At 35.7% G+C, this 72,089-nt stretch overlaps 4 protein-coding genes across 4 annotated transcripts in view; all 4 read left to right on the top strand.

Annotated features, from left to right (window-relative positions):
• The first annotated feature begins 76 nt into the window (after positions 1 to 76).
• LOC135154381 (uncharacterized) lies at positions 77 to 1,673 on the top strand. The gene is made up of 4 exons (XM_064100523.1): positions 77 to 157; positions 303 to 452; positions 666 to 858; positions 1,054 to 1,673. The coding sequence occupies exons 1-4, from the start codon at positions 122 to 124 to the stop codon at positions 1,335 to 1,337; spliced, it is 663 nt and encodes a 220-aa protein (XP_063956593.1). The 5' UTR covers positions 77 to 121; the 3' UTR covers positions 1,338 to 1,673.
• Positions 1,674 to 17,711: 16,038 nt separating this feature from the next.
• On the top strand, positions 17,712 to 26,866 carry LOC129263068 (uncharacterized). Its single transcript, XM_064100666.1, has 3 exons — positions 17,712 to 17,881; positions 20,200 to 20,296; positions 20,796 to 26,866. The coding sequence occupies exon 3, from the start codon at positions 21,081 to 21,083 to the stop codon at positions 22,629 to 22,631; it is 1,551 nt and encodes a 516-aa protein (XP_063956736.1). The 5' UTR covers positions 17,712 to 17,881; positions 20,200 to 20,296; positions 20,796 to 21,080; the 3' UTR covers positions 22,632 to 26,866.
• A 10,903-nt stretch (positions 26,867 to 37,769) lies between these two features.
• LOC135154467 (sulfotransferase 1B1-like) lies at positions 37,770 to 57,871 on the top strand. Its single transcript, XM_064100615.1, has 5 exons — positions 37,770 to 37,953; positions 42,495 to 42,721; positions 45,670 to 45,787; positions 47,989 to 48,083; positions 57,662 to 57,871. The coding sequence occupies exons 1-5, from the start codon at positions 37,770 to 37,772 to the stop codon at positions 57,869 to 57,871; spliced, it is 834 nt and encodes a 277-aa protein (XP_063956685.1).
• A 9,769-nt stretch (positions 57,872 to 67,640) lies between these two features.
• Positions 67,641 to 72,089, top strand: part of LOC135154481 (uncharacterized) — an 8,453-nt gene continuing 4,004 nt past the window's right edge. The window contains exons 1-3 of the mRNA XM_064100665.1: positions 67,641 to 67,809; positions 70,127 to 70,223; positions 70,724 to 72,089. The exon at positions 70,724 to 72,089 is cut by the window's right edge and continues 4,004 nt beyond it. Of these exons, the coding sequence (XP_063956735.1) occupies positions 70,742 to 72,089 (1,348 nt within the window). The 5' untranslated portion in view covers positions 67,641 to 67,809; positions 70,127 to 70,223; positions 70,724 to 70,741. The remainder of the gene's footprint in view (positions 67,810 to 70,126; positions 70,224 to 70,723) is intronic.

The following is a 72,089-nucleotide window of genomic DNA, read 5'->3' as shown; positions in this document are numbered from 1 at the left end:
GAAGCTGAGTCTCCAGTCAAGACTGAAGCTTGCTGAGGAAGAACTCCACGACCTCATGGACCAGCACATAATGGTTGGACTTCTTTACCCTGAAGCTGAACCGCCCACCCTCATCCTGGAAATGGCTGAAGAGAAGAAGAGAGAGAAAGTTACACTGGTTAGTATCTTGGATGTCACACTGGCAGTATTGTAAATACGAGTTGCATACGTTTTAATCTTAAATCATGTATAGATGTACCAAATGCATCTTTAACTAAAATTAATATAAAATTTAACATATAAAATCTCTTTTTTATTTGTAGGAGAAGGAAATAGGCAAAATACCAGAAATGACAGTTCACTCTGGACCAACTAATGTTGGTCTAGAAGAAGCACTACAGCAGTTGAGAGTGAGCAGACAGGCGTACCATGGTCGTTCATTTGTAGGGAACCATGTACATAAATGTTTACAGGTGAGTAGAGTATATCATGAAAAGTAAGAACATTCCTGAAATATACTACTATATTTACACAAATTATAGTAATTCACATTGTCTTTCTTTTGAATAATACAAGAAAATATAAATTCTAGATGTTTGCTTCTTGCCTAATGTCCACTTTATTCTAATAGTAAATGTCACTATCCTTTTACTTTGAACCTATCCTCGTGTACCTTGTTCCAACAGCCTGAGAACACTGATCTGATCACTGCTGCTATATCAAAGAAGGTACAGTCACTCTGCCCCAACGACCGGGACCTCATCCAGAAGGCAGAAGAGATAGCCAGCAAGTATAATACTTTGCTAAAGCTGTTCGGGGCATGCCACCGGGGTATAAACACGGGTACTTTCCTGGACGACTCAGTCATCGACAAGCTGGGTAAGAGTCTAAGAGATCATGATCATAAAGGTCAGCTGCAAAAAAAAAATGAAATGCAAGTAATTTTCATATCAAATAAATAAAGAGTGACAGAGCAAGAAAATATCAATTGACACTGAAGAAGCAAAAATATTACTAGAAAATAACATTTATAGATCTCTATTTTTTTTTTTTGTATCGTTTATTTACTGACAGACAAAGACATCAAAGAGTATATGTTGTTCTACCGTCAGAACTTCCCCACAGAGAGCGTGACCCCCAAACAGCATCTATTGCAGTATCATGTCATCCCCTGGTTCAGAGACTGGAGAGCAAGCCTTGGGATGATGGGTGAACAAGGGGGAGAGTCGGTCCACTGCCAACTCAACAACATTTCAAGAGATTTGAGGGGCTACAACGATGACCTCAAACTCAATATACAATGTGTAAAAAATCAGTGGATATTAAGTAGCCCCTCAAATTACAATAAGTTCAGTTAGATCCACTCTAAATACCCTCTCAATCTCGGAGTAGAGAAGTAGAGAAGTGTACACTGAATTCTATGTATACAGAGCTTGTGGGGTCTTTAATTTGTTTTATTCATCTTATTTTATTCTATTATTTTTTATATTTTTTATTTGCAATCTAAGAATATATTCTTGCCTTGGGAATTAAACTTAGAATTAAATAAGAGTGTATATAGCATTAAACAAAAAATTGATTCGAATGGCTTTACTGAAGTAGGTCACCTTTTTGTTCTCTGTAATAGACATGCAGTAGAGAATTATGTTGAAACTTTAATCTATGACTATATTTCAAAAACATTGTATAGAATAGAATGATTGATTAGAATGCATTATGTATTTACAGTGGATGCGCATCAATGACGTCACAATACCAAGAAACACAACGCGCGATACCTCAAAGGTGGATGTAGCTGTTGACCGTGATGGGATGATCATCGCTGCTGAGTGGAATCAGTCTAAGATATACGTCATCAACCCAGCTGATAGTAAGATCGTGAATACCATCAAATGTAAACAGAAAGTACTGATGCGAGGTGTGCTATCATCAGGTCACATCATCGCTCAACCTTACCCGCTTGGTAAGAGAGTACTAATCATAGACAGACAGGGTGGTCAAAGGGAAATCCCCCACAGTGATGTCATCTTGAATGTCTGTGTTGATCCTATAACAGACGACCTGTACGTTGTGACATCAGATGATGAGCGCAAGACGTGTGTGATTGATCAGGTGATGAGTGGGAATGAAGTGAAGAAGAGAAGAGTGACGTCATTCCCTCTATCAACTAGACTGACTGATCAATGGACTGTAAAGCTTAGGCGATATCACCTTTCATTATCTCGTGTAATGATCTCATCATCAGGCAAGATAATTGCTTTTGATGGAGACAGTATTCTTGTCTTCGAAAAGCGACTCACATTCTAGACGATGATATGTCGGGATCATTCACTATGATGAATATGAGACACACTGACCAGAACAATACCATCTTTGGATAATTTAAATATCTGTAGCAGTGAGGCCTAATAAGACCTAATAACTCTGATCCATTTTACACATCACGGTTAACAATAGGCATTGCTTTAAAAAACATAAATAAACCCCAAAACTCCCGTATCCAAGAACATGTATCAGGCATATGGAAATATGTATCTATATCATTGGTTGAAAATATTATTGGCGAGGTCATATTGCATAAAATATGACGAGCCGTCATCATCATCATCAAGCCTACACGCCACGATGGATTTCCTTTAGAAAGTATTGCTTTGCAAAATGTATAATACATCTTGTAATACTTATTTTCACAACTTATATTACGACTAATACTACAGTTTTGTTATATAATACCTTTGTATATTTTGACATTCTGATACCGTTGTGAATGCAGAAATAAAAAGAAATCAAAATAAATAAAGTCATAGTGGCATAATGCCATATTTTATATTTCCATATTTTCTGGTATTTGAAAGATAGATAACCAAACACACTTCCGATTTGAAGGTGCAGACATTGATCAGATTCTACTGAGTGCAGTGGCTGAACAACTTAATTCAAGAATGTACAAGAATCCATAGATTTATCGTAAAATTGAACAAATAGATATAAATCAATACAGATTGGAATCATTTTCTCTCAATTGGACTGGTAATCCTCACTTAGCGAATGAAATATGCATTCTTTTTATGGACAAGGTTTAAATTACTTCCATAAAAATGTGCCATGAGCCTGTCAGACTTCTAATTTAAACATTGGTGTCACATTTCTGTTTCAATCTCATTTGTTTCACTTGCCATCCTAATAGCAATTAGGTTTCTATCAGCGAACAAACTAAGAGCAAAACACTAACAAGACTGATTGGAATACGATTCAATGTAGATTTATTAATTTTGGCCTTTTAAGTGCAAACATAAGGGACCCCGTCGTGTAAAAAATATTCACTTTTAGCCCAAATACTGGCCGAGAGCGTTTTCCTTAAATATATTTTCCTTTTAGCATCATTCTTTTATAAAATAAACTAAGAAATATAATACAAGGTTTCATGAATTCAACGGTGTATATAAAATAAATAACGTATAAGATTAAGGGAACTTGGCGCGCCAAGTCGACTGCTAATTGCAAATACAGATATGGAACATAAATATGCACAATACTTATTAAAGGGGGACACATGGATATTTCACATGCTTATGTTATGTTGCATGGTTGACTGGCATGGAGAGAGAGAGAGAGCGCGCACGGGGGCTAATAGGAAGATAAATGTAAGATGATTGGACAGAAAGAAAGGAGGGAGAAGATGATGAGTAGAATCTGTTTCAACAATATACATCGATCCCTTAATATACTGTATAGTCATGTCTATGTGCAGTAGGTCAATTGAGTTTGCTAAAACCGTTACTGAGAGGGTTAAAAGTTGTGCATGGTTTTTCAATAGAATGTTTATTCGAGAAAAAAATTATATATTTTGACATAATTCATATACTGAGAAACCAGTGAACTAACACTTGATAAAGTTATGATAAAATCATTGTATTTACACGAAATATATTCAGCCATTTTTTAAACAACCTTTATGAAAGGCAGACCCACTATGTACAGTATAACTGAAAACGGTGAATTTTAAAATAACAATTTGCTTTTGAATATCTGTTTTCAATCAGACCATTAACAATAATGATCAATATCAGAACCATGTAAAATAAATGTTTATTCATCTTGGCCTTATTTACATAAAGAATTGTAAGCCTTGCGTAAGAAATATTTGTTTTGAAATGTAATACTGTAAATAGTTCAGGTTTTTTTTTTATAGTTATGAAACTATCATTATGTAATAAGAATTCGTCTTTGATTGATGTTGATGGTTCCATAGCAAAATCAAACCGCAAATTGGTTCAATCTTTTATGCACAATATAAACATATATTTGGGAAATTATGTGTATTTCTCTTATACATGAGACATACTGCTCAATATGGTGACAATGATGATGCTGATGATGATGATGATGATGATGATGATAATGATAATGATGATGATGATGATGACGATGGTGATGGTGATGGTGATGATGATGATGATAATGATGATGATGATCGTGATGATGATAATGATGAAGATGACGATGGTGATGGTGATGATGATGATGATGGTGATGATGAAGATGATGATGATGATGATGATGATGATGATGATGATGATGATGATCGTGATGATGACGATGAAAATGATGATGATGACGATGGAGATAATATTGATAATAATGGTGACGGCAAAGAATACAGTGACTAGTATAATAATTTTAATCTGTTATTTAAAGATAAAAGATAACTGTACAAATAATGTTGTTATCGATTGTATTTTATAAACTTGTCGTGGCCGAGTGGTCTAAGGCGCCTGGCTATACATTGAAAGTCCGGGGTTCAATCCCAGGCCGCGGTACCTATACCCGTGAGCAAGGCATTCAATCTAAAATTCTCTTTTATCCTGCTTTCAAATAGATGGAAATGCTTTGTGCATTATTGGTAACTAGGTGTGCACTTGTTTAAAAAAAATAGGTGAACGGTAAAGAACAATATGCGCGTAGAAATTTTGAATTAATTTATTCTTAATTCTGTTAATAATATTAATGCTATTTTTTGTCGGAGAGATTATTATTCTTCTCCAATGGTTTTAGTTTGTACGTATCCAATGATATGATATGATGAAAACCATGTTACATAACCTCATACTCTTTCAATTTGGTAGAAATCATAATGCTTGTTTTTTTACAGTGAGTTTAATTGAAAACAGTTCATTCAATAATAACTTTGCAACTTTGACACTCTTTCATCTTCAGCATAGTGCAGAGATCACTTGGTAAAAAACTTGTTTAAAAAATTGTTTTAAAATCATCATATCGTATCTCCTTATCAACTATGAGAAAGAATTATCAATATAATTTTGGTTAAAATATATAAAATTATTATATAATGTGTTAATGGTATGTCCAACGTATGATTTAAATAAATAAAATGAAGTACAGCAGTGCTAAAAAAAATTGTGAACCCACCAGAAAATGAACATATATTTGAAATTGTTCAAATTCTGCCATCTTTTAAAATATTTTATTGTGCAGTCAGGTGACAAAATATAATGTTCAGTATAGTTTGGTTAACAATCCACATGACGTGCATCAGTGCATTTCTGGTGAGATTCACTTACTTTTAAGCACCACTGTATATTTAATCGTTATGAATCGTAAATTAGAAAATTCATTTCAGTTTATTTATGAGGCAGGTTTGTGAGTCGCTGGCCATTTAAGACACAAACTAGGAGAAATTGTTTTATTCAATGTATTTCCGCCCAACATTTAATGATATATTTCTCGTTTGTTTCTAGCCTTTCAGAGAACCTACATGGCGTCAAAAGAATTTCAACTTGAATAACTTCTTTTATTTTCTATCTCACTTTGATTCGTTTGAGCTTAATTTATAGCCTTTGGGAATGGTGGCTTTAAATGACAGTAGTTTTGCCTTTTTTGTCAATGTGTATTTTGAGCAAGCTGATTTCGAACAATAATTGAGAGCAATTGTTCACAGTCTTTGAGCAAGAGAAACGTATTGGGAAATCCAATTCGGTCACCATTCCACACAAAAATATGCGATCAATCGTAAGTGGCAATGGCAAATCAAGATCATGGTTGAATGTACATAATTGTTCAGAATAATTAGAATGAACCGATCCGAATCAATATTTACAATGAGCAATTGATCGTAAATGTGTGTGTTACGGGGCCACTGATCGTAGATGTTGTACATTGGACTCGGTTGTTAAATCACTTCTTTATGGCTGAATGCAGACGCACATTAATTCTCGTTTGCTTTGTTCCATGATATCTGTAAACTTGTGAATATTTGTAAATAATAGAGTCGGCTTCACACGGCTTCACAGCTTTGTGTCTGAGGTATATGTGATATTTGGTGTATGTACATGAAAGCAATCAATTTTACGAGCAACATTTACTGCAATGTGATGTGACTGAAGACCAGTGTTGCCAGGTCCGAGCTGAAGAAAATCCCCAAAAGGCACTCGAAAAATCCCCAAATTTTTAAAATCACAAAAAATTCTGAAAAAGTGAGGACATTTATCATGGTTATTGCCTAAAATTAGTTAATATGTGTTCATTTGTTCACACCATATACACAGCAGATTTTTATTTAATTTTTAATTTTTTTTAAGGTTTTGATGCAAAGTAGATTGGCAACCCCACCATTTATCTTACAACCAATGGATTCATCGGTTGAATTGCTGACGATCTACATGTAGCTATAGATCGTATTTTAGCATAGGAGAGATAATCTCTCTGTATTTTAGCATCATATTACTGAAAAATAACGAATCTTGGTACTTTTCATCAAAACCTTCAAAAATCCCCTAAACTGCATGAAAAATCCCCAAATTTATTTTAATCCCCAAATAATTTTTTCCATCCCCAAAGGCTTCTCAAAATCCCAATTTTTTTCAAAATTTGGGGATGGAGATCCCCAAATGGCAACACTGCTGAAGACACTATTATTGGCTATTAATGAGAGTGGTGAGCTGAGCGAGCGGATTGAGTGCACTGTTTTATGGTCATTCCATGGATAGCTCTATGGTCATTCATATCACATTTTATACAGAGGGAAAGAGAGAGAGAGAGGGAATGAAGAAGAGGAAGATGATTGATTTGAGAGATACACAGTGTTTGTGTGAGTGTGTGTTTATGCGTGTGTTGAAGAGGAAGTCCACAAGAGTGACAGATATAGATGAAGGACAGAGATGCGAGGAAGAGGGAATGGGAGAATGTTACAACAGTACAGAGAGAGAGTGGGTGTGTGAGAAAAAGATGGATCTAGTCCACAAGAGAGATAGATGTAGATGGAGGACACAGATGCAAGGAGGGGAAGGGGAGAATGTTATAAGAGTGGAGAGAGGAGATGTGTGAGTGAGTGAGTGGGGGGATGCGAGGGTGTGTGTGTGAGAGAGGAAAGATGGATGGAGTCCACAAGAGAGATAGATGTAGATGGAGGACAGAGATACAAGGAGGGGGAGGGGAGAATGTTAATGCAGTGAGTATCAAAAAAATGTTACACTTGGAAAACAATCATGTAAAATTATACATTTGTAATATACTGAAGATTTTTCCACATTTTAACATTGGTAAAAATCCATTTAAGCAAATGACGGTATAATTGTTGAAAAATATGTCCTCTTGGGTGAGCACTACTTACTTTTGAAAAGTAAGTGAAAATGATTTGCGCAGAACTTTGAAACTTTGAAAATAAAAGTAGACCTTAATCGGGGAGAACGTGTGGTATTTAGAAAGTAAAAATCATTTGAAGATATCTCTTGCCTTGTTTAACTTGTTTCCTTGCCCAAAACACTTCAAAAGTGCATTGCCCCCACCCCACTCCCCCTCACACCGAGGCCAACGTGACGATATTTGCTTTACACTGAGCTGTGATTTACATGAAATGGCGTAGGCTTGAATTTTTTTTTTTTGGTTAATCATTTTTAAGCTCGGGAAAAGTGTGGAGAAACAGGTATTAAATGAAAAGGAATCTAAACCCATATTAAATGATAAAAACTTCGTGAAAAATGCTGGAGATGTCTGATATAAACTTTTGTTCAGATTCAGATCCAGCTGGCACAAAAAGGGTAAAGGTTGTGCTTCCTAAGTGTTGAAATTTCAATTTGGGTGGCAAAATTGTTACAAATGCTTGAATGTATCTGTTTTATTTCAATTGACTAAAAGTTCAAGGGAAATGTATGAGAAATGTTTCGCAGGGTAAGTTTGATTTCACCCTTTCCCCTTGACACATGTGAAAACGAGCATTTCTGCGCAAACAGATTTATGCGAGCTTTACAAAAAATGGACAGTGCTCACTCAAGTGTAACATTCTGACGAAAGTTTTTCTTTCATTGGATAGATAAGACCCAAGCCCAAGATAATATGTGAAAAAAATATTACATATTGTGTATTTTCTTAATTCCAAGGGCTTTTTCAAAGTGTTAACTTTTTATTTATGCGCCCTGTAAAGTGGAGAGATGAGGTGAGTGTGTGTGAGGAAAGATGGATAGAGTCCACAAGAGAGATAGATGTAGATGGAGGACACAGATGCAAGGAGGGGGGATGGGAGAATGTTACAAGAATGGAGAGATAATGTATGTGTGTGCTTAACTGACGAAACCTTTTATAAAACTGGTTCCTATGCTATGACAGCGTTATTCCACTTCTGCGGATGATTCGTAATTTGATATGGTTCAACCGGTGATTTTATAAGGAATAAAAGTGAATTATTAATCAGCCCATTTCATATAAAAGACGACCCATTATGATATAACTTCACCATTTTTGAAACTATACCATAGAAACTTTGATCGCAATTGGCTGCTGATCGTTGTCACCTTGGCTAGTTATTACCATGATACAGTTTTAAATCTCAGTAAGAAATGGCCCACCATTCTTCGTTGATCTGGGGTTCGTTTCATAAAGCTGTTGGTAAGATTCGAACCCTGAAATCGTGGTTAGTATTCTGGAGACTTTTATCCACTTGTCCACAGCACCTCTACGTGGTCTGATTATAATTCAACTGCCATGATGATCAGAGAAAGTGACATATGTAAGAAAGAACAGGATAGAAAAAGAGAGTTGGTGAAAGAGAGGGAGAGAGTTGGGGCATATAAAGAGCTCACTTGCAAAAGGGGTTAGGTCCATTTTTCATCAAAATTGATTTGTATGTCTCAATGTATAGATGTTTGGTAACTCTTTAAGATGATACTAAAGAGAAGTTGAAATTCCCATTAAAAAGTGAACTAAAATGGTAAATAAAAATCACTTTTTAAAAGGGGTTAGGTACATTTCAGTTTGGTTGCAAAAGGGGTTAGGTCCACACTTATTTTTTTGGAAAAGAATATCTTAAAAGATATGAAGACAGGTAGATTTCTTTTATACCCAATTTTATGTTCACATGATAGGGTAGTGCATCATGACAAGTTAGTTTCACATAAGAATATTGCAATAAGTGAGAATAAAAAACATGGTTTATCTCGAAATGGTCCAAAGTGGACCTAACCCCTTTTGCAACTAAATTCTTTATATGGAGAGCATAACTATAGAGTAGGGTAAACGTATCGAATGCCTGTCCCTGCATACCAATTACATTGAAGAATGCAAACTTCCCTTACTTTAACATGTTTATGTTATTGATATACTCTGTAACACAAAACAGTTCAGAAATTATAAAATCAATTTCTGCAAACCATATACTTAAAACTTGCAACCAATTGTACTAATAGTTCCTGTTTACCCCCATCGTCTCCCCCTCCCCCTCCCCCCTCTCTCTTTCCCTCCCTCCCCTACTATAAAGGTCATCCTATCCTACATAGTCGAACATGTGAACACGCTGTGTACAGTCCCTGTGAGGTGTCCACCGCGTGAAAATCTTCACCTGTTGAATTTAGCATTTGAACAGTGTGAATAATATTTTCACATACATGTAGTCCACTATGTGAACACATTGTGATCACACTGTATGATACTGTGTAGCTACCGGAATGTGTTATAATGTCACTTATTCTAACCCAGAACTGATAGCAGTGGTTGACTTCAAGTCTAAGGGCGTTGGTCTGTTGAAAGTGAAATTAAGGTTGCCTTCTCTACCTAATTTGAGTTTTAAAAATAGTTTTGAACATGTTGACAGTTAAACACCCATATTGCGTTTGATCAGTTTCGCTCTAAAGCCTGTATTTAGTTGTGTTAAATCTCCCAAAATTGCATGTTACTCTTCTCATTCATTACGAACGTGTACAAACTAAAAATTTGAAAACAATTTGACCTAAGCACTTTTGGTCATCAAGCAGGATAGGTATTTAACTAAACATCTTATGCGAACGCGTAGAGCGAATTGAACATTTTTGTTATTCCAAAACAAATCTGGACTTTCTATTAAAGCACTTTTGTGACCATGAACAGGATGGGTAGGCCTATCTATCTAAACAAATGATGTGAGCGCGAAGCGCGAGCTGAAAAGTTTTGATATTCTGACCTAGAATCTAGACATTGTAAGCACTTTTGGTAATCATGAACAGAAGGGGTATCTAACTAGACAATTTATGCGAGCGCGTAGCCCGAGCTGAAAATTAATGTTAACAGTTATTCCAAGCCAAAACTGGACATTCTAAGCACTTTTGTTGCCATTAACAATAAGGCTATCTGTTTCAATATTTCATGCGAGCGCGAGATAAATATTTTTGATATGCCTAACCGAACCTCAAGATTCTAAAGCACTTTTTGGACCATGAACAGGAAAGGTATCTATCTAAACAATTGATGCAAGCGTAAGGCGCGAGCTAAATGTTTTTGGTATTCTGACTTAAAGTGTGGACATTCTAAGCACTTTTGGTAATCATGAACAGAATGGCTATCTAACTAAACATTTTATGCAAAAACTAAACGCGAGCTGAAAATTGTTGATATTCTGACCTAACATTTGGACATTCTAAGCACTATTGATAATCGTGAACAGAATGGGTATCTACACATTTTATGCGAGCGTGTAGCGCCAGAGCTGAAAAATTTTGAGATTCTAAAAAACTTGTTGTGAACATGAATGGAATGTGTATCTATCTAAACAATTGATGCAAGCGCGAAGCCTGAGCTGAAAAAATGTTGATATTCTGACCTAAAACTTTGACATTGTAGGCTATTTTGGTAATAATGAACAGAATGGCCATCGAACTAAACATTTTATGCGAGCGCAAAGCGCGAGCCTAGAATAATTGATAGTCCGACCAAAACCTCAAAATTCTAAAGCGCTTTTGTGAACAGGTATGGAATGGGAATCTATCTAAGCAATTGATGCGAGCGCGAAGGGCGACCAAAATTATATTCTGACCCAAAAGCTTGGATTCTATAAGCACTTTTTGAAACGATGAACAGGATAGTCATTGAACTTAACAATCGATGCGATCGAGGAGCGAGATGAAAATAAGTGATATACTGACTTGAAACGGTAACATGTATTATTGCATTATGAACGGTAATAAGTAAATCCCGTTCGCCCTGGGAAGCAGAAGCAGGTTTGTAGAGTCATCGCCAAGAGGTTTTTTTGAAATTGGGTTCTAATTATTGGTTGTCAAGTTTTTTTTGTGGACAAAATCGCATGGGAGTGAGTTTAAGAAGCAAAATCTATATCATTTTGAGCGCTGGACGAGAGAAGTGAACAAATAAACATTACGTACCCACCTCCAGGAGAAAAATTGCAGCCGTAATATGACGGACCTATCATGATGATGATGATGACGATGATGACGATTATTATTATTATTATGGTGATGATGTTAGTGATTATGATGATGATGATTATGATGATGATTATGTTTATGATGATTTTTATGATTATGACGATGATAATGGTGATTATGATGATGATGATGATGATGATAATGATTGATGATTATGATGATGATGACGATGATGATTATTATTATTTTTATGTTGATGATAAGAATTCGTCTTTGATTGATGGTTCAATAGCTAAATCGAACTGAAAACTAGTTAATTTTTTTCATACACAATATAAAAATATATTTTGGGAAATGTTTATATTTATCTGATGAATGGGACTCAAGTGATTGTTCTTTGAAAATTAGGCCTATCTTATTCTTCATATTCCTGATACTATACTGCTCAAGATGGTGACATGGTGACAATGATGGTGACAATGACGGTAATGTTAATGATAGTGATGTAGACGACGGTCCAGAATACAGTGTCTAGTATACTAATTTGTTATTCGTAAGAAGGGTCAATAATAGTGTTAACATTATAATACATATTCTTAGCAAAGTGCACATGACTTTATAATACCGAGCTTAGACTAAGATAATTGTGTATTGGATTGCATTTTATATAGTGTAGAACAATTAGGCACTTATCATCGAATTACACTTAATATGTTTGTGGTTACATGTATATACTTGTTTTCGAATTGGTGTAATAAGCTTATTATTGTTCGAAAATGGTGTTAGTTTGTACGTATATATTCAGTGATATGATTTTATGAATAACCTCGTAATCTATCAATTTGTAAGAATTTATGATAATTGTGTTTATAGTGTTGATAATTGGAAAAAAAAATATCATATTAACGAATTTAATATGAAACCAAGTTAAATTCCTTTGTAATTTTGAAACCCTTTCACCTTCAGAATATAATGTAGAGATCTCATTGGTCAGTCTAAGCGTTGGGCAGATTACTAGTGGGAGATTATAAGTATACCATTGGTTTCAGCAAAATAATGGGGTAATATTCTGAGATCCACTTTATCTAAGATAAAATAAAACATTTTATCTCCGTTAAAATCAGTGAGATAAAATACCCTTAAAATCTCTCTTCATTTTATCTCTGTAAGACACATCTTTAAAAAAAAAATCAATATCCAATTAGAAACTCGCTTTTATAGCTGTCTCATATCACTCAACTAATGAAAATCCATTCCGCTGGAAGGTGTGGCGAAGGAGTGAGATTGCGTCAATATATTGATTTCAATACGCTTGCACTATACGCTTGCGCGTCTTTACGGATATTTCTTTTTAACAAAATTGACAACTCTCATCTTTTTTTCGATGTCTATATTGCATTTTTTCAAGCATCATTTCAAAGACAATATTAGTCAAGACAAGTCTTATGAAATACTTCCTGATTAGACAGGATTACGTTAAGGTGTTGTTCTCAATAAATATATAGTTTTTCTTCATTTTCATGTCAACATTTGGAGTTAATTCACCTAGAAATATTGACGAAATCAAAGTAGCGGAGATAAAATAGACCCTACCCTCTTTTAAGTTTATTTTGATTTTTCTTCAAAGTAACTTGGGCGCAAGCACATCACCCACGTTGCAATGGCCATATAGGCAATGGTAATGTCTACGCAGCCACCGCTCTGTTGATAAAATTTTAAATTTTATCTGAGAGATAAATTGTCATCTCAGAATACCAGTTTAAATTTAAGAAATAAAATAAAATATTTGAAGATAAAATGACCTCAGAATACCGCCCCTGATTTCTTAAATTTCAGTTCTATGCGATGTCATATTGTATATATTAAAAAAAACATGTACGGATTATCTTTTTTTAGCAGATTTTTAGTAAAATGAGTGTTTACAGCAACTCCTTTTTTATTTATCTTTAATGGAAGAGATTTATCGATATAATTTTAACTATAATATATCAAAATAATGATGATGAGTTAATGCTATTTTCGACATGACCGCCAATCTGCCATGCCCAATGTTTCAAGAAAAAATAATAATATACGTTTCGGATGATATGTGCATGATCTAAATAATACTATCCCTTAATATGATATAAGTTGTAATTAAAATGAGGTATATTTATTCATCATGAATCATAAATTAGGAAATTTATTCAAGCTTATAAAGTTGTGTTTTTGAGTAGCTGGTAATGGAAGCCACAACATATGAGTAGTTCTTTTACTTGATGTATCTCCGCCTATTAAATTTATATGTCTCATGTTAATTTTTGTCTTGTGTAGAAGCACCATGACGTCAGTGGGACCTTTCCCTTTGATTTTTTTTTTCATTTTCTATCGCACTTTGACTCTTTAGCGTGAAATATATTGTTCTGGGGAATGTTGGGCATAAATCACAGTCTCTTCTCTTTTGTCAGTTTATATTTACAGCAAGCTGATTTCGAACAATAATTGGAAGCAAAATGTTGTTATTGTTGAGCACGAGAAACGTATTGGGAATACCCAATTTAGTCACCGTTTCACAAAAGTTTACAGTCAATCGTAAAATTGCCATGGCATAACAAGATCATGGTTGAATGTACATAATTGTTCATAATAATCACAATGAACCAACCAGAATCAATATTTACAATGAGAAATTGATTGTAAACTTGTGTGTTACGGGGCCCTGATCGTAGATGTTGTACATTGGACTCTGTTGTTAAATCACTTCTTTATGATTGAATGCAGACATACATTAAATCTCGTTTGATTTGTTCAATAATATATGAAGACTTGTGAACGATTTTAAAAAATAGAACTACACTGATCGGATTCATATTGTGACTGAGGTATATGTTATATGTATTATATGAAAGCGATCAAATTTTACGAGCAACATTTATTGCAATGTGATATGACTGATCGTAAGATTGATTTTATTTCATTATGTTACAAGACACTGCCGTTGGTTATTGATGAGAGGGTACAAAGAAGCAGAGCGAGTGAGAGAGAGCTAGTGCATTGATTAAACAGAGGGGCAGAGATAGTTTGTTAAAGACGATTGATTTGAGAGAGTGTGTGGGTGTGTTTGTGTGTAAGGGAGTAGAGTGAGAGGGGAGAGTGCAATGGTTATACAGAGAGAAAGAGATAGCTTGTGAGAAAAGATGATTGATTTGAGATAGTTTGGGTGTGTGTGTGGGGCGGGGAAGGAAAACAAAAGAGGAAATATAAAGATGAAGAACAGAGATGGCGAAGGGGAATGGAGGTGTATTAGAATGGAGAGAGAGAGAGTGTGTGTGTGTATGTGGGTGTGTGAGGGGGGGAGAAGGGAGAACAAGAGGAAATATAAAGATGACGAACAGAGATGGCGAAGGGGTATGGAGGGGTATTAGAATGACGCTTTCTACAACACAGAAATTATTTTAACATTTTATTACAAGTCAAATCACAAAGGACAGCTGAGGGGTTATTGTCGAAAGAGATGGGATGAAAAAGAGATAGACGAATGATTTAGCAGAGAGAGACAATGTTTATGTGAGGGTGTGTGTGTGTGTGAATGGAGGATGGATTACAAAAGAAGGAGAGATATAGATGGAGGACAGAGATGAGGGGTAGAGAATGGAAGAAAGTTAATACAATGGAGAGAGAAAAGAGTTTGAGTGGGTGTGTGCGCGGGTACTTGTGTGTGTGATAGGGTGGGAGGAATATTGATGTCAAATTTCAAATTTGAAACAAAACGAGTCAACATAAAAGAAGTTTGTCAATTAGTTCAAGAGGACAACGTTCTAAAGAGTGAAGGCTTGTTTACGGTCAAAATGTCCACCATCCTTATCTTAATACATTGAATTAATCCTGTCATTTGTTAGCCATAGAGAAGGTCAGAATTGAATTCTTATTAAAGTATTAAGCCTGGATAGAGGGTCTTACCATGATATGGTGAAATTCAACACAAAATAATATCACTTGAACAAGTGCAGGTCAACAGCAATTCAAAAGTTTTTATTTTGGTCGCTGCTTCTCCCCCCCCCCATGTATTTAATACAAGATGCAATCAAATTTCCAACAGGATTGGAAAGGTATATTAGTTAAGATGGAATCATTAAAATGAAGTTTTTTTATTCACCACGTAGCTCTTTTATCACATCCGCTTTTATTGTAATAAATTTTTAACCAGTTTAAACTGAAGCAGTTACTAGAACCTACTAGAACAGTTACTCTGCTCTGGTTCTCATGTAAATGCACCTACATACATGACATATGCGTTCATTATACACTCACTGTTCCTTTCTTACTTTATGGAATTTAAAACATTTCGAATGCTGGCTCACCTTCCTTATGTCTCTCTTTTCCCCGTTTAATAAACATTCTTTTGCTTTAAATCATATTTATATTCATATATTCACAACAAGCACCGAAGCACGCCCTCATCGATACATCTATTGTGAAGCTCATACCAGCTCCAATCATATGACCAGTGAAAAGGGTGTGATTGGGACGTTTCCCAAGGGGCCTGGAAATGATTGTTAAAGAGTTATTATTTTTACATTTAAAGAGCAAAGACTGATATAAAATATAAGATGATTTAGATTAAATTTCTATATTTCGGCATACCCGCTTGAATTCAAGTTGATGCTTGTTGCCTATAGGTACTAGTAATACACAACACACCATAGACAAATCCCTGGGGTGAGGTGATTCAGCACTACCAGTGCCCCGCCTTTCCTATCGCCACTTCACCGTACACATGGGACAATGCCATGTACCGATTATACAATCCACGTTTATTTCCTATTTTGCTGGTGTAATGTCAAATATTTCATTAGTTTGTTATCTCACTCCCTGCCTCTTTCTCTCTCCTTTTTTTCTCTTCTCCCTTTCTCTGCTTAATTCTTTATGAAGTGTTCAATGTTTAGGAAGTTCCTTGTGTCTCTCCTTTCATTCCCTTTTTATAAATATTCCTGTGCTTTGATTCATATTCATGTTAATCTATTCACAAGAAACACTGAAGCACGTTTCTCATCGATGCTCCCATCGTGGCTGATAACTCCTCCAATCAGAAACGCTCTAATCATGTGACCTCTGTTGAATCATGACGTTTACCCATTTTGCCTATGATATAGTGCGTCCCACAAAAAAGGAAGCCCGTTTTCAGTTCTTACAATCAAAATGAATATTTTTTTTTCATTATGAATTTGATACTCATGTCGAGAGTGGAATCTCATCTCTCATTTTGAAATCCACAGCTTAGCAAATCTCTTACGCATGGCAGATTACAAAATATTGAGGAATATCAGAAACGATTTGCACAAAAACCTACGTGTGAAACTGAATCCACTCTCATTTCAGGGATCATTTGAGAAAAACTTAACAGAGAATTAAAAAAAGAATGATAATGAGCCAGTCGTCAAATATGCGCGGTCGTCTTATCACCAACGATGTTGTCCAATTTTTCTGCGTAATCTGGATTTGACATTAAAATTTCAAACTCGTCTTGCTCATTAATGCACGAGGTGTTCGGTTCATATTAGGTATCAATATAAAGAGGAATCGTTGAATTATTTGATGATGTAATATAAGACTTTTTTGCCTTTGAATTGAAAAGACACGGGAATCCAGGGGGGGGGGGTTGGGGGCGTACTGTATATGAGGTGTGAAAAAGACCTCGTCAGATGCCGAAAATATACTTACCGTTTCTTTCTTACTTTGGGAAATGTCAGATATTTCATAGATTGGTTCTCTCTCTGTCTCTTTCCTTATCTCTTCTCCTCAATCTAACTGCTATACTCATTACTGTCACTGTCTCTCTTTCCCCTTCTCTTTATTCTAATTCATATTCATATCAATCTATTCAGAAGAATTATTGAAGTTCATCCCCTGTCGACGCTCCCACCATGAAGCTATTATTCTCATGTTCCATGCAATCATGTGACTACTGACAAATATTTGATTGTGACATTCCTCTCAATTCATATTTGATATTTATTCAACTCACTGTAGTACAGCCTAGCCATGTGTGAAAAATTACCCCCGAAATAAGGGAATTACCACTGCGTAATCCATAGACGTGTAACGACATTGATCATGTATACACGCCATCTTGTCACACAGCTTAGATGTCGTTCAACTCATCGATATCCCAAGTTTATATAAAGTTTAAAAGTAACGTTAAAAAAGATTCATTCTTTCCAAGAGATCATCATAGAAGGTGACGTCATAATACATAAAAGAGGATCAATAAAAACAAGGTGAGTTATAAAGGTCGATACACCCTACAACGTCATTTTATCGGTTGTTATCGAGGAAATAAACAATATTTTACATAAGTATTGAGAACGATCAGTTTATCTGTCTCAATTTCCATGCATTGTATGTTCTACTGTTTTTCGTATAAGCCCGCTAGTTTGTATCTGATACATATTACGTTGTATTATGTTTGAATTGAAATAAAGAGTGAATATCATTTCATCATATTTGTGCCAAAAGAAACAATCCCCAAATTCATGCGATAAGAATAGACACTCCTACAACATGTACAACATCTACTTCGATTCTGTATAAAATTTTAATACATTTTGTTCGTCTTGTTACCCGCAAAAGAGTTTATTGATCATCTTGAGTATTATCTAGCTGATTGGTTAATTCATGAAAATGTTTGTTTTAATACTTGATGAAATGATTTTGTACCTAACTGAGGAGGATCTCCTCTAACTAGTGGCTTCTCCACATTGTGTCGTTGATGGCGGTATACCAATGATCATGAGAAAATGATACTTCATAAAATGCTCTTCTGAGAGAACGATATTGGCCGGAATTTATATTTATAGTCTGTTTGGAACATTAAGAGACTAAAAGTAAAGAATTGTCCATGGGATAGAGGAAACGCTCTTGTAGTTTAGGTTTTCAGATGAGTATTTTGTTTCCCTTATCAATCTTGGTGATCTCTAGGAAGAATACGGCTCTTATCTTATTATATTGAGTACTTATGAATATGTGTAGTGTTATAATTCCAAACTATAGCTGATTTGTAAGTAATGTCTGCAGATGCATGTTTTTTTTAATATCAGTTAAAAGGGATATGACTTCTTCTTGCTCATCTCTTCCTTTCCTTTATAGTGCGTATAAAAGGTTTCCACTTAGGGGAATAAAAATGATACTAATATATTCATGTTATCCTGAAGCTTTTTCCACAATTAAAAATTGGTACAAGTCTCTTTAATAGAATGACGATATAACTGCTTAAAAAAATGTGCTTGAGTGAGCACCACTTACTTTTGAAAAGTTCGTGAAAAATTATTTGCGCAGAAATTAGAAATAGTTATATGGATAAAGGTAAACATTGATCGTGAAGAGAACATTGACTTTATAAGAATAGTAGTTTGAAAATATGTTTTACTTTTTTAAATTTTATTCCTTGCCCGATAGTTCATAGAGCGCCAATGCGCCCCTGTCCCCCACACACCGAGGTCATTATAATGGCAACTGGCTTTTCACGGAGATGTGATTCAGATGAAATGGCTTGGTATGATTTTCGTTCTCTTAATCATTGTCATGCTCGAAAAAAGTGTCGAGAAACAAGAATTAAAATGAAAAATGAAATGAAAACTCATGCACTAAAAATGATAGCTTAGTAAAAAATGCTGGAAATATCTCAAATATTTTTTTGGCGTTTACATTCATATATTTCCTCAGATCCAGCTGGAACAAAAAGGGTAATGGTTGTGCTTACCTCGGGTAAAAAATGTTAGTTTGTTAGCAACATTGTCACAGAACGTTCAAATGTATCCTTAAATTCATTTGACTGAAAATGCAAAAAAAAAAAGAGAAATGAACCGCACGGTCAGTTTGTTTTCGCCCTTTTTTTATTGGCACAGCGTGGAAAATGAGCATGGAAAGTGCTGAATTTAGTGTAACATTCTGTCAAATTATCTTTTTACATTTGAAAGATGAGACACAACCCCAACAATATATGTTAACAGATTACCCACCAAGTTGTGTCTTTTTCAAAGTGTAAACTATTTATTGATACACACTGTAAAAGCAAGAGAATATCCGTTATAAAAAAAACGGAGCTACCAAGCGCAAACTTCAATTCGTGAGCCATGATCGGGGTAGATGGGGAGGGGGGGGGGGTGGGTATGATACATTCCACATCTTGTAGTCACATTTTAAAGTGTTAATGCCTACTCGACTAACATATTTATAGTTTTAAAAATAACGGAGAAACTGAATTTTTAAACTTGACAATATTTTTTGAAAACTGGTAGGACTATAATATGCAACTGATGGTATATGCGTGTGCAACATGTCTCCCAGTAACAAAATAAGCAAAGATGATCTTACTTATAAAATCAAAAGTCACTCCAATTTTCTCATTCTTTGTGAAAAAACCTTGAGTAAATCACCTTACATTCATTTCGTAAGGTAATAACAACCAGACGGTCGGGAGATTTATATTAACAAAGCCATGCCGAGAAGGGTTTCGTAGTTGTATTATTCCCTATTTTCATTGTAATATTTGTCTGACATTATTCTTTTTATTCTATTCAATTCATATCATTTTCAGCCTGGAGTAAACTTTCAACCTTCTGCTGCATAAGTAACCACGCCATCTTCGGCAAATATTAGGTGAATAAGGCATCTTGGAGAGCTTACCACAACAGGTAGTATGTCAAACTGTGAGAAACAAATGTTTTCTCATTTTATCACAACATTCAGAAATATTTGTTCTTGTAATTTATGTCATCGCTAATTTAAATCTTTCAAGATTAAAAAGAAAAAAAAATCACAATAAAGTCATTTGCCAACGTAAGGAGAGAAGTCGTTTCTATGACTTATTATTTATCTCTGTCTCTCTCTCACTCTTTCTCTCTTTTTCTAACTTTTTCATCCTACTCTCCCTTTATCTCTTCCCTATTCTTACTCTCATTCTTATTTATTCTTTTTTTTCTATTTTTAACCGCTACTCTGTCTCACTCCCTCCACCTCTACCCCCCTTATTCAATTCACCCCTATCTCTGTTTGCATTCTCTCTCCCCCTCCAGTCTAACTCTCCCTCTTTATAAATCTTTACCACTCCATCTACTCTCTCACTCTCTCTCTCTCTCTCTATCTATCTATCTTCCCTTTTTTAAATATGTTTTTGTATTCCATTTTCATCAGATCACTACTCTGATTACCATGGCAACTAACTTCACCCTAGACCAACAATGTGAAGGAAATGAGTGTCAATCAATCACAGATGTGACGTACTACGTGTAGGAGAAGAAGAGACTCTGTGATGACTGCGCCTCAAAAGAAGGATGCGTCGCAAGAGTTAAAAGAGGTGTACCAAATATTTATTGTGAAGAACATGATGAAAAGGTAAAATTATATTGTAAAAGTCATGGTAAACCGTTGTGTGCTTTTTGTGCATTAGATCATTTAGACCCATGTGTGCGACAAAATATGGATGTCGCAATTGGAGACCTTCAAGCAAATCTTACAAGTATAAAAGAAAAAGGGCGGGACAAATTAAAAGAAGGTCGTCTTTATGAAGGTGAAATTGACCAATGCACGAAAGACACAGACACACATCTACAAGCTTTGACAGATGAAGTTAATTCCATAATCAAGGATGCGATCAATTTAGATAAAGTCAAGGAGAAGATGGAGGCTGACAAAATCAACCAAGAATTTGATGATCAGAATCAAGTACTTCAAGAGGAGATTATGAAGATCAATGAGAAGATTAGAAAGAACAATGAAGAGAGGGAGAAACAACTTGAATTAATCCATACAAATGCACAGATTAGACAAAGACACATGGACAGTAAGAAGATTGGTCTTCATAGAGACATTGATAACATTGTTAAAGAGAAGGATAGGAAGATCAGAGAGTTGATGAAATCATTACAGGATGACACAAAAACAATAGAGAATGCAATACAAACCATAGATACAGTACTAGAAGACGATAAAAACATTGTTAAAGATGGTCATAGTGTGAACATGTCAGTGAGTGATAAACTAAAGAAACCACTTTATAAGAATGATGTGAAACAAATCACTGATAGAATATCATGTGTGAGGTTTGTGAAGAGTGTTGGGAGAGAAAAGTATGATGGTAGGATTGGTGGGTATGATGGCGAGTGGATGCTTAGTGATACAATCAGTGTCAAAGATAAAATCACATACCCAATTATTGTGGGTTGCATAGATGAATGTAATGTGATCATCAATGGCATAGTCTCAGGTAGCCCGCATACATACATGTTAGATATTAACACTAACCACATCCAGAGAGTGATAACGGGTACTAATACATCATTGGTAATCTCCTGTGCATTACTGAATGGTGGCAATATAGTGTGTGGTAGACGCTATAAAGGTTGTACAGGGGACAGTTTGACTGGATGCATCAGTGTGTATGACAGACAATGGATGCGCATCAATGACGTCACAATACAAAGAAACACAACGCACGATACCTCATCGGTGCATGTAGCTGTTGACCGTGATGGGATGATCATCGCTGCTGAGAGGGGTCAGTCTATTATATACGTCATCAACCCAGCTGATAGTAAGATCGTGAATACCATCACATGTAAACAGGATGTAGTGATGCGAGGTGTGCTATCATCAGGTCACATCATCGCTCAACCTTACCCTCTTGGTAAGAGAGTACTAATCATAGACAGACAGGGTGGTCAAAGGGAAATCCCCCACAATGATGACATCTATAATGTCAGTGTTGATCCTATAACAGATGACATGTACGTTGTGACATTAGACGACGAGTACAAGACATGTATGATTGATCAGGTGATGATTGAGAATGAAGTGAAGAAGAGAAGAGTGACGTCATTCCCTCTATCAACTAGAATGACTGATCAATGGACTGTGGTGCATAGGCGATATCACCTTTTCTTATCTCGTGTAATGATCTCATCATCAGGCAAGATAATTACTTCTGATGGAGACAGTATTCTCGTCTTCGAAAAGCGGCTCACATTCTAAACGATGATATGTCGGATCATTCACTATGATGAATATGAGACACACTGACCAGAATAATACCATCTTTGGATAATTGAAATATCTGTAGCAGTGAGGCCTATTATGACCTAATAACTCTGATCTATTTAAAACATCACGGTTAACAATAGGCATTTCTAAAAAAAATAATAAACCCCAAAACTCCCGTATCAAAGAACATGTATCATGCATGTGGAAATGGGTTTCTATATCATTGGTTGAAAATATTATTGGCGAGGTCATATTGCATAAAATATGACGAGCCGTCATCATCATCAAGCCTACACGCCACGATGGATTTCCTTTAGAAAGTATTGCTTTGCAAAATGTATAATACATCTTGTAATACTTATTTTCACAACTTATATTACGACTAATACTACAGTTTTGTTATATAATACCTTTGTATATTTTGACATTCTGATACCGATGTGAATGCAGAAATAAAAGGAAATCAAAATAAATAAAGTCATAGTGGCATAATGCCATATTTTATATTTCCATATTTTCTGGTATTTGAAAGATAGATAACCAAACACACTTCCGATTTGAAGGTGCAGACATTGATCAGATTCTACTGAGTGCAGTGGCTGAACAACTTAATTAAAGAATGTACAAGAATCCATAGATTTATCGTAAAATTTAACAAAGAGATATAAATCAATACAGATTAATCATTTTCTCTCAATTGGACTGGTAATCCTCACTTAGCGAATGAAATATGCATTCTTTTTATGGACAAGGTTTAAATTACTTCCATAAAAATGTGCCATGAGCCTGTCAGACTTCTAATTTAAACATTGGTGTCACATTTCTGTTTCAATCTCATCTGTTTCACTTGCCATCCTAATAGCAATTAGGTTTCTATCAGCGAACAAACTAAGAGCAAAACACTAACAAGACTGATTGGAATACGATTCAATGTAGATTTATTAATTTTGGCCTTTTAAGTGCAAACATAAGGGACCCCGTCGTATAAAAAATATTCACTTTTAGCCCAAATATTGGCCAAGAGCGTTTTTCTTAAATATGTTTTCCTTTTAGCATCATTCTTTTATCAAATAAACTAAGAAATATAATACAAGGTTTCATGAATTCAACGGTGTATATAAAGTAAATAACGTATAAGATTAAGGGAACTTGGCGCGCCAAGTCGACTGCTAATTGCAAATACAGATATGGAACATAAATATGCACAATACTTATTAAAGGGGGACACATGGATATTTCACATGCTTATGTTATGTTGCATGGTTGACTGGCATGGAGAGAGAGAGAGAGTGCGGGGGCTAATAGGAAGATAAATGTAAGATGATTGGACAGAAAGAAAGGAGGGAGAAGATGATGAGTAGAATCTGTTTCAACAATATACATCGATCCCTTAATATACTGTATAGTCATGTCTATGTGTAGTAGGTCAATTGAGTTTGCTAAAACCGTTACTGAGAGGGTTAAAAGTTGTGCATTGTTTTTTCAATAGAATGTTTATTCGAGAAAAAAATTCTATATTTTGACATAATTCATATACTGAGAAACCAGTGAACTAACACTTGATAAAGTTATGATAAAATCATTGTATTTACACGAAATATATTCAGCCATTTTTTAAACAACCTTTATGAAAGGCAGACCCACTATGTACAGTATAACTGAAAATGGTGAATTTTAAAATAACAGTTTGCTTTTGGATATTTGTTTTCAATCAGACCATTAACAATAATGATCAATATCAGAATCATGTAAAATAAATGTTTATTCATCTTGGCCTTATTTACATAAAGAATTGTAAGCCTTGCGTAAGAAATATTTTGTTTTGAAATGTAGTACTGTAAATAGTTCAGTTTTTTTTATAGTTATGAAACTATCATTATGTAATAAGAATTCGTCTTTGATTGATGTTGATGGTTCCATAGCAAAATCAAACTGCAAATTGGTTCAATCTTTTATGCACAATATAAACATATATTTGGGAAATTATGTGTATTTCTCTTATACATGAGACTTAAGTGATTTTTGTTTTAACATAAGGTTTATATATTATACCTTATTCTTTATATTCATGATACCATACTGCTCAATATGGTGACAATGATGATGATGATGATGATAATGATGATGATGACGATGGTGATGGTGATGATGATGATGATAATGATGATGATGATCGTGATGATGATAATGATGAAGATGACGATGGTGATGGTGATGGTGATGGTGATGATGAAGATGATGATGATGATGATGATGATGATGATCGTGGTGATGACGATGAAAATGATGATGATGACGATGGAGATAATATTGATAATAATGGTGACGGCAAAGAATACAGTGACTAGTATAAGAATTTTAATCTGTTATTTAAAGATAAAAGATAACTGTACAAATAATGTTGTTATCGATTGTATTTTATAAACTTGTCGTGGCCGAGGGGTCTAAGGCGCCTGGCTATACATTGAAAGTCCGGGGTTCGATCCCAGGCCGCGGTACCTATACCCGTGAGCAAGGCATTCAATCTAAAATTCTCTTTTATCCTGCTTTCAAATAGATGGAAATGCTTTGTGCATTATTGGTAACTAGGTGTGCACTTGTTTAAAAAAAAATAGGTGAACGGTAAAGAACAATATGCGCGTAGAAATTTTGAATTAATTCATTCTTAATTCTGTTAATAATATTAATGCTATTTTTTGTCGGTGAGATTATTATTCTTCTCCAATGGTTTTAGTTTGTACGTGTCCAATGATTTGATATGATGAAAACCATGTTACATAACCTCATACTCTTTCAATTTGGTAGAAATCATAATGCTTGTTTTTTTTACAGTGAGTTTAATTGAAAACAGTTCATTCAATAATAACTTTGCAACTTTGACACTCTTTCGTCCTCAGCGAAGTGCAGAGATCACTTGGTAAAAAACTTGTTTAAAAAATTGTTTTAAAATCATCATATCGTATCTCCTTATCAAATATGAGAAAGAATTATCAAATGATTATATAATGTGTTAATGTTATGTCCAACGTTTCATGTTAAGCCCTTAATGTATAATTTCTTATGATAAGCGCATGATGTAAGTAATATTATTCCTTACACTCTAAAAAAGGTTTACCCAATATTGGGTAAAATGGTAACATGCATGTTGGTTGGGTAAAAAGATACCCAGTATGGTGTCAATTTAACGCAATGTTGCGTTGAAATAACCCAATATGGGGTAAAAAAATACCCAGCAAACATGCATGTTGCCTTTCTACCTAATAGTGGGTAAAATTTTACTCAGTGTTTTTAGAGTGTAATGAGATATATTCTCTAATAAAAAGGAAGTACAGTAGTGCTAAAAAAAATAGTGAACCCACCAGAAAATGAACATATATATTTGAAAGTGTTCAAATTCTGTCATCGTTTGAAATATTTTATTGTGCAGTTAGGTGACAAAATAAAACGTAATATAGTTTGGTTAACAATCCATATGCACCAGTCCACTTTCTGGTGTGGTTTACTTACTTTTAAGCACCACTGAATATTTAATCGACATGAATCGTAAATTAGAAAATTCATTTCAGTTTATTTATGAGGTAGGTTTGTGAGTCGCTGGCCATTTAAGATACAAACTAGGAGAAATTGTTTTATTCAATGTATTTCCGCCCAACATTGAATGATATATTTCTCGTTTGTTTCTAGCCTTTCAGAGAACCTACATGGCGTCAAAAGAATTTCAACTTGAATAACTTCTATTATTTTCTTTCTCACTCTGATTCATTTGCGCGTAATCTATTGCCTTTGGGAATGGTGGCTTCATATCACAGTAGTTTTGCCTTTTTGTCAATGTGTATTTTGAGCAAGCTGATTTCGAACAATAATTGAGAGCAATTGTTCACAGTCTGTGAGCAAGAGAAACGTATTGGGAAATCCAATTCGGTCATCATTTCACACAAAAATATGCGATCAATCGTAAGTGGCAATGGCAAATCAAGATCATGGTTGAAGGTACATAATTGTTCAGAATAATTAGAATGAACTGACCCGAATCAAAACTTACAATGAGATATTGATCGTAAATGTGTGTGTGTTACGAGGTCCTGATCGTAGTTGTACATTGGACTCTGTTGTTAAATCACTTCTTTATGGCTGAATGCAGACACACATTAATTCTCGTTTGCTTTGTTCCATGATATCTGTAAACTTGTGAATATTTGTAAATAATAAGATCGGCTTCACATTAACTTTGTGTCTGAGGTATATGTGATATTTGGTGTATGTACATGAAAGCAATCAGTTTTACGAGCAACATTTACTGCAATGTGATGTGATGTGACTGAAGACACTATTATTGGCTATTAATGAGAGTGGTGAGCTGAGTGAGCGGGTTAAGTGCACTGTTTTATGGTCATCCGTGGATAGCTCTATGATCATTAATATCACATTTTATACAGAGGGAAAGAGAGAGAGAGGGGGAATGAAGAAGAGAAGGATGATTGATTTGAGAGATACATAGTGTTTGTGTGAGTGTGTGTTTATGTGTGTGTTGAAGAGGAAGTCCACAAGAGTGACAGATATAGATGAAGGACAGAGATGCGAGGAAGAGGAAATGGGAAAATGTTACTAGAGTATAGAGAGAGTGTGGCGTGTGAGAAAAACGTGGATGGAGTTCACAAGAGAGATAGATGTAGATGGAGGACAGAGATACAAGGACGGGGGAGGGGAGAATGTTAATTCAGTGAGTATCAAAAAAGGTTACACTTGGAAAACAATCCTGTAAAATTATACATTTGTAATATCCTGAAGATTTATCCACATTTTAACATTGGTACAGATCCATTTAAGCAAATGACGGTATAATTGTTGAAAAATATGTCCTCTTGGGTGAGCACTACTTACTTTTGAAAAGTTAGTGAAAATGATTTGCGCAGAACTTTGAAACAGTTATGCGAATAAAAGTAGACCTTAATCGTGGAGAACATGTGGTATTTAGCAAGTAAAAATCATTTGAAGATATATCTTGCCTTGTTTAACTTGTTTCCTTGCCCAAAACACTTCAAAAGTGCATTGCCCCCACCCCTCTCCCCCTCACACCGAGGCCAACGTGACGATATTTGCTTTACACTGAGCTGTGATTTACATGAAATGGCGTAGGCTTTATTTTTTTGGTTAATCATTTTCAAGCTCGGGAAAAGTGTGGAGAAACAAGTATTAAATGAAAAGGAAATCTAAACCCACATTAAATGATAAAAACTTCGTGAAAATGCTGGAGATGTCTGATATAAACTTTTGTTCAGATACAAGATACAGGAATGGAAAGATAAGGTATGTGTGTGTGTGAGGGTGTGTGTGTGTGTGTGTGTGTGTGAGAGAGAGAGAGAGAAAGGGGGGGGGGGGGGGAGAAAAGATGGATCTAGTCCACAAGAGAGATAGATGTAGATGGAGGACACAGATGCAACGAGGGGGATGTGTGTGCTTAACTGACGAAACCTTTTATAAAACTGGTTCCTATGCTATGACATTGTTATTCCACTTCTGCGGATGGTTCGTAATTTGATATGGTTCAACCGGTGATTTTATAATGAATAAAAGTGAATTATCAATCAGCCCATTTCATAAAGACGATCCATTATGATATAACTTCACTATTTTTGAAACTATACCATAGAAACTTTGATTGCAATTGGCTGCTGATCGTTGTCACCTTGGCTAGTTATTACCATGATACAGTTTTAACTCTCTGTAAGAAATGACCCTCCATTCATCGTTGATCTGGGGTTCGTTTCATAAAGCTGTTGGTTTTTTTTTTTTGTTTACTTTGTTATGATTTATTATTCTTTGTGTTGTTTATATATTGCACGATCTCTTTGAAAACTAACCACTGGCTGCTCGAGGGCTTTTTACCGTGTTTAAATAAATCAAATCATGCATAGATCTGCTTCATCAAAATAATGCAAACAAATTTTAAATTGTCATAATTCGATTATTCCTTGACTGATTCCGATGAAATTTTCAGAGTTTTGTTCTTGTCTGATTTTACTTTATATGTTCAAATTTCATTATTGTCAGCCTGGAGTACCTTTGGAAATGTCATCAGATGGGTGCGATAGCTCAGGAGGTGCTAAATAGCTCATTAGATAGAGCGGGGGTTTCGTATTCCGGTGACCCGGGTTCGCTTCCAACTTGATGGGCTAGTTTAGTGCCCTTTGCTAAGGCATTTAAATCTTCATTACCGTCGGTCCTCTGGTTGCTCGCTTACAAGCGTTCATGCTTTCTTAGCGATAAAAAAATCACTACCAAACCACTAACCGCCCTTTCACACAGTACCAAAATCGTAATTTGAATGATGACTCCAGCGAAAAATAATTCCAATGACGACTTTTTTAGAACGTGTGTAACCAAAGTAGAATCACGAACGCTAATCACAATCATGAATTCAAATGACGAATTTTTAGCCCGTGTGTAACCAAACTAGAATCACGAACGCTATTAATGATATATGCAATTCATAAGGCGCCAAATCCATTAAAAATATAATGCTCAAGGCGCACAGGTGAAAAAGTGAGAAGAGTGAGAAAAAATAGCATATATAGAGGTAAAAAACAATATTGGTTAATCATGTGTATGCAGCATTGTACAAGTATTTTTTCATTTTTTTTTAAAATAATTCTACAGACTTGGTGTCACGGATAACAAGAGGAAGAGAGTTCCAGAGTGAAGGACCCGCATGTATGAAAGCCCTATCCCCCATTTTGATGTACATTTGGGAACAAACAGAAATCCTGAGTTTTGGGACCGTAAGGATCGAGAAGGGGTATATCTATTAATGAGAGTGATATTGTACTGTGGAGCGGTGTCGTGAACACAGTGATAAACAAGCAAAAGAATTTTGAATATTACACGATCCCTAATTTGCAACCAGTGCAGATCTTTAAGTACAGGGATGATGTGGCTTGATTTGGTACTCAATGATATTATACGAGCAGCAGCATTCTGAAGTTTCTGTAAAGATGTTAATTGAGATTTGGGAAGGTTGAACAGTAGGGCATTGCCAAAATCAAGTCTAGATGATATTAAAGCATGTACAATCTTCTCTGTAGCACTACGGGTCAGGTATTTACGTATGAAACCAAGGTTACGTAACTGGTAACGGACAGATTTGCAAACATGTTGAATATGAGAAGACATAGTCATGCTTGAATCAAGGAACACGCCAAGATTACGACAAGCTTGAGATACGGCAATATTATGACCTGCAATGTTAATAGATGTAACAGTTATTTTAGACAACTGACTCTTCGAACCGAACAATAAGAATTCACATTTAGCAAGATTTAACTTCAAAGAATGTGAACTTAACTAAGTATGAACATCTCTTACACATCTTTCAATATTGTAAATCGCGCCAGCGGCTGAATGGGCCTTGAAGGATACAAAAATCTGGATATCGTCTGCGTAAATATGATAATGCAGAGAGTAATTCCGGAAAACGTTTTTCAGTCCTATCAGGTATAATGAGAAGAGGACCGGCCCGCCCACAGAGCCTTGCGGAACACCACAGGTCAGAGGTAAAAACTCAGAAGAACATCCATTGATCATGACTGCTTGTGAATGACATGACAAATATGACCTGAACCACTCTAAGGCTCTACCTTTTACTCCGAGAGATTTAAGATAATTCAACAAAACATTATGGTTAACAGTGTCGAAGGCAGAAGACAGATCGAAGAGTATCATGGCAGTCACCTTTCCTACCTCCATTTCATGGAGAATGGAACTACTACATTAAGAAGGAGAGTCTCTACACTGTGGTGGGGACGGTAGGCAGATTGAAATGGATCGAGTAGGTTATTTCAAGACAGTAGTCTGTTAATCTAGCAAAAACTATTCTTTCAAGCAATTTAAACAAAAATGGAAGGTTGGAGACAGGGCGATAGTAAGACAGAATTTCTGGATCAAGATTAGGCTTTTTAAGTACAGGAATGATGTGGGCAGTTTTCAGCACAGAAGGAACATTCACAATCATGAATTCAAATTCTACTCTGGAGGTGGTTTCCAGTTAAGTTTCACGTGTAAAAGGCTTGACCTCCAAAACCTACTTTTGGGGCGGAGCTTACCTTACCTTTTAAGCACTTCCGTAGATAATACAATTGCCATGCACTCATATCGCTGTTTCTTTTTTGCGATGCGGTGCTTTGATTGGGTTTGATTAACAAGTCACCAATGATACAATACCGCCTTCGCTAAAAAAAAATAGAATTCAAATCACAGTTTTCGAGCGAGAGTGTGAGTGGTGGGATTCTAAAGACGAATTGCAATAATCATTACGATGATGATTCAAGATTCTCGTGTGAAAAGTCCCTAAATGAACTTGTGAACTAAGCACTTCATCCGGGTTTGGCCACCCGCTTCACGATTGTCATCTCTAGTCGATCGTATACTTCTGTTTCAAGCTCTGGTGGCTCGTCACCTACAGGAGAGTTTCGTTAATATTTTTTTGAAATATGGGTACTGCCATCAATAAGGGGCCTACGTGTACTTTGTGACCTGTTTATTTTGGCCCTAAAATCAGTCAACATTAGATATGATCTTATTGAGAAAGTCCTTTCAGAATAAGAATAAACCAAATATATGGATATGTGTAAAGCTATAGGCCTACAACGTGTCTTAGGCTTACAACGTGTCAAAACATTGAATGATTATTCCAATACCATTCCATTGGGAGTGAAGATGAGGTAGAGATATTATGCCCAATAGGGAGTTACAATAAAATTAAACCATAAAAAAAATCCCCATACTGGTCAACTGCCGGGAAAAATGTGTTTCTCATATAATGGGGGACACCAAACTGCAAAATTCACATTTATGCACAGCAAAAACTGTGGTGTTAACCGGTGTACATAAAGGACCACACCAGTTATTTTACTCCGGTGTTAGTTTAACATCTATAGGTGTTAGTACAACACCTTTGGTTGTTACATTTACACTCTTTGGTGTTATGTCCAATCTCTAGGGTGTAATTTTAACACCTCAGGGTGTGGTCCTCTATTAACACCAACTGGTGTCATATTTAACACCACAGTTTTTACAGTGTGCACTCCAGAACAAGTTAACATGGTTAAGTTTAGGCCCTAATGTTTATGTTCATTTCACAAAGAGTGGTCATAATGCAGGTCAGTGATCATCAAAATACTTGTTCTTAGAATACAATATGCCGGAAAAATTATTTTGATTGTTTCACGTGTAAGTGGGGACACCAAAATATTGAGTCACTTATTGCTTATTGAAGCACTCAGTTGCTAAGTATACTGAGTTACTGACCTAATAGAGGCATTTTAAGGACAGTGCCATTAAACGGATATGTATCTCCCCGTGTATCTCACTGATCAAATAATTAAAAAGGGACACTATAAGCAATTTTTTGTAATCATGATACGTAACTTTCTCTCTTAACAAACAATGCGAGCGCGAAGCGGGAGCTAAAATTTTTGTGTATATTGACCCCAAACAGGGATATTTTAAGGACTGTATTTTAGGAATCCATTGAGAGTATAATACCTCACCATATAGTCATCTAATGCGAGTGTCAAGCGCTGGTTGATTTTGTTAGAATTGCATCTAAACCCGTGAAGCACTTATAGTCTTTGTAATCATGATGAACATACGCATCTCACTAATCAAATATTGCGAGTGTGAAGCGCGAGCTGAAAACTATGGAAATTCAGACCTTTGGGGAGCATTCTAAGGCTTGTTTGTAGGAATTCACTAAGACAATACGTATTTCACTAACCAAATGATTTTCTATATATTTAGATCAGAAAAAGGGACATTTAAAGGACTGATTTTAGGAATTCACGAAGAGCAGACATATCTCACTAATCCACTTATAGCACTTATAGTCTTTGTAATCATGATGAACATACGCATCTCACTAATCAAATATTGCGAGTGTGAAGCGCGAGCTGAAAACTATGGAAATTCAGACCTTTGGGGAGCATTCTAAGGCTTGTTTGTAGGAATTCACTAAGACAATACGTATTTCACTAACCAAATGATTTTCTATATATTTAGATCAGAAAAAGGGACATTTAAAGGACTGATTTTAGGAATTCACGAAGAGCAGACATATCTCACTAATCCACTTATAGCACTTATAGTCTTTGTAATCATGATGAACATACGCATCTCACTAATCAAATATTGCGAGTGTGAAGCGCGAGCTGAAAACTGGAAATTCAGACCTTTGGGGAGCATTCTAAGGCTTGTTTGTAGGAATTCACTAAGACAATACGTATTTCACTAACCAAATGATTTTCTATATATTTAGATCAGAAAAAGGGACATTTAAAGGACTGATTTTAGGAATTCACGAAGAGCAGACATATCTCACTAATCCACTAATGCGAATGCGGATAGGCAAAATTTCATATTAAGACCTTAAAAAGGGGCAATTACGTTAATTATTTATGAAAAAGAACAGTACAAGACAAAATAACATAATAACATACTAACATAATAAGAAAATGCCCCCCCCCCCCCCGTAGTTACGCCATTTTCTTCATGAATTCCTAAAACCAGTCCTTAAAATGTCCCTTTTTCTGATCTGAATATCAAAAATTTTCAGCTCGCGCTTTGCGTTCGCATCATTTGGTTGGTGAAATACGTATGGTCTTAGTGAATTCCTACAAATAAGCTTTAGAATTTTCAGGTCTGAATTTCCTAAATTTTCAGCTCGCGCTTCGCACTCGCAATATCTGATTAGTGAGATGCGGATGATAATCATGATTACAATGACTACAAAAAGTGCTTAATGGGTATAGATGTAATTCCAACAAAATCAACAAGCGCTTAGCACTCGCATTAGATGACTATTGTGAGATATGTATATTCTTAACGTATTCCTAAAAAATAGTCATAACAATGTCTTTGTTTGGGGTAAATTTGTACAAAAATTTAACCACTAAGTGAGCAGTGACTAAAATATTTTGTTCGTTTTATGACTTTTGTTAGTTCATTGCACCCTTGACTTTTTTATGTTTTAACCCCAGTTTAAGACTGTAGTCTAGTATATTAACAATGAATGAAAATGTCTCAAATTTTTGCCTGAAAAACGATGATTTTTACTTTTTTCCCATCAAATTGTATGTAGTAATTTACTGTGGGAGACAAAATTTTATTTCTATCAATGCAATATACATGTATACATGTATATCTTAAAATGAAAGTTGAGACCAGGGGACCTTTTCATCAACATTTTTGTCTGACAAGTTGTCAGATCTGACATCTTTCCTTGATTCTGATTGGCTCAGAGGCGCTGTTACTATAGTAACTGTCGGATAAAATGGGACTTGTCGGATAAAACGTCCGACAAGTCCTTTCATGAAACGCCCCTCAGGTTTGTACTTTCTTTGTAATGGCTTGATAACGTCACTGAAGACGATATTTGCTAGTGAGTCCCTACGCCAGTTCCTCTTCCTCTCCAAGGTCAATGCTCTGTCGTCCCCAGTGTCATTCAATATGTCCTTGCCGGTCCCTGCACACACCTTTTCAGTCATTCGGAACGTCAGCTGCTTCTTCTCATGTAATCTAAACCTGCTAAAAGACATTTCTTGATCATCTGGTTAACCTTTAAAAAAAAAAAATTCTCTTCTCCCATCTATCACATTTTTCCCTTCTCGTTGATAATCAAATTCCACCTTTCTTGAATAACATGAAATACAATTGCTCATTGCACTTGGTGGATTTTTTTTTCGTCTCCTCCTAATTTCATTAGAGGTCTAGACCACCCCAAAGTAATATTGATTGAATCAAAAGAGAAAATCAAACAAGAATAACACTGAAAGTTTCATCAAAATCAGATGTAAAATAAGAAAGTTATGACATTTTAAAGTTTTGCAATATTTTTTCACAAAACAGTTAAATGCACAACTTGGTGACATGCAATTAATGAGAGAGTCGATGATGTCCCTCTCTCGCTATTTCTTCTGTTTTTGTTGTTTGAATTATACAATATTATTTTTTTATACTTATTTGGCAGTTGGGACCAACCTAATATGAACCATACAAAGATAAAACAATTTAATTCCACATATTCAGGAAGGGTGAATTGTTTCACAGGAGAATGAGGAGAAAATTAGAAGTTTTCATATAATAAAATATAAAAGAAATACTGAGTGAGTGATGTCATCAGTCCCCTTGTTTACGTACTGTTGGTAAAAGTATATCCCAATCTTTTCCTCAAATTGTATGTGTAAATTGGAAAAATCCCTCCTGTATTTACAAATTTGAAATAGAATATTTAAAAGAGGAGAAAATCCTTTAACATTTACTTCATTTAGATAAAACAAGTAATATTGATGTACTAGGATTTGATTCAAGATTACTTCAAATAGCAGCACCATATATTCATAAATCCTTAACCCAAATTTTTTATCTAAGTATAAAATGTGGTGATGTACCAGAAGATTGGAAATTGGCAAGAACAACTCCAATCTATAAAGGGAAAGGCCCAAGGAATGAAGAAGCAAATTTTCGCCCAATATCTGTACTTAGTCATATCTCTAAAATAATAGAAAAGGAAATTCAAGAGCAATTGCTCCGATATCTCCTTAAACACAATCTCATCAATACTGAACAGCGTGCGTTCCTACCACACCACTCAACGACTACGTGTCTCCACAGAGTCATTGATGAATTCCTTGATGCATTTAATGAAAAAGAAAAAATAGGAGCATGTCTTTTAGATATATCGAAATGTTTCGATTGTGTAGACCATGAGATTCTACTATTTAAGATGCAACAATATGGTAAAGTAGGAAATATGCTTAAGTGGTTCACATGTTACCTTAAAAATAGAAATCAGTTTGTTTTTTCACAAGGAAAGCTTTCTGCCAAGAAAGAACTTTTTGTAGGGGTACATCAAGGGGGAGTTCTTGCTCCCACGCTTTTCTTGCTGTTTATAAATGATATATCACAATCAATTAAGTCTGGTGTTATAGCAATTCATGCTGATGATGTTATTATATTTGAGACTGGTAAAGATGTTGAGACAATAACTTCAAAATTGCAATCAAATATGGATTCTCTTAATGACTGGTATAAACTTAACCATTTAAAGATAAATGTCGACAAAATAAAATGTATGTTTTAAAAAACACGCTCCCATGATGTAATGAAAATATTTATTGATGGGATTGAAATTGAGCAAGTTAAGTCAATTCGTTATTTAGGGGTTTTAATACATGAAAATCTTAAATGGGACATTCACGTCAATAACTTATGCAAATCCATTGGATTCAAGATCCGTTCCCTTGGAAAATTAAGAACATTTTTAAGTCTTTCATTATTAAACACCCTTTATAAATTTACAATACAACCTTGCATCGATTATGGACTACCTATTTGGGGAAATACTACTGATAAAAACAAAAGCAAAATGTATAGATTACAAAAAAGAGCTGCACGTTTCTAACTGGAAACTTTGATCAAAATATTTCTCTTAAAACACTTGTAAAAAACCTAACCTGGACTGATATGGATGAACGAAAAGAATTCTTTCTTGCCACACAAATGTTTAAATGTATACATGGATTAGCCCCTCCCCAACTTTGTAATGACATTGAAATGGTATGTGACCGACATAATTACCATACAAGAAATAATGATAGCCTTAACGTAGTTGCACCCGCTGTTCACCTTTCAGATTTTCCGATGCCAAACGATGGAACGACATACCCAATAATATTCAAAATGCACAAACTTTCGAAACATTTAAATTGATTTATAAGAAGTTTTATTTCAATAATTAATATTATATGCTTTTTGTTCCATTTTACTTTATTTTTCTCGTTTTGAATTGTGTTAATGATTTGGGATATCAAATATGTTGGAACGAATAATTTTTATGTAATATAATTCGTACTCTTAGTAAATAAGCTTCCATTACTTAACTTGGCGATATTTATTTTGTAAAATCTTATACTTAAATCTAGTATGATATGCTCAAAGATAATTATATCCTTAATTTCCTTCATAAATCTTGTGGAATTTTGTATTTACTATGTCAATGATATCATACATCTTAATTTATATTTCACAGCTATTGTTTTGTCTACAGGATAGTCTTCACATTTCGTCAATTAAAAAAAATGAATACAGTACCAGTCACCATTCTTTGAATCACTATTGCCTGTTTCGGCCGGAGAGCAATGGATTTGGTCCACTGATTCTATTGTTCTCTGGCTGAGGCAGGTAGTGCTGAGTCTGGGAATTGTGACTGGTAGTCTATTTTATCTCTAAACAATTTTGTATTAATGATAATTCTGATTTTAAATGTTATTGAATTCACTCATTACTGTACATTACCCAAGTTACTCTTTTATCTATTATGTATATATTGTTATTTTATGTTAACAGGACCAAGCCTGTTATCCTGTATAAATATATTTTAATAAAAAAAATAAAAGTAAATAAATACTGAACAGGTTGTCCATATTACTATTTTTGTGAATTTAACCAAAACTATCTGATTTTGATAAAATTTCCAGTGTTATGCATGTTGGATTTTCCTCGTTTTATTCAAATGAATTTTTTGTAGGGGTGGACTTATCCTTTAAGATGATGTGGTATTCCGTCTAATGGACAATGTTACTTTACCAAAGTCTTCATATTTCTGACCTTAGTTCCCTCCTTTGACACTTGTGACTAAAGATGAACATGTAGTTACATAAATAAAGAATCAGGAAAAGGACTTTGAATGTGAGAGGAAATAAAGACAAACCCACAATGGTTCATCCAGTGTAGGAAATACAACAAGCAATGTATCCCAGTACTTCATACTAGGTCCGCTATTGTTGAAATTGAATATAAATTACTTTCCATTTTTTTTCTCCAGACCATTATTCTTTGCACACATGGTTGTTAAATACTTGCATTTTGCGATACAATATCACAATTTTTGGCTGATGTCTACACGAGAATGTTATTTTCACCCCCCCCCCTCTCTCTCCCCCTCCCTCTCTCTCTCTCTCCCCCCCCCCTCTCTCAATCTATTCTCCCAAAACATACAGGCTCTTAAACTGACCAACTTCAAGAAAGATCGAGATCGCAGTCCGAAGATAATAGCGAAGCATACAGGTTAATAGCAGTATGGCGGATAGTCAGGATTCTATGACAAGCAGTGCTCTAAAAAGCATGGCTGCCGGACTCATGAATACATTCGAGTACCAAGGGATTCTCTTTCCAGCCTACACCACACCAGATACTCTGGTCGGAATTAGAAACATGGATGTCAGAGAAGATGACGTTATATTGACGTCATACATTAAATGCGGTAATGTATTAATCTGATTTAAACTTATACAGCTAAGGTCAATAAAGTATCGCAGTATCACTTATAATATCCTATAGTGTAGATCAATGCTTTGCCAAAATGAATCCAATTGGTGGCGTGGTGCACTTGTAGCTTGGAAAATTCAGTTTCTCAGTTCTTTGTTGCCTTCCCAAACCCAAACTTGAAGAAAAATACTTTGGAAATTATCAATTTCCATGGATGAAACTTTAATTGATATCGTGAAAGTTTATTCAGGAGTGTCCATGGTGACAGAGAGTGAATGGAGGGCCCGGGGAGAGTGGATAGCAGATGCTCGGATTTTCAACATCCTCGACAAATCTCTCCATTCCGTCTCCCATTCAGGCCCGGTGGGGGGGGGCACTGTCATTGACGAGTGCATAGGTGGAACCAGGGGGCCGAGGGTCCCGCCCCCCCCCCCTATTGGCGGAGCAAAAAAAAGGGGGGAAGGGAAGGAAAGAAATAAAAAGGTGGAAAAGGAGGGAATAGAGAGAAGAAAAAAGAAGAGGAAGACGAATAAATAGAATAAGATTTTGGGAAGACTTGGAAAATAAAAAGAATCTTTCAGGTCACTATGTAAAATTTTCGCTCGCGCTTCGCGCTCGCATTGCCTGTTAGGTGATTTTAATATCTTGTTCAATATGAAGTTTAAAAGTCAAGTTTAGAAGTCAATATACAAAACATATTTCACCTCGGAAATCGAACTTTCATTATTTTGTGTGATTTACAATTTTTTTTTTTAAGTGCTTTGTAAAAGTGTTAGTTTTATGATCTGAGTATTAACATTTTCTGCTCGCGCTGCGCGCTCGTAAAAATTTGATTTTTTTAGGTACCTATTATTTTTGTGTATTCCATAAAGTTTTCAAAATATCCCTATTCAGGTCTGATTGTCAAAACGTATCAGCTACCGCTGCATGCTCGCATTTTGATTGGCGAGTTATGTTTGTCTCAATATTGATTATACAACAAACTTCTTAAAATCCCCTTTTCATGACAGTTTATCAAAAAATTTGGCTGGCGATTTGCGCTCGCTTCAATGGTTAAAATATATTCACTAATGCATCCTATTCATAATTACATAAGTGCTTGAAATTTCCAATTTTCAGGCCATAATATCATAAGATTTTGCACCCTCATTAGGCATTAATGAATAAGATATTAATCAAATTGTCCCTTGTTTCATCTCGCGCTAAGAAAGAGGAATAGGAAGATAGTCGTCATTTTCATATGCATGTCCTGAGGATGTCCCTGCCCTATGTTAAAATTCAAAGTTATAATAGTAATGTGTGATCCATATCCACCTCACAATATTCCTACAAAGTGCTTGAAATATAGAGCTGAAATCGACTTTTTTTTCAGATCGGAATATCAAATAGTTTAAGCTCGCGCTTCGCGCTCGCTTTGATTTTCATGACAAAAGATGTATTTAGAGTGCCTAGATTCTAGGTCTAAATATGAAACACGCGCGCATGTTTATTCAGATACTCAACCTCTTCTCTATTCAAATCATTATCCAGTGTCAAATCACAACATCAAACATTTTCTGATCGCATTTTGTGGGCGCGTTATTAATGTAGGAAGATCCCCTTTTGCCATGTTTACTCATTCTTTTCATGATTTACAAAACATGAATATAGTGTCCCGTTTTCAGGTCTAAAATCTCGATTTTTTCAGCTTGAGCTTCGCGCTCGCATCAGTTGCTTATTTATTTATCTATTTATTTATCTATTTATTTCAATATATTTAACCAGGGTAGCCCACTCAGCAATAAACTGGTCTCCCGTGGGGCCCTGGCATACATGATAAAAACAAGTATAAAAACATTAAAAATACATATGAAATATACATAGAAATATTCTAAATAACTTGACTATAACAGAAAACAGAGTAGCAAACATACGACATCGTTAAAAGCATTATACTAATTGACAAAAAATACACACAAAGCAGTACATATGAATAAAATAAAGTAGATAGACATACAAAGTTGATTTCAAATTCAAGAGTCAATAATAAAACTTAGAATTTAAAAAGATGCACTTTAAGTTTCTGTTTAAAAATTGATAAAGATTTTGACTGTTTCAAATTAAATGGCAAGTTGTTCCAAAGTAAAATCGCTGAGTAAAATAAAGCGTGTTTAAAATTTTCAGTATGAGTTTTGGGGTGATCAAATTATCTTTTGCTGCATATCTAGTATTAAAACAATGAGAATCACTGGCAAAAGTAAACACATTACGATATAATTCCGATGACAGACCATTGATACATCTATACATAAAAATACACTTAAAATAGGTAACGCGATCGTTGAAGGGAGCCATTGGAGTTCACGAAACATTTCTTTTGAGGGGGTATACAAATTACATTTTAGGATTAATCTAGCCGCTCTTTTTTGAAGTTTTATTATACGATCTGTGTGCATGTTGAAACGCAACCCCCAGATTTCACAGCAAATAAGGTGTGATTGGACTAGACATAGGTATAGAGTCTTGGGAGTATTTTGGTCAACATAAGGCCTAACCCTTCGTAACATACCTAGGCTGGCATACACATTTTTACATACATTATCAACTTGGTATGACCAAGATAGGTGTTGATCAATGATGACTCCAAGACGTTGTACATCGTTCTATATAAGATGGGTGGTATGAGAGAAGGCTTCTGATTGGTCAATTGCAATGACGTAATCCGGTATATGGCCACGATCGTGGCATATACCGGCAATTTCTGCACGTTAGCTTGTCAGTGTACAAAACCTCATAAGGTGATCCATCAATCGATCGATATATAACGCATAGTACAATCTTATTATCGTTCAATTTACAATATCATTCGTATCCATAAATTTCCAATTTCTCTTGTGTGTTTATATTTCAACTCGGCCTACGACCTCGTTGAAATATAAACGCACGCGATTATAATTATGGTATATTGAACTCAACAGCATGCACTATATGTATAATATTACATCTCCATTAAATTTGTTAATTACATTTTCCATAGAAAAATTAGATAGCTTTTGCGGTGTCCCTGTTAACATGAACTTTGTTTTATCAGTGTTAAGTTTTAATTTATTTACGTTTAACCATTCTTTTAAGGAATTCATATCATCTTGAAGCTTATGTTGAATATCCTGTGCAGACGTACTGTGAGCATATAATGTGGTGTCATCTGCGTACATGGTAATACTACAATGTTTTAGAGCATGAACCAAATCATCGCGCTCGCATTATTTGATTGTTTAGATATGTAACGTCTTCTTGTTCAAGCAGGTATGCCTTCTTGATCAGTTCAAAACGTATATAAAAAATTTCTGCTCTCGCTCTGCGCTCGCATTATTAATGTAAGGAAGATCCCCACTTACTCATCATTTTCATGATTTACAAAACTTGAATAGAGTGTCTCGTTTAGTAGGTCTACATCTCGAAGTTTCCGATCGCGCTTCGCGCTCGCATCAATTGTTTAGTTATATACCTATTCTGTTTAAGTTACAAAAAGTGCTTAGAATTTCCATTCCTTAGGTAAATCTTTCAGCTCGCGCTTCGCGCTCGCATTATCTAATTTTTAAAAATATTCTACATCTCCATGGCTTACTGCAAGTAGTCTTTAACAGTACTCTTTCCATCAGATCATTTCTGCTCGCGCTTCACGTTCTAAGTAATTATTCATTTGCATAAACATCTTTTTCAGGATAACAATCATTGCCCAGTCTTTTTTAAGGAAAAAATGCATAAGGTTTTCCAAAAACAATTAGCTCGCGCTTTGTGCTCGCACTATGTAATTAAGGATTATGATATCATATATTTATGTCTATACATAAAAATAAAACTAAGAAGCGACAATTAGGGATACCCCTTCAAAGAAACCAACAATCATTTTCGAGGGGCCGAATATATCGGGGGAAATATGGCTGAAAAAATCCGCGCCCCCCCCCCCCTATCGGCGAAGGCTAGATCCGCCCCTGGAGTGTATACCGTGTGTGACCAAAAACACGTAAAAAGGATCTCTTTTTTCCTGATAGGGTACGTTATGTACGTAACGTAATAAGGGTGTCTAGGAAAACTACGTGTTTACTGTCCAATTTGCCTGGGTATAAATATACTAAAATACTTTGATTATATAAAGGATGTACTTTTTCCCCAACATTACTTGTTTAGGGTCCGATTTGAGCGAAGTGTGTGGGATGGTACTAAAAGGAAAGGTAAAGCCGACGTCCGTGATCACGCCCATGACATAACAATGAAGATATCGTTGTACTTGTTTAGGGGGTCAATTCAGGGAAAATTGTAAAGGGTACCGTTTTTTTTCACACGCCAATACTTGTGAAGGGGTGCTTTTTCAGATCATGGAAAATACCTGTCTAGGGAATCATCTACCCTTTCTCAAGGTCAAATGCCTTTCGGTGTGGTCACACCTAAATCTTTACCAAGGTACAGGTTGACATTGGTCTAAGGTTCAGATGGGTATAAAAATCAAAACAGGATACTTAAAAAACTTTTATCGTTTCCTAAATCTTTGTTTAGGTACACACTGGATGGCTGAAATTTTGTTGCTTATACTTAATTCAGGCATCCCTCTCTCAAGCCAAGATCGCTTCGATCGATCATCTCAGTTGCTGGAGCTTCCCGCTTGGATTCATAATATGAGCAAATCCTATGAATACATTGCTACAATTCCTTCCCCAAGAATGTATATAACGCATCTCCCGATTCAGTTCCTGCCAGAACAAGTATGGAAGAAAAAACCAAAGGTTAGTCTACAAAGGGATATATTTAATCCATAAGATAAAACTGAAAAACCAACAAAATTTAAACGATTTACATTATCTCGCAAAGTCGACATTCGAAAAGTTGTATGTCAACATGGCGAGACACGCCAAGTCCGCATTCAAAAATATTGTACGTCAACATTGCGAACTCGCCAAGCCGACTTACACGTTGTGTCGCTAAGTCGACATACCAAAAAGTTGAATGTCAACATTGCGAGGTACGTTATCTCAATAAGTCAACTTATAAAAAGTTGAATGTCAATATGGCGAGCTACGTTATCTCGCCAAGCCAACTTATAAAAAGTTGTATGTCAACATGGTGAGGTACGTTATTGCGCCATGGCGACATTATAAAACGTAAATGGTGAGATTTAATTTTACATCCGCAGCGTGCATGCACCACTTTCAGTTTGAAATGAATGACTACTGATTATAGAGGTTTCATATTTACAACAGAGCCGCTCTCTCCAACGCACCAATTCCTTTCAAAATGCAAGTTAAATCACAATGGAAAGCTGAAAGGCTTTTGTCGAATGTTTGTACGTGGACCGGGGCAGCCATGCAGTCTCTTGACTCTCGAAAACGACATATTTGCAATTATTCGTCCTGTGCAAATCTTCGGATGATCTGCTATCCCAGGCCGCGAAATTATTTTCCCACCTCAATTCCGGACCCCAATATGAATACTCTTGACTTGGGACTTCGGAATAAGAGTACGCATGCGCGTGGACGTCGTTCGCGTTGGCACGAATGAATCAGCACCCTCAAATTCCCGACACTCTTATATAGGCCTTATATATAGGCTTATATCTACATCCAATTCTTAAACTCTTATCAAATGGACATTAATGACAAGACAAGATGTTTAGCTAGCCTATGGCTAGGGCATAAACATTATCTCATATCTGGACCTGTATAATGTCTGCGGCCGACTAATCGTTAACTTCGAACTGGTTAATTCAGAACTTTACGTTTACTTACGTTAGACCAATGAGCTTGGTAGCCTTGGTATAATAGGTCTAGTCAATATATAGAACTAGTCCTAGATCTGAATAAATTAACTTTAGATCTAGTCTAGTCTCTAGATCTAGATCTTGATTGACTCTGATCTACGGATCAACACTCACGTACAACGTCAGCCGTCAGGCACAAATTAACGTTAGTGCGCAGAACATGCATGTAAACTGTTTATTTAAACGCACAGCTATGCATATCTATTGCAGTCACCGAGTAAACTCTCTTGATCAACCAAAATGTAATTGATCGATTATTCTTTCATCAACAAAATGTAATTATAGCAGTTCTTTACAAATTATTGATTTTTTGATTTCCCGTGCTCCAGTGGCGTACCGTCCAGCAAAAAAAAAAAAGCTTATCAATCACAAATAAAGGATTTCGTACTAGAAAAAAATTGACAAGCAAAAAAAAAATTCAATCACAAATAATGGATTTCGTACCAGAAAAAAATTGACAAAAAAAGGTATTCAAGCTCGTCAGGGGGGCAATAAAGGTATTCATGCTCGTCAGGGGAGGCAAAAAAAGGTCTTTCAAGCTCGTCAGGGGGGCAGGGATACGTCCTTTGCATGGGTGGTGGCTCGTCAGGGGGGCAGACTGCCCCCCCCCCCCCACCCGTAGGTACGCTAGTGCCGTGCTCGAAATCGGGAATTGTGTTACTGGTTCTCTAAACAGAGTCTGTTTAGAAGGATCAAAGGATCACCAGTCGTTCTTAAAGTCGCTCTTAACTTCCTAATAGCTTTATGAAACGGCCCCCATATTTGAAATCAATTTAATGCCCTAACTAGCCTAGCCTAGCCTAGCCTAGCTATGTTATTATTATTAATGAGTGTTTTGAAATTGATCTAGATATAGATCTAAGCCTAAGGGTACCGACAATTCGAGATTGCGGATTCATTCATGAAAATGCAAACGACCACAATTTTTTTTAAGATCCACCTGCATGCGTACTCTTCAATATTCATATTGAGGTCCGGAACTGCGGTGAGAAAATAATTTCGCTCTCGGTCCAACAACTTTCGAAAAAGCTTCTTAGCTGTCCATTGTGTTTTGACTTGCATTTTCAATGGAATTGATGCGTTGCAGAGAGCCGATCCGTAGGAAGTGCGAAAACTCTCTAATAACATCCACACTGTAAAAACTGTGGTGTTAAAACTGACACCAATTAGTGTTAATAGAGGACCACACCCTAAGGTGTGAAAATAACACCCTAGAGATTGAACATAACACCAAAGAGTGTAAATGTAGCAACCATGTGTGTTGTAATAACACCTATAGGTGTAAAGTGTAAAACTAACACCACCAATTTAACACTGGTGTAAAATAACTGGTGTGGTCCTCTATGTACACCGGTTAACACAACAGTTTTTGATGTGCGCACCCAAGGATTTTTATATGTCACATTGGCCAGATAACGTATCTACCCATGATGACATACAACTTGGCGAGAAAACGTATCTTGCCATTCTGACGTATAGCTTCGTGTATGTCGACATGACGAGATTACGTATCTCGCCATTTTGACATAAAACCGTGATTATGTCGACTTGACGTGATAAATCATCTCTTTATCTCTCTTAAGTCGATTAATTACACTTTAAACCTTTCATTAAAAAATGTAGACAATTTTCCTCCAAGAATATATTAAAAAATCATGCAGTTTAAAGATAATGAACTCCACAAAAATGTAGTTTTTTTCCTCCTTCAAAATATCCAGTGAGCTAACCCATGTTATTTTCATAAGTTCATCATTTAAGAAAAAAAAAACGTTTTTCACACGTTTTGAAATGTGAATTATGTCATTCATCCATACATCCTCTCTCTCTTCATATTCTCCCCCTCTCTCCCTCTCTCTCTCTCAACTTTCACATCCATACACATCTCTACCCCCCCCCCCCTCTCCAATCTTTCTTTAGATTGTATACGTAGCACGCAGCCCGAGAGACTGCCTGGCGTCCTTGTTTAATTACCTCAAACCTGATCCTCAGCAATATACTTGGAATGAGATTTTCAATTTATTCACATTGGAAAAGAGTAAGTTCACATTTTTGAAACAAAGTTCTCCTTGACTGCCATTTGACAAAGTATCTGACGCCTTTACAGGCCCCTCTCACCTAACCGAACCGAATTGCCTGAAATATGCCTTGCGATGCCAGGCGAAAGGTTTTTTTCTAATCGTTTTCAATGGTAACTGATAGTAAATCATATTTACCCTTCGTGTTTGGGTTCGTAAACATTCTGAAGTAACAAAATGAAAAAAAAAATCTATAATTTATTGTTCGAAATAGACATTAAATGATATACTCCGAAAATTTGCTTTGCCCAATTGATCGTGGGCCCGGCAGCCACTGTGCAGCGCCAGATCGACGAGGCTACATCCCTTTAATCAATGAACGCCAAACAGGGTAGCAGCAACTCTAGCAGCAACAGTTGCTATTATTGAAATTCGCGAGGAAATTTTGAACATGTTTAAAATTTATCGACGAATTGAACATCTGTTTGAATTCGCATCTCTTATTTAGTCTGCGGTAATCGTTCGTTTATCGTTCGTGTGTCATTGTCCCGCATAGTCCCTCATCGTGCTTTTGCCAAATTGGACCGATCTCGAAAGAACCCAAACGAAGCAACACGATGACAAAAACGTACAAGAACGCCCGATCTATCCCCTCGTCTTCGTTTCTAATCGCACGCCATTATCACACCATTGTTCACTGTTCGTTCGTCTTATTGGGTTATATCAACCCTTCGTTCGCCTTCGGCTGCAATTATTTACTTAAAGAGGGGAACCGAAAAATCGATATCCTTCGCATGTCATATTTATCCTTCGCTTACCGTTCATTGATAAAATTTGACAATAGTTACTGATCGCATCATGATTTGACGGATTTTTTTTTTAATTCGTTGAATTTGCGTGCTTTCGTGCATTTTCCCATTCGTCACCCTTCGTCCGCTTACATTCAGTCAGGTGTGAGGGGGCTTTAAGCCCAGCGCACACTTATGCGATCCGATGCGACGCGATTTTTTTTATAAATCGCATTTTGCATTAAATGTGAAAATTCTAGAAGTGATATTTCATGTAAAGTTCGGCATAATGTTATGATTTGCGGCAAGCGCTGTGGTCGGAGTGAAGTCCAAATCGGCTTCAATTCGCAGCAGATGATAACGTCATTACGATTTGGATTTGAAATTGCTTTTATTCCGACAGGGAGGCTCGAACTACTTTCTTATCCTTCCTCAAAAGTTGTCCCAAAATGAATTGAGTCATGGATTCGGAAGAATGGAAAAATGCCAAAAATATTATGAACTTTAACCAATCGAATTGTTACATTATAATTGCCAAGAATAGAAATGTTTTTTACTCAGCATTCCAATGAAGTTTGGTTGAAATTTCTAGTCTCGACTATGGTTTAACTTGTGTTTAATTATCAGAATACCGCCAAATTAGCTGAACTAAAAGCAATATAAATACAATATCTATATGAGTAGCTTATAGATCTTGATCTGGTGATTTTAAAAGTGCAAAATGCTGTTTTTTCGCATTCAAAATAGCTGCCATAGGCCTCTGACTGTATATATACCTGGTATGTAAATGTGAATGGCGAAATAACATTTCACAAAAGTAAACACTGCTTGACCATTAAATGCATATATTGTTATTGTGATGTGTGAGTGAAATTAAATTTAATTGAATTGAATTTATTAGTAAATATCACTGTCAGGTACAATTATAAGGAATAGTACATCACATATAAACAAAACTTTTGGTAATTGGAGCAAACATAATAGCAAGATGCTAATCAAGGTTAGCCCCAAATAATGTCATTATCATAGTTTAAACAATAAATTTAACTAAATCTCAAGATTGTACATCAAATTCAATACTAATTCTACTTATTACTGTTACAGAAAACTTCGATCATTTTCAGTGAACATATTAACACTATTTACAAGAAAAAAATATCTTAATTATTCACAAAATCTTTATATAGAATTATTTGTTTTCAGGCAGTATTTTACCATACCAAATTAATTATAATCTTCCATTAATTTTAACGATTTGCTAAATATCTTACGACTGTGGGTGTATCTAATATTACTTGGCATATGATTCCATAAAGTAGGACCAGAAAATGATATTGATTGTCTTCCGAAATTGGTATTATTTTTGTCAAGATTAACATAATAAGCTGCTTTCCAACAAAATATGTTGTTTCGTGTGTCATTTATTTTTGCAGTGCCTTACGGCTCAGTGTGGGATCATCAGTATGGCTTTTGGAAGCGTCGCAATGATAGTAACATCCTCTACGTCGATTTTGAGGATATGAAAATGGTATGACTTTTCATAAAAAGTAACTTTCAAAAAGAATGTTTTAACAAAACGATTATGGGAAAGATGTATTGGCAGTAATGTTGCTATATATTCACTGACAAAGTAGTTTGTGGAAAGTATCTGATCTGCCAATCCATGCATGAGTGGGCATATATTTAAGGCAAAATATTACTTTTAAGAACTTGTGAGGGATATTTTGTAATTAACTCTTATTGCTCTTTTTTATTCCCTCACATTGTCCCTAACATCTCGGCATGAAAGGGACTAGCCTGTATGTTTTTTTTATGAAAACGTGAATAAATTAATAGATTTATTTATTTATTTATTTATTTATTTATTTATTTATTTATTTGTTTGTTTATTTATTTATTTATTTATTTATTTATTTATTTATTTATTTATGTATTTATTTATTTATTTATTTATTTACTTTTTCATTCATTCATTCATTTGCTTATTTATTTATTTATTTATGTATTTATTTATTTATTTATTTATTTATTTATTTATTTATTCATTTATTTATGTTATTTATTTATTTATTAATACAAATAAGTAACAAAAGATTAAGGGTCCAGTGAAATTAAAATAAGCACCCAGGACCAAAAAAGAAGCAAACCCCATCAGTCCGTACTCTCGAAAATCAAGTCAAAATTTAAGCCGTGGTCTGACCCTGCTAATTGTTTAAATTGTATTTTTATTTTTTACTTGTGTTCTTTCTTCATGTTGTATTTTTCTTAGTGTTGAATTTCAGTTCATTTCGAGACAGTTAAGAATGATTCGAGTTTCAAATTAGCTGATAAATTGACCCTGTTATGTTACAAACTTCATGTTTGAAGTAAACAGAATACGAGCCTTAAAAGTCATTCACTATCAAAATTAAAAATTCGCCCTTACTCGGTCGCTACCCTCACTCGCGAGCAAGTAATTAAACTGCATTTTTGCAGAGCGGTGCCTAAGAAGCTATAAAAAAGTCAAATGACTCGTTAACTTGTTACCCAGTTGACTCCATGTTAAATAAGTGTGAGTCAACTGACACATTCAAGTTAGTCAAATGATACACAAAAGTGAGTCGAATGGCGTAATAAACAGCCATTGTGTGCCCTATGACACTTATGTGAAATACAACACACATAACAGACTTTGACGCACCTATATGTACATCATGAATAATTTGTGTCATGTCGTATAAAAATGTGTCATGGGACACAAAGAGACAAACTGAATATTTGACTCACTTTACTGTTAAATGTTACTCATTTTATAACAGAGAGTGTCACATGGGTCCCGTTGCATAAGTTACCATTATGGTAACTCTGAAGTGTAATGGTAATGTGCATTAACCGATCCTTGATTTGATTGGCTTTTGTTCAGCGTTACCATGGTAGTTACCATTGAATGACAAAGTTAGAGTTATATTTGAGGGTGACGCCATCCCCACCCGCGTACCCCTTTCACTAGGGGATGTTCACCTTTTTCCAATCATGACCGTTTTTAGGGAGGGGGTATTATTTATTAACCTTTTTAGACAAATAAGCGCCTCGTCAGAGTCTGACTTAGTCTAGTTCTAGACGATTTTAAACGAATCTATTTGCACCGCGATACATACGTTCTATTCCGTGCGTACGCCCAGCCGAGTGTGCGCGCAAAACCGAGAACCTGTACTCCGAGGAAAAATCGTCTAGACCAGTTGCTCTGCGGTGACGTCACTCCCTCAGATTTTTGAGGGAAAGTCGTTAAAAGTGGACACGCCTCCTGTTCAGCCGCTAGTCTTTGTTAACAGCAGGGAAGATTACTCGGTTGAGAAATATGGTGTGATCTACCAATAAAATGAATATCAATTACCTAAGAAAGGACTTTTTGTTATAAATAATTGATAAAAGAAATCAAATTAAACACACAAAACCATAAAAAATGAATCGTATCGTGTATGTTTCCCCTGATACCTACAATAGGGTTTATAAGCGTAGACTATCGTATATGGATTACAGAATCAATCGGATCGCACAAAGCAGCACAACATAAGCCATAGATTTGTGTAGGCCTACTGTATCGTGCTGTTGTATCAGGGAGACTCCCCGGTTGTATTGTGTATTGTATACTGCGCGCGGTTTCCAAATTCAGTTTCTTGCTTGTTTACCAATTAAATCAGCTATAGTGCATACAGGTCTTGATCACTTATCTTCGTTTTTTTTATATGGTGTGATGGCGACGGAAATGAACGTCATTCTATCAGAGATTCCATCCTGCATAGGCCTATGTCCAAACAGTTGGGAACAACGACTTTGAAGATCCAACAGAACAAAGTTCTCTCGAATTAAAAAGTTTCCTCCGAGGCCACGATGTCTTCTTGAGTGTTCCTACTGGGAGGGTAGCAACTTTTTATCCTTCAAAATTGACCATCCCCCTTGATTTGGGTTAATTATGTAAGCTCTTCATGATGCCAGTTTAATTGAAGTCACATAAGTCACTTAAAAAGCAAGAAATTCTATATTTCCACATGTAAAATGACAATGACAATTTTACTCATTTCCTCATAAACTTGTTCCACAGAGTTGCTTCCTTTGTTCACATGACAGTAATATGGCAAAGAAAAAATTGATTTTAATAAATAGAGAAAAATCAAACATGAATAATGCTGAAAATTTCATCAAAATCGGACGTAAAATAGGAAAGTTATGACATTTTAAAGTTTTGCTTATTTTTCACAAAATAGTTCTATACTCAACTCAGTGATTTGCAAATGAGAGAGTCGATGATGTCACTCACTCACTATTTCTTGTGTTTTTTATTGTTTGAATAATACAATATTTCAATTTTTACGAATTCGACAATTAGTACCCCTTTGCTCGAACCACAAAATGTGAGAATAATGGAATTACATGTGTTCAGGGAGGAATGAAACTTTGTTTCACAGACAACTTTGTTTCACAGACAATGACGAGAAAATCAAAATATTTCATATTTCATAAAATAAAATACAAAAGAAATAGTGAGTGAATGATGTCATCGGTCCCCTCATTTGCATACTGACTAAGATGTGCATATAACTGTTTTGAAAAATTAAGCGAAACTTAAAAATGTTATAACTTTCTTATTTTACATCCGATTTTGATGAAATTTTCAGCCTTTTGTTTGATTTTTCTTTATCTATTCAAGTCAGCTTTTTGTTGGGGTGGACTTGTCCTTTAACTGGCAAGTTTGATCTGAAATGTACAGTTTTTTCATAATATGGCTGACCAAACAATAATTGGAATTTGCAGTAGAACAAGAATACAGTAATTGTCTCCATTTTGCATATGTTGAAGTGGACTGAGTAAACTCTCTCTGGAACAAAAAAAAATCATAAAGAACCATGACCTGAATGCGGTAAAACAAAACTCGAAACAAGTCGGTCATATTTGTACGTACAGTATATCACTTTAATCACTTTAATCTCGGTCAGTTTGTGTATAACTATAACAACAACAACCTCCCAAATGTATTTAATTCAATGTTTCCAAAAAATCAATCCATTCACAACTATCCAACAAGGCGATTGGGTGAATTTCATTTACCACTTTTAAGAACTTTGCGGGCTCAGAACACATTTATATATGATGGACCGAAGTTATGGAACTCACTTCATAATGATATAACAAATGCAAAATATTTGAACTCTTTTAAGACTAAATTCAAATTATCTCTATTAAAACCTTATAATATACTCCCAAATTAAGTTTAATTCATCATCTCTGTCAAGTCATCATTATTACTTTAAACTGCAATTAAAACATAAAATAATTATTATCCTTTTTTTATAAAAAAAAAAAAAATCTGACACAAGTCCTTCTCAGATGTGCTCATTATTGTGTATATCCTCTCCTCTATTTTCTCATCTCCTGTCCGCTTATCCGCCTTCCTACCGGTTATTTGTTTACGGCATCAATCATATTTTTTGTGCATCATATTCTTTCCAGGTTATTTTATATATTTTTTCTCCTTTTATACACATCATTGAATCCAGTTTGCTTGAGGCCACGACGGCATGTGTTCTATCTACGTACATCAGCACCCATCCATCTTCTCAGGGCATTCTCCCCTTTTTTCTTCTCTTTTTCTGGGGGGGTGGGGAAGGGTAGATATTGAGGACGGGTTGTTTTTGATAACTTTGTATTTATTTTGTGAGTGTTTCCCTCTCATTTATTCATTTTTTTCTCATTTGATTATCTGTATTTATACTTTGTTATTTTGTTATTTGTTGTGTTATCTATTTCTTGAGGGGCCCACATTGTACAAGCATTGCTTTTTAGTGTGTCCCTCCATTTCCATCTTAATTTAATTTCTTTTGAAAAATAGTATACATATTTAAAACCTACAATGTGTTGCCCAAATTGTCTAAGTGTTTTTTTCACAACAGATGTATCATTAATTTTGTTTACAATGGATACAAATATTTATGTTTATATATGGTACACAATTTGTTTTTGTTTGATGGAAGTGAAATAAATAAATTTGAATTGAATTGAAACAGTGGCGTACCTAGAATTTTCCACAGGGGGGGGGGCAAAAAAAAAGTATTCAATCACCGTGAAATAAAGAACTTCGTACCTGAAAAAAAAATTGACAAGCAAAAAAAAAGGGTCTTCAAGCTCAAGCTCGTCAGGGGGGAGGGGGGCAATAAAGGTCTTCAAGCTCGTCAGGGGGGGGGGGGCAAAAAAGGCCTTTCAAGCTCGTCAGGGGGCCAGGATACGTCCTTTACATGGGTTGTGGCTCGTCAGGGGGGCAGACTGCCCCCCCCCCTTAAATTAGATACGCTATAGTGACTTTAAGATATTTACTTCTTAATACTACAGCTTCTAAATAAAAAAGATCACAAACCAGTGGCGGATCCAGGGGGATGGCGCAGGGGGCGCGCTCCCCCCCTAAAAAAATAAAAGAAAAGTAAAAGAAAGAAAAGGCGCCGCTTAAAAAAAAAATACACTGATATAATATTAGCAACAGTAAAGGAAATACTATCCCCCAGCATAGCACAATAATGTCATATCATCTTCCTTATCTTTTCTTTTAACTACCCTTTTCCCAACAACTTCGCCGGTAAAAAATAATCAGCTGTGCGCTGCCAGCATATAACTGGCACCAATCAAGAATAATCAGCGCTACCTAAATCTAAATCGGCGCCGGTCAAGAATAATCACCGCCATTTGGTTATAAATCGGCGCCAAGAAAAATCGACGCTACCTGTGTTCTTAACCGGCGCCAATCAATGATAATCAGCGCCACCTAAATCTAAATCAGGGCCGGACAAGAATGATCAGCGCCATCTGCAATCGGCCAGAGTCTTAACCGGCGCCGATCAAGAATAATCAGCTCCACCTAAATCTAAATCGGCGCCGGGCAAGAATAATCGGCGCCATCTGGTTATAAATCGGCGCTGGTAAAGAAAAATCGGCGCTGCCTGAGTTCTTAACCGGCGCCGATCAAGGATAATCAGCGCCATTCTAAATCGGGGCTGGTCAAGAATAATCAGCGCCATCTGATTATAAATCGGCGCTGCCTGAGTCTTAACCGGCGCCGATCAAGAATAATCAGCTCCACCTAAATCTAAATCGGCGCCGGACAAGAATAATCGGCGCCTCCTGGTTCTAAATCGGCGCCAGTCGATCATTTGCCGCTGCCTGAATCTTACGTGACGTCTGGACGTCGGTAAAAATAATCAGCACTGCTTGTTCTAAATCGGCGCCGGTCAAGACAAATCGGCGCTGCCTTTGTCTTAACCGGCGCCACCTAAATTTAAATCGGCGCCGGTCAAGAATGGTCAGCGGCACCTGGTTATACATTTTATTGTTGAATGGTCATAACAAAGCTTATCACATGCCCTTACAGAGTGGACTGGGGCGGGGGAGTTTCACACAGATGTCATAAAATCTAAAATTTTGTTATTGAAAAATATCCCAGAATCATACAAAAGCGTAGAGCAAATCCTTTAATTTTGATCTTATTTTCCAATGCTTTAATAAAAAAGGTCAGTCACTTTTCTTCTTTACACATTCCACGGTGTGCCACCTGTATGGCCTTTAGTGTAAGACAGCTACTAAAGTGTTTTATGAAGATGATTCGATATTTTAATCCAAAACTTTGCTAAAACCCGTTGCTATTACAGGGAGTGTATAATTACGCAACCGGACGTATATTCGTTAGACCTTAAACCACTAAATATCATTTTCAATGTATTAATACAGTTTGTCAATATCTTTGTTTTAACGTTTAAATGTTTACGCCACAAAATTTGATTTATTTTCATCTTCCATTAAGTTAAATATTATTCATCTGATCACTCAGGAAGAAGTTAAAAACAAAGATAACGATACCTGTAAAACAGGAGAACTATTTCCAAAGCTCTGTCTTGAAGGATCTCTTTCTGAATTCAGGTCATAACCATCATATCCAGTTTCATCAAATTAATTAGATAAAATTACTCATCATTACAAATTGCATTAGATTTAGTGAAAAGCATCACAATATATACTAACTTCTGTACATGATGTATACATCATGTACATGAAAATTGAATGATAATATATAAACCTGGATTGGTGATGTATTCCGAATGATTCATGATGTAGTATCATTGTATATACAGAGGCGTCGATCATATATCGTTTTGCCCACCCCCTCCTCCCCCAATAATTCCGCATGTACAAAAATAAAATAAGATGGTAATGTTACACAGAAATCAGCAAGAAAGATTGAGCTACACAACTCGTTCTTTGTTTAAAATCGTGCTCAAATTGTCCGCTTTTCAGATTGCAATATAAAAATTTTCAGCTCGCGCTTCGCGCTCGCACCATTTCTGTAGCAAAACCCCATACTTTTCATGATTACATAGGTGGATAGAATGTCCCGTTCTCAGTTCTAAACCTCAAAAGAAGTCCCGCTTCGATTTGCAATAATCTTTTGTTGGATATAATCTTGTTCTTTTTTAAAAACGTCCATTAAACTCATGTTTTTCCGATCGAAATATTATGATTTTAAGCTCGCGCTTCGCGCTCGCACCTATTGTCTTTTTTAGATACCCATATTAATCATTGGTACCAAAATGCATATAAGATATCAAGCTTTCTGGTCAGAATATAAAGAAATTTCAGCTCGCCCTCGGCACTCGCATTATCTGTTTAGTGAGATATGTATTCTCCTCATGAGTTACTACAAACAGTCTTTAAAAGGCACCTTTTTCCTGTTTTCAGGTCAGTATACTAAAAAATTTCAGCTCGCGCTGAAATATATATATATATATATATATATACATATGAGTGTGTGTGAGTTTGTTTGTTTTGTGTGATCGAGCGCCTTTGGAAAGTTGATTCATGATTTTGCCCCCCCCCCCCAATCTGAAAAAAGGATCGACGCCCCTGTGTATATATAGTAAAAAAAAAACCTTGTATCTCAATTAATATACACAAGTATTTGCCTCATCGCAATAAAAGGGTTAGTACACGAGATTTTGAAATCGCACATAACATGCATAATTTGTTTATTTCTTTCTTTAATAAGTTTTTCAATCTCTCTCTATATATGTCTTAGAAAGATTATATGTTTAAATTCATGTATATTTTCTGTTATAATGATATATGTTTAAGTGGACTTCAGGGAATGTTCGTACGCAGCAAGGGGGAAGGGGGGGGGGCAAATTCCCGATCAGTTGTTGTGAAAACACATTTTTTCCCTTAACATTTCATGAAAACTATGAAAAATGTGCAAATGTGAGATGTGCACCAAATACTTTTATTATACTTGTAAAAAAAATAATCGCCCCATTGAGCAGCTCGGTCCGTTTACTCTATGTTTTTATTTTTTATTTTTTCAAAAATATGTTCGAGTTTCCCCCCCCCCGGAAATATTATCTGCGTGTGGTCATGCAAATGGCATGACTGAAAATCCTACATTTTGAAAAGAGCATTTGACAGGGTCAGACTTTACCCCTTTTTCAACATTTTCTTTTATGGCGCCGGTGAAGTGCAAAAATATGTGCGCCGCTCGGCAGTGTGCCCCCCCCCCCCCTTTCGCCAAAAGCTGGATCCGCCTATGCAAACTACATGTAAAACTTACACTGCAATGGAATAGTTACTAGCAATTTAATTAACTGGCAAGTTACATGTAGATCTGAACATAATGCTCTTTCATAATGGCTGCAAAAATATATTTCATAAATACTGTACTTCAAATGAGAAAAGGTGCCTTTATTTATCGAAGAGGCTTCATGTACATCATTGGCAATATCATTTCCTGGCTACATGTAGCTAGATTATAATGTAGCTGAACAACGAAAATAATTGTACGCATTATCTAGATGTTCATGTAAAGTAAATAAATAAACTAAAAGTTCCAAGGACAACTGCAAAGATTTTCTTCCAAAATCTGATGCACTGCACGCATCAAAATCCGCATACAAAATTTTTTTGAGCCTGAGATTAATCTACTTTTAAAAATCATTACTGATTTTTATTCTGTTTTCCTTATCCCTTTCACAGCTCTGTACTAATCTGTACAAAGTACATGTACTTCTCAACCCTTTTTGTCATACTCTCTGACAGTGAAATATGTGAAGAAGACATTGAAAATGATATATTTACAAGTGCCCACAGTAAAATGTACCGTGATGTGATCCATTCACAAGAATGAGAGTTTACATTTATGAGTCTTAATTGTCAATACCCATACTAAGACAAATTACCTCTATGTAATTACATGTGTAGATGAAGAAGAATATAAAATATATCATTCAAACATGTATATTAATTATTCCATCTGAATAAAGTGGAAAAACTAGTCTGTATTGTTTTGAAGTTTGAAATTTGGTACATTAGCACCTTCTTTCATATATCATGATGGTAACATCATACCCACAGATTTAACCAAGATATGCACATTGAGTGAAATAACTATAGGCCTATGCATGTTACAGTAATTTCCCAACAATGAAATGTCTATTTGTAGCCTTAAAAATAATGAACTATCTCAAACTTTCGTATGATACGTGTACATGTATTCATATCACATAGATCTACTGAGTATTACATCAATCCCATGTGTACAGTGCATGCACACAGCTGATAACACGTGCAAAACGTAAACAACGTTGCACTGTTGTTCGGCGCGGCGAGATTGACAAGTAACTCATGCATATTTATGAAGCACTCGTCCGTTGACCTTTGACCTCTGACGTCACCGCAGAGCAACTGGTCTAGACGATTTTTCCTCGGAGTACAGGTTCTCGGTTTTGCGCGCACACTCGGCTGGGCGTACGCACGGAATAGAACGTATTATATCGTGGTGCAAATAGATTCGTTTAAAATCGTCTAGAACTAGACTAAGTCTGACTCTGCATCCGCGCATGCCCTTTCCTGGTGTGAAACGTTATCACTACTCATATAAGGATGATGAAAGTTTTCAGATGTGCTAATTTTTTGTTCTTTCTTATTTTTTCTCATTTATTTATTTGCTTACTTCTCTTTTCATTTTCTTCCAATATATCTCTTTCTTTCTTTCTTTTCTTTTTTTTCTTTGTTTTTCTTTGTTGTTTATTTACTATCTCGCAGGATCCTGCCGGCAATGCAGCTAAAGTAGCCGCCCACCTTGGCTATGACCTCTCAGCTGAACAACTTGCTGAAGTCACTCGACTTTCCTCGCTCAACGAGATGAAATCCACCTACGCCAGACTTGAAGACGAGCTAGGCGACAAAGGAAAGCTACTCACCCATGCTGCTGGTATATTACCATTTCTTCACAAAGGTATATACGAAAGATGAAATTGATGGTGGGTTTGATACAGACCCACCCCATCCCTATGGCCCTGGGAAACGGTGTTATTGCTGAAGCACCCCAAGCCTTACCTGTGGGGTGTTGCGATTTGTATTTCCACTTGGCAGCACCCCCTGGAAATCTCAAAGGGATGTTAAAGAGTACAAACCTAACTTGAATCACCTTAATTTTGTATTGAATATTGAATTTCGTAATGGAAAACTTTTTTGCTTGTCAAATAGAGCCAGTACTCCCTGTTAGAAAATCGTTCCCAGTGACCTGCCTACCCCCCCCCCCCCCTCTCAGTGTCGGGGGGCACTCTACCAAAAAAGTGGCAGGGTGTGCCGCGGGCGAGACAAAAAAACGGGGGCCTTGGAGCGGGCTTATTGTAAAAAGGAGGGTCCTCGGAACGGGCTTCGGAACTACAAATGTTTGTGAAAACGGGGGTCCTTGGTACGGGTCGCCAGCGTGTGCATCCCAATGGAACGAGCATACGTGCATGCACGGCCGCCGGCTGCACCAGCGCTGAGGCAATGGTCGCACAGCGCTCTCCGGCCGCTTTTCACCAAAATTGCGGCTCGTCGTAGCAGATCAATGCGACCGGAACGGCGTAACGGAAAATATGCAAAGCTTTGGAGCGGGTATCTTTCTTCATTTTTTCTTGATAAGAAGAAAATGCTATGCCTTGGAGCGGCTTTCTTTGTTCCTTTCTCAATAAGAGAAAAATGCTATGCCTTGGAACGGAAATTTGAGTGTAAAAATGGGGGTCCCCTCCGCGGCACATACCCACTTTGCATTATATATACTGAGTGCTCCCCCCCCCCGGCTCTCAGTAGGAAAAAGTGATGTGATATAATTCAGAGTTTCCCCGATTGCATAAACCCTATAATCACAGTCATCATAATAACTCCCAAACTTTGGCGAACATGCTCATAGCATATGAGTGAAGCGAACACTATATTGTAAATGAACAGACATCCGATGAAGGAAATAGCGTTTTCTCGCGACACAACCGAGGTTTGAGCCGGTTCGTAAATTACTGACGAAAGGGAGGACCGATATTTAAAGGTCAAGTCCACCCCCAAAGTGTTGATTTGAATCAATAGAGCAAAATCCAACAAACACAATGCTGAAAATTCAATCGAAATCGGGTGTCAAAAAAGAAAGGTAAGACATTTCAAATCTTCGCCTTTTTCACCAAACAGTTGCAAATTTAAACCTTTCTTAATTTCAAGTATTATGCACCTTAAAGAGAAATTCCAGTAGTTGCAGTAAACACTGATTTCATGAGAAAGTCTGTAAAACCAGGCTTAATTGTCAGTATATCATCGAGGATCTAGTTCTGGTACAGTAACATAAACTGAGCTTCGTGAAATCTTGAAATCTACGCTGAAAAATGTTCACACTGAAGATCACCAACACAGATAGGCACACGTGGGACAGTGTATTAATATTGCTGGATTAAAGACCCGACGGAAGTGACTGAATCCGCGCTTATTTTGCTTATTTCTCAGCAATTACACAATTTCTTCCAGATTCCTTTGGCACATATTTTTTATTCATACAAACAGACACTTGGGTGGTCATTTTATTAGATTCTGTAAAAAGTCATTTTGAGATCGTTACCAAAACTGGAATTTTGCCCCTTCTAGGATACAAACGAGCATTTCTTGCTGCAAATAATAACAAAAAGGTGAAGTTTTCTCTTTTTCCACTGAGGGAGTAAGATTAAAACAGGAGGTGCTCTGTGTTTCATTTTGGGTGCAGATTTGGACCTTTATTCCTTACACTCTAAAAACACTGAGTAAACTGTTACCTAATATTGGGTAGAAATTAAGGGAACATGCATGTTTGCCGGGTAATTGTTTTACCCCATATTGGGCAAAATGCATGTTTAAAGGGTAAATTTCAACGCAACATTGCGTAAAACAGGACCATGTTGAAAAACAGTGTATATATTATCTGAACATGCTTATCCTGTATAAAGATTTTTAAATAAATAAATTAATTAATTGAATAAAATTTACAAAATATTTGGTCTCTTTTTACCCAATCAACATGCCTGTTCCCATTTTACCCCACATTGGGTCCACATGGACACACTTTGTCTGTCAGGTATGTTCTTTCATGTTCCTCACGATGTCCACAGATCGATTTTTTTTATAATAATAATGGTATTTATTCATCATCGTAATCTCGAGCAAGCAGATACAAAATGATTTACAAAGTACTGTATGAAATTATTAAAATACAAAGCATTATTACAATAGCAGAAATTCTGAATTGTAGTAACAATGTTTACACAAAAGTTGGCCTGTAACAAATTCCAAATATGTATTACAATTAAATATTAAGAAGTATAAATAGAATGTGCACTTACAAAAGAAAAAGAAATTGAGAGGGGAAAGCAAACGAATGATCGAGAAAGAGAGTCGGGAGAAAAACAATAGGAGAGGGTGAGAGAGAGTGGTACTCAGGGGAGATAAAACAAGATGGAGTGTATGAGAAAGTGTGAGAGAGCGGGTGAATCAAATAAATAGAAAAAAGGGTAATCAGAACTATACAAGGTATAGGAAGATAAAGCGAGGGAAGCAATTGCGAATAGAAAACATAATTGTCACAACTGGTTATACAATATACATGTCCATTGAATGGGCTAACTCGTGCTTAAATGGATTGTTTTTTTAAATGAAGATCCAATTGATGGGTGAGTGAGTGAGTACATTATAAGCCACCTTCTTGCCGGATCGTGGTTCCAGATGAGAGTCAGTTCCCTTTGTCAGTTTTGTTTGTTTATTTTCTTTTTTAATCGTCTCATGCGACAGGAAAGGCCATTTAGATGCTTAAAGAAATTCTCCGGGCTGAAAATATCTATATTTTAATAAATAGAGTAGAATTCACAGAGCAAAATGCCGAAAATTTCATCAAAATCGGATAATAAATAACAAAGTTATTGAATTTTAAAATTTAGCAATGTTTTGTGAAAACAGTCGTCATGAATATTCAGTAGATGGACTGATGATGTCATATCCACACTTTCCATTTTCTTATTTTAATACATTAAATAATTTTTTTTTTATTATTTCATACACGTGTGTATAATATATCTCCCTTGTAATGAATTAAGTTGCAGCAATGAATATCTCATGCACTTAATCAGTTGTCAATCCAATTTCTTCGTTCTTGGAGGAAAAAATTTAATAAACCTAATTACATGCAGGGTGCTACATAAGCACTTGCCCAATTGCCCGGGGCAAGTGAAAGTTAGAGGCGGGCAAGTGTTTTGAAGTAAAAACCAAAACTACTAGCTTGCCCCAATTGGGCAAGCAAAATTCTCACAGTAGAATGACCAAAATGAGGGTCGATATGATATGATATTGACCCAAATTTTGGTCATGGCAGGCAGATCAGTTCATGTCAAAAGATACAAAATGGTCAATAGTTTATAAAACTGCAAAACTTTCTTTTGAAGAGGAAAAACTTTTTTTTAAGGAATTTTTCGGGCAAGTTAAATAGATTTGGGGCAAGTATATTCCAACTATTTGAAAATTTACTTGCCCGACTGGGCAAGTGCTTCTTAATAGTTATGTAGCACCCTGACATGTAATAAAATACAAAAGAACAGGTGGGGATATGACATCATCAATTTGCTCATGGAATATTCATGAAATATGTTTCACCGAAAAATTCAAATCTTTAACATGTAATAACTTTGTTATTCCTTGTCCGATTTTGATCAAATTTTCAGTGCTTTGTTTTTCTGATTATTTTCTATCTGTTCAAATTATATTTACTTCAGACTGGAGTACCCCTTTAATTTGGCGTAGCCCAAATCCGTCAAGTAGTAGTGTGTGTGCTATTGAGTTTTTACATACGTGTATCAATCAGATATAATTTTCCTCCTATGGAGCGACTTTACCTTACAATTCTGTTGACCCGAACCTCTACATAGGTTACTGTCGTATTCGTAACTTCCCCCATATTGACTGGATTAGAGCTGCCCTTGGTCTACCAGAAGAGCAAGCCCTTTTCATATACCTATAGCCTATTTCAATAATACCTGAACGCACTCGTCACCTCAAAGACAAAATTAATTATATAATTGTCTTTTCAATTATGCGTGCTTGCGTGCATGAGTTCATGGGCGTTGAGCCCGGGGAGGGGGCGGGCTCGATTCTTTTAATTTATACACCAGCCTATAGGAGTAGGAGAAGATCGTCTCATGTGCATAAGTGATAGGCTTGATCTTGTTCATGTGTAAATATTATGATTTGCCGATGGTTTTGTTAAATTACTTATGACTGCATTTAATCTAGTAATTGATTGTATTGATTCAACACAATTTCTTTTTTAAAGAAAACATAAATAAACAGCTTGTATTTCGTTCATGGTTATACCTCGTCCATGCAGGGACTGTCGGCGGATGGAAGAGCATTTTCACAGTGGCTCAAAATGAAACATTTGAGAAACAACAAGAGATGAAGATGAAAGACTTTGACGAGGAGTTCAGGAAAAAAGTTTAACCTTCGAAAGGCATATCGGTCCGTTTGGAGTCGGATAATTGAGTTAGTGAGGTCCCCATTTTAGAATATGCTCAGAAAAGTGCCTAAGCCATTTTATCAGGGTTAAAATGCTGATTTTAAATTGTTTTAATGTAATTCAGGGGTACTGCATCACTTTCCACGGCTGTGGATTCTCATAGATTTTTAGTACGTTATTCCTGAGGTCAAATAGTACAAAATACAAATGACAAACCTTTTGTTGCAATTTTTTTTTTGGGGGGGTCAAACTAGTGCAAAACGGGGTGTAAAGTGGCGGACATTTTGTCATTTGCAACTTTGAGGATTTTAACCTTAAATTCAAGGTTGGCAAACAGCATATTTGGATTTCAGTGCCCTCAAATTATGCTAAAACATTTCTTAATTCGGCATCTACGGGATTTGCATGCCTATCTACTTTTCTTTAAATATGGACCTGTGTGGGTTTGAATGAAGCATTAGAAAGGAAAACTTAGGGTGGATTTTAGGGTGGGAAATGTTCAACTGGCCATATTTTTTCTATCTTATCCTATATACAGTCAAAATGAAGAATTTTTCTGCATGAAATGTTTCGATAAATACATTTAGGTATACTGTTATATAAAGCAACGGCGATATAGTGCTTGATCCTATTAAGATTAATGATAAAAGTGTGCACGTTTATTGTTACCTCAGTGGTTATCCTGCTCTTAGATTTTTTAATGTAAATAATAATTCATTATTCATTAATTTGATTATTGACAATGAAAGAATACCATTCTAAAATTGCATTAATTCTACCCTGGCAAATGATGTTGGTTAAATTAAACAGAGTTTGAGTTTAAGATTTCATTCCTAAAGTTTATATTTCGTTAGACCGTTAATAGTACAATGAAGCCAGACAAGAAGCTTATCACCCTTGCGATAGCGAACATTTTCGGTGGAAATTGATTTTTTCCCAAACAAGTGCATTTACAGTGAATTAACTTGACCTAAGTAACTTATTAATACAAATATCAATGAAAGTGAAATGCAATTGTTGGAATTACGCATAAAAGGCATCAGTGTGCATTTCTCGTTATCAAACTTGAATTGAGCTTTCAAGCACTGATGTTGCCCTTCTGAACATGCATACTCAAGGTTGTGATTTGATGAACCTTGATCATGGATATCATTTCAACCCCCTTTGAGCATCCATAATCTTACCAGATTTTAAACCACCATGTCACTTTAGTACAGATGACCTTCCTCTGATCATGCGCAGAAAGGAACTACGAACTGGCTTATTATTTTTTTTATTGAGAATAATATTCTATCTTAGAATTAATCATGCCGTATATCAGAGGTACATTTGTTTGGGGGTGCGCTGTTTCTTGCCAGCATTATTTTGAAATCCATTGCAACACATTAGCATACTGAACCCGATCAGTGTTGATGATTGAACTCTTTTTTCTTATTGCGCATGAGATTTTGTGTGATGAAAATCGAGGAAAGGGAAAAAGAGGAATTAGAAGGAATACATGAAGAAAAATAGGAGTAAGAAAAGCAACGAGAGGTAGGCATATAAGCCGTGTTACTTTACCAGTGTCATTCCATTGAGACAACAAAGGGTGTCTTGCTACCCCCCCCCCTACCCCGGGACTCGTGGCATAAAAGTAACAAGGAGTCATTCATAATAGAGGGGTCAAAGTCTAGAATATCTTGCCAAATATGTAAAACTTAAGCGTACCATTCAACGTTTTCTAACGATCCTGCAGGCGACTGAAATCTAGTGTGTGGGTGTTTGTTTCCCCATTCTTTTACTTTTATTTAACTGTATATTTCACATTTTGATACATATTTACAGTTTATTAATTAATTTATGTTTATATGTGCTGTTATTTTATATGATTTTATGTTTCAGTGGTTGTATTTTTCTTTGCACAGACCTATCGAAAAAACAGCGTTTGCTGGATAATTCATCCGTGTTGAAATAAAGAAATAAAATTAAAAATTGAAATGAACTTAAGTTATCTATGTGAGCGCTTAGTTGAAAATGAGTAGAGCCGAACTGTGTCAATGAGTTTGGAATAACATATGTACATATATATATATATATATATATATATATATATATATAAATAGAAATAGTCTGCTTCGGCATATGGAATAAAATAATCATAAATGGTATAGTAAATGCCGTAGAAATAAAATCATAGATTTTAAAAGGAGCATAGCTCTCAAAAATGAAAGGTAAAGTCACACTCTTCGTCAGTGCCCATGATGTGAAAAAAAGAGAATTCAAAATCCGTTTCTGAAACAGTCGTGAAAAGTACGTCTGTTCATGGGCATACGGATTGTGAAACTCACCTTTCAAAGAAATCAAATGCGCTGGAGATGGAGGAAGCGCACTGTAAAAGACGCATCTAAAGACGCGTTGCCATGACTGCAAGATGACAATGGCGAATCTCCGGCTCCAAAACAGGAAAATCTGAAAGGGGCCTCACCGCCAACAGTCGAAGTTAAGCAGTAAAAAGTACCTGAGTAAAATAGAAATAGTCTGCTTCGGCATATGGAATAAATTAATCATAAATGGTATAGTAAATGCCGTAGAAATAAAATCATAGATTTTAAAAGGAGCATAGCTCTCAAAAATGAAAGGTAAAGTCACACTCTTCGTCAGTGCCCATGATGTGACAAAAAAAGAGAATTCAAAATCCGTTTCTGAAACAGTCGTGAAAAGTACGTCTGTTCAATATATATATATATATATATATATATATATATATATATATATATATATATATATATGTGTGTGTGTGTGTGTGTGTGTGTGTGTGTGTGTGTGTGTGTGTGTGTGTGTGGGTGTGTGTGTGTATGTGTGTGTGTACAACGTCCTAAAGAGTAAAGGCTTGTTTATGGTCAAAATGTCCGCTATCCTTATCTTAATACATTGAATTCATTCTGTCATTTGTTGGCTATAGAGAAAAAATCCATATTTTATTGTTCAAAATAGACATGAAATGAAGTACTTCGACAATTTGCTTTGCCCAAAATTTTGATCTTGGGCCCGGCAGCCACTGTGCAGCGCCAGAATTGAATTTCAATGAAAATATTAACCCTGGAAAGGGTGTCTTATCGTGATATGATGGACTTCAACAAGTGCAGGTCAGCAGCAATTCAAAAGTTATTATCTTTAGTCGCTGCTTCTTTACCCCCCCCCCCCCCCACCCATTTAATTAATACAAGATGCAATCAATTCTCATACAGGATTGGAAATGTATATAAGTTAAGATGGAGTCATTAAAATGTAGTTCTATTTTTTTATCACCACGTAGCTTATGGATCACATGATTCACATCCATATTTTGTTGTAATAAATTCTTAACCAGTTTAAACTGAAGCCGGAAACGGTTATTCAGCTCTGGTTCTCATGTAAATGCACCTACATACATGATATATGCGTTCATTATACACTCACTGTTCCTTTCTTACTTTATGGAATTTCAAATGTTTCTAATGCTTTTCCACCTTCCATATGTCTATCTTTTCCCCGTTTAATAAACATTCTTTTGCTTTAAATCATATTTATATTCATATATTCACAACAAGCACTGAAGCACGCCCTCATCGATACATCTATTGTGAAGCTCATACCAGCTCCAATCATATGACCAGTGAAAAGGGTGTGATTGGGACGTTTTCCAAGGGGCCTGGAAATGATTGTTAAAGAGTTATTATTTTTACATTTAAAGAGCAAAGACTGATATAAAATATAAGATGATTTAGATTAAATTTCTATATTTCGGCATACCCGCTTGAATTCAAGTTGATGCTTGTTGCCTATAGGTACTAGTAATACACAACACACCATAGACAAATCCCTGGGGTGAGGTGATTCAGCACTACCAGTGCCCCGCCTTTCCTATCGCCACTTCACCGTACACATGGGACAATGCCATGTACCGATTATACAATCCACGTTTATTTCCTATTTTGCTGGTGTAATGTCAAATATTTCATTAGTTTGTTATCTCACTCCCTGCCTCTTTCTCTCTCCTTTTTTTCTCTTCTCCCTTTCTCTGCTTAATTCTTTATGAAGTGTTCAATGTTTAGGAAGTTCCTTGTGTCTCTCCTTTCATTCCCTTTTTATAAATATTCCTGTGCTTTGATTCATATTCATGTTAATCTATTCACAAGAAACACTGAAGCACGTTTCTCATCGATGCTCCCATCGTGGCTGATAACTCCTCCAATCAGAAACGCTCTAATCATGTGACCTCTGTTGAATCATGACGTTTACCCATTTTGCCTATGATATAGTGCGTCCCACAAAAAAGGAAGCCCGTTTTCAGTTCTTACAATCAAAATGAATATTTTTTTTTCATTATGAATTTGATACTCATGTCGAGAGTGGAATCTCATCTCTCATTTTGAAATCCACAGCTTAGCAAATCTCTTACGCATGGCAGATTACAAAATATTGAGGAATATCAGAAACGATTTGCACAAAAACCTACGTGTGAAACTGAATCCACTCTCATTTCAGGGATCATTTGAGAAAAACTTAACAGAGAATTAAAATAAGAATGATAATGAGCCAGTCGTCAAATATGCGCGGTCGTCTTATCACCAACGATGTTGTCCAATTTTTCTGCGTAATCTGGATTTGACATTAAAATTTCAAACTCGTCTTGCTCATTAATGCACGAGGTGTTCGGTTCATATTAGGTATCAATATAAAGAGGAATCGTTGAATTATTTGATGATGTAATATAAGACTTTTTTGCCTTTGAATTGAAAAGACACGGGAATCCAGGGGGGGGGGGGGTTGGGGGCGTACTGTATATGAGGTGTGAAAAAGACCTCGTCAGATGCCGAAAATATACTTACCGTTTCTTTCTTACTTTGGGAAATGTCAGATATTTCATAGATTGGTTCTCTCTCTGTCTCTTTCCTTATCTCTTCTCCTCAATCTAACTGCTATACTCATTACTGTCACTGTCTCTCTTTCCCCTTCTCTTTATTCTAATTCATATTCATATCAATCTATTCAGAAGAATTATTGAAGTTCATCCCCTGTCGACGCTCCCACCATGAAGCTATTATTCTCATGTTCCATGCAATCATGTGACTACTGACAAATATTTGGTTGTGACATTCCTCTCAATTCATATTTGATATTTATTCAACTCACTGTAGTACAGCCTAGCCATGTGTGAAAAATTACCCCCGAAATAAGGGAATTACCACTGCGTAATCCATAGACGTGTAACGACATTGATCATGTATACACGCCATCTTGTCACACAGCTTAGATGTCGTTCAACTCATCGATATCCCAAGTTTATATAAAGTTTAAAAGTAACGTTAAAAAAGATTCATTCTTTTCAAGAGATCATCATAGAAGGTGACGTCATAATACATAAAAGAGGATCAATAAAAACAAGGTGAGTTATAAAGGTCGATACACCCTACAACGTCATTTTATCGGTTGTTATCGAGGAAATAAACAATATTTTACATAAGTATTGAGAACGATCAGTTTATCTGTCTCAATTTCCATGCATTGTATGTTCTACTGTTTTTCGTATAAGCCCGCTAGTTTGTATCTGATACATATTACGTTGTATTATGTTTGAATTGAAATAAAGAGTGAATATCATTTCATCATATTTGTGCCAAAAGAAACAATCCCCAAATTCATGTGATAAGAATAGACACTCCTACAACATGTACAACATCTACTTCGATTCTGTATAAAATTTTAATACATTTTGTTCGTCTTGTTACCCGCAAAAGATTTTATTGATCATCTTGAGTATTATCTAGCTGATTGGTTAATTCATGAAAATGTTTGTTTTAATACTTGATGAAATGATTTTGTACCTAACTGAGGAGGATCTCCTGTAACTAGTGGCTTCTCCACATTGTGTCGTTGATGGCGGTATACCAATGATCATGAGAAAATGATACTTCATAAAATGCTCTTCTGAGAGAACGATATTGGCCGGAATTTCTATTTATAGTCTGTTTGGAACATTAACAGACTAAAAGTAAAGAATTGTCCATGGGATAGGGGAAACGCTCTTGTAGTTTAGGTTTTCAGATGAGTATTTTGTTTCCTTTATCAATCTTGGTGATCTCTAGGAAGAATACGGCTCTTATCTTATTATATTGAGTACTTATGAATATGTGTAGTGTTATAATTCCAAACTATAGCTGATTTGTAAGTAATGTCTGCAGATGCATGTTTTTTTTAATATCAGTTAAAAGGGATATGACTTCTTCTTGCTCATCTCTTCCTTTCCTTTATAGTGCGTATAAAAGGTTTCCACTTAGGGGAATAAAAATGATACTAATATATTCATGTTATCCTGAAGCTTTTTCCACAATTAAAAATTGGTACAAGTCTCTTTAATAGAATGACGATATAACTGCTTAAAAAAATGTGCTTGAGTGAGCACCACTTACTTTTGAAAAGTTCGTGAAAAATGATTTGCGCAGAAATTAGAAATAGTTATATGGATAAAGGTAAACATTGATCGTGAAGAGAACATTGACTTTATAAGAATAGTAGTTTGAAAATATGTTTTACTTTTTTAAATTTTATTCCTTGCCCGATAGTTCATAGAGCGCCAATGCGCCCCTGTCCCCCACACACCGAGGTCATTATAATGGCAACTGGCTTTTCACGGAGATGTGATTCAGATGAAATGGCTTGGTATGATTTTCGTTCTCTTAATCATTGTCATGCTCGAAAAAAGTGTCGAGAAACAAGAATTAAAATGAAAAATGAAATGAAAACTCATGCACTAAAAATGATAGCTTAGTAAAAAATGCTGGAAATATCTCAAATATTTTTTTGGCGTTTACATTCATATATTTCCTCAGATCCAGCTGGAACAAAAAGGGTAATGGTTGTGCTTACCTCGGGTAAAAATGTTAGTTTGTTAGCAACATTGTCACAGAACGTTCAAATGTATCCTTAAATTCATTTGACTGAAAATGCAAAAAAAAAAAGAGAAATGAACCGCACGGTCAGTTTGTTTTCGCCCTTTTTTTATTGGCACAGCGTGGAAAATGAGCATGGAAAGTGCTGAATTTAGTGTAACATTCTGTCAAATTATCTTTTTACATTTGAAAGATGAGACACAACCCCAACAATATATGTTAACAGATTACCCACCAAGTTGTGTCTTTTTCAAAGTGTAAACTATTTATTGATACACACTGTAAAAGCAAGAGAATATCCGTTATAAAAAAAACGGAGCTACCAAGCGCAAACTTCAATTCGTGAGCCATGATCGGGGTAGATGGGGAGGGGGGGGGGGTGGGTATGATACATTCCACATCTTGTAGTCACATTTTAAAGTGTTAATGCCTACTCGACTAACATATTTATAGTTTTAAAAATAACGGAGAAACTGAATTTTTAAACTTGACAATATTTTTTGAAAACTGGTAGGACTATAATATGCAACTGATGGTATATGCGTGTGCAACATGTCTCCCAGTAACAAAATAAGCAAAGATGATCTTACTTATAAAATCAAAAGTCACTCCAATTTTCTCATTCTTTGTGAAAAAACCTTGAGTAAATCACCTTACATTCATTTCGTAAGGTAATAACAACCAGACGGTCGGGAGATTTATATTAACAAAGCCATGCCGAGAAGGGTTTCGTAGTTGTATTATTCCCTATTTTCATTGTAATATTTGTCTGACATTATTCTTTTTATTCTATTCAATTCATATCATTTTCAGCCTGGAGTAAACTTTCAACCTTCTGCTGCATAAGTAACCACGCCATCTTCGGCAAATATTAGGTGAATAAGGCATCTTGGAGAGCTTACCACAACAGGTAGTATGTCAAACTGTGAGAAACAAATGTTTTCTCATTTTATCACAACATTCAGAAATATTTGTTCTTGTAATTTATGTCATCGCTAATTTAAATCTTTCAAGATTAAAAAGAAAAAAAAATCACAATAAAGTCATTTGCCAACGTAAGGAGAGAAGTCGTTTCTATGACTTATTATTTATCTCTGTCTCTCTCTCACTCTTTCTCTCTTTTTCTAACTTTTTCATCCTACTCTCCCTTTATCTCTTCCCTATTCTTACTCTCATTCTTATTTATTCTTTTTTTTTCTATTTTTAACCGCTACTCTGTCTCACTCCCTCCACCTCTACCCCCCTTATTCAATTCACCCCTATCTCTGTTTGCATTCTCTCTCCCCCTCCAGTCTAACTCTCCCTCTTTATAAATCTTTACCACTCCATCTACTCTCTCACTCTCTCTCTCTCTCTCTATCTATCTATCTTCCCTTTTTAAAATATGTTTTTGTATTCCATTTTCATCAGATCACTACTCTGATTACCATGGCAACTAACTTCACCCTAGACCAACAATGTGAAGGAAATGAGTGTCAATCAATCACAGATGTGACGTACTACGTGGAGGAGAAGAAGAGACTCTGTGATGACTGCGCCTCTAAAGAAGGATGCGTCGCAAGAGTTAAAAGAGGTGTACCAAATATTTATTGTGAAGAACATGATGAAAAGGTAAAATTATATTGTAAAAGTCATGGTAAACCGTTGTGTGCTTTTTGTGCATTAGATCATTTAGACCCATGTGTGCGACAAAATATGGATGTCGCAATTGGAGACCTTCAAGCAAATCTTACAAGTATAAAAGAAAAAGGGCGGGACAAATTAAAAGAAGGTCGTCTTTATGAAGGTGAAATTGACCAATGCACGAAAGACACAGACACACATCTACAAGCTTTGACAGATGAAGTTAATTCCATAATCAAGGATGCAATCAACACAGATAAAGTCAAAGAGAAGATGGAGGCTGACAAAATCAACCAAGAATTTGATGATCAGAATCAAGTACTTCAAGAAGAGATTATGAAGATCAATGAGAAGATTAGAAAGAACAATGAAGAGAGGGAGAAACAACTTGAATTAATCCATACAAATGCACAGATTAGACAAAGACACATGGACAGTAAGAAGATTGGTCTTCATAGAGACATTGATAACATTGTTAAAGAGAAGGATAGGAAGATCAGAGAGTTGATGAAATCATTACAGGATGACACAAAAACAATAGAGAATGCAATACAAACCATAGATACAGTACTAGAAGACGATAAAAACATTGTTAAAGATGGTCATAGTGTGAACATGTCAGTGAGTGATAAACTAAAGAAACCACTTTATAAGAATAATGTGAAACAAATCACTGATAGAATATCAGGTGTAAGGTTTGAGAAGAGTGTTGGGAGAGAGAAGTATAATGGTAGGATTGGTGGGTATGATGGCGAGTGGATGCTTAGTGATACAATCAGTGTCAAAGATAAAGTCAAACTCCCATGTATTGTTGGTTGCATAGATGAATGTAATGTGATCATCACCGACTGGTGGTCAGGTGGCCATATATACATGTTAGATATGGACACTAAGACTAAGAGAGTGATAACAGGTACTGATACATCATGGGTTCGCTCCTTTGCAGTACTGAATGATGACAAGATAGTATGTGGTAGACTGTGTAAAAGTTGTACAGGGGACAGTTTGACTGGATGCATCAGTGTGTATGACAGACAATGGATGCGCATCAATGACGTCACAATTCCAAAAAACACAACGCGCGATGCCTCATGGGTGGATGTAGCTGTTGACCGTGATGGGATGATCATCGCTGCTGAGATGAAGCAGTCTA

Source organism: Lytechinus pictus, chromosome 6 (genome assembly GCF_037042905.1).
Source record: "Lytechinus pictus isolate F3 Inbred chromosome 6, Lp3.0, whole genome shotgun sequence".
Classification (NCBI taxonomy): Eukaryota; Metazoa; Echinodermata; class Echinoidea; order Temnopleuroida; family Toxopneustidae; genus Lytechinus; species Lytechinus pictus.
Note: the sequence above shows the minus strand (reverse complement) of the source record. Positions and strands in the feature narration are given on the sequence as shown.

Excerpts from the sequence above, each read along its gene's own strand:
- LOC135154381 (XM_064100523.1), top strand. The coding sequence starts at position 122 with ATGGCTGAAGAGAAGAAGAGAGAGAAAGTTACACTG. Across the intron at positions 158-302 it reads AGAGAGAGAAAGTTACACTG|GAGAAGGAAATAGGCAAAAT; the intron begins GTTAGTATCTTG and ends TTTTATTTGTAG. Across the intron at positions 859-1,053 it reads CTCAGTCATCGACAAGCTGG|ACAAAGACATCAAAGAGTAT; the intron begins GTAAGAGTCTAA and ends ATTTACTGACAG.
- LOC129263068 (XM_064100666.1), top strand. The coding sequence starts at position 21,081 with ATGGATGTCGCAATTGGAGACCTTCAAGCAAATCTTACAAGTATAAAA.
- LOC135154467 (XM_064100615.1), top strand. The coding sequence starts at position 37,770 with ATGGCGGATAGTCAGGATTCTATGACAAGCAGTGCTCTAAAAAGCATG. Across the intron at positions 37,954-42,494 it reads GACGTCATACATTAAATGCG|GTACACACTGGATGGCTGAA; the intron begins GTAATGTATTAA and ends ATCTTTGTTTAG. Across the intron at positions 45,788-47,988 it reads TTTATTCACATTGGAAAAGA|TGCCTTACGGCTCAGTGTGG; the intron begins GTAAGTTCACAT and ends TTATTTTTGCAG.